The sequence below is a fragment of the Aquarana catesbeiana genome, linkage group LG04 (assembly GCF_042186555.1).
Source record: "Aquarana catesbeiana isolate 2022-GZ linkage group LG04, ASM4218655v1, whole genome shotgun sequence".
Lineage (NCBI taxonomy): Eukaryota > Metazoa > Chordata > Amphibia > Anura > Ranidae > Aquarana > Aquarana catesbeiana.
Window position 1 is genome coordinate 622,522,287 of NC_133327.1, and position 72,089 is coordinate 622,594,375.

General features: G+C 45.4%; 1 protein-coding gene and 1 non-coding gene across 2 annotated transcripts; one reads left to right on the top strand and one right to left on the bottom strand.

Annotated features, from left to right (window-relative positions):
- Positions 1–6,976: 6,976 nt before the first annotated feature.
- Positions 6,977–39,666, bottom strand: SRP9 (signal recognition particle 9). Its single transcript, XM_073628319.1, has 3 exons — positions 39,487–39,666; positions 14,491–14,559; positions 6,977–7,536 (listed from the first exon to the last, which is right to left on the bottom strand). Exons 1-3 carry the CDS (start codon positions 39,556–39,558, stop codon positions 7,417–7,419), a joined length of 261 nt encoding a protein of 86 aa, XP_073484420.1. The 5' UTR covers positions 39,559–39,666; the 3' UTR covers positions 6,977–7,416.
- A 32,144-nt stretch (positions 39,667–71,810) lies between these two features.
- On the top strand, positions 71,811–71,882 carry TRNAR-UCU (transfer RNA arginine (anticodon UCU)). Its single transcript has one exon. It is a non-coding gene; the product is annotated as a tRNA-Arg (tRNA).
- The last annotated feature ends 207 nt before the right edge of the window (positions 71,883–72,089 follow it).

Consider the following 72,089-nt stretch of genomic DNA (forward strand, 5'->3'; position numbering starts at 1 on the left):
AATCATTCCCCAGGTAACACATTTAACCCCTTGATCACCCCCTAGTGTTAACCCCTTCCCTGCCAGTGACATTTATACAGTAATCGGTGCATTTTTATAGCACTGATCGCTTTATAAACGTGAATGGTCCCAAAATAGTGTCAAAAGTGTCCGATATGTGTAGTGTAATTATATATATATATATATATATATATATATATATATACACATACATACACATACACACATACATATATATCTTTTTTTAGTTTTGGTTTTTTAACTAATTAAAAATTCCATAAATCTATCCCCTATTTTGTAGACGCAAACCAATCAATATACACTTATTGTGATTGTTTTTACCGAAAATATGTAGAAGAATACATATCAGCCTAAACTGAGAAAAATTTTTTTTTTTTTTTTTTTTAAATTGGGATATTTATTATAGCAAAAAGTAAAAAATAGTGTTTTTTTTCAAACTTGTCACTCTTGTTTATAGTGCAAGAAATAAAAACTGCAGAGGTGATCAAATCCCACCAAATGAAAGCTATATTTGTGGGGGAAAAAAATGATAAAAATTTCATTTGGGTACAGTGTTGCATGACCGTGCAAATGTCAAAGTGCGACAGTGCTGAAAACTGAATATTGGCCTGGGCAGGAAGGGGGTGAAATGCCCTGTATTGAAGTGGTTAAACAATGAATTTTAACCACATGCCCAAGAGGCCACCAAAGATCTTGTTGAATGGGCTTTAAGGTTAACTGGTACTGGGGAACCTGCCTGTTCATAGGCCAGTCCTATTGTCTGTCTAATCCACCTAGCCACAGTAGCTTTAGATGCCTGTCCTCCCTTTCTAGGGCCGCTAAATAGAACTAAAAGGTGATTCAACTTCCTGAAGTCCTTCACTCTATCCAAGTATGTCAGCAAACACTTCCTGACATCTAATAAATTACATTTTTTCTCCTTCTCATTCTTTGGATTATCACAGGAGGAGGGCAAAATGATCTCCTGAGATCTATGAAACTGAGATGCAACCTTGGGAAGATATAATGGGTCTTGTCTTAGAACCACTGTATCTTCCAGTATCAACAGAAAAGGCTCCCTAATTGACAGGGCCTGCAGGTCGCTTACCCTTCTGGCTGTAGTGATGGTCAGTAAAAAAGCTAAACTTAAGCGTAAAAAATTTAACTGAAATCTACTGAGCTGGTTCAAAAGGCACTTTCGTCAGCGCCTCCAAAACCAGTGTTAGATTCCATGGTGGGAATCTATTAATCCTGACAGGGGTTAACCTCCCCCTCACCAGTAGAAATCTTAATCAGGGGCTCTAGCATGAGCCTCTGGTCCAAAAATACAGATAAAGCTGCTATCTGTACCCTCGGGGTGTTCAGGGCAATTCCCTGATCCACCCCTGCTTGTAAAAATTCAAGCACCACTGGTACCGAAGTATAAGACACCACTCTATCCTGGCACCTATATGAAAAACGATTCCAAACCTTAGAGTAGATCCTCCTGGTGACCGGCTTCCCGCTGCCTAAGAGGGTCTCAATTACCCTATCAGAGCATCCCTTGTCTCTGAGGATCTCCTTCTCAAGAGCCATGCCATCCGTTTAAAGAACCCCGGATCAGGGTGGAGGACTGGCCCTTGCAGAAGGAGATCCTGCCTGGACGGAAGACGGAATGGAGGGGAAACCGACCATTTTTTGAGAGTAGCAAACCATGTCCTCTTCCGCCACCATGGGGCTATCAGGATCAGCTTGCATTCTGAGTGGGCCAACTTTTGTAGGACCCGGGGTATTAAGGCTAGTGGAGGGAAACATACGCTAGGTGGCAGTCCCAGTCCTGAGACAGAGCATCCACTCCTTGTGATCCCCCCTCTCTGTTGAGAGAAAAATCGCTCTACCTTTTTGTTCCCTCTGTGGGCATAAAGATCTATGTCCGGAATCCCAAACCTCTGACCTATCTGGAGAAAAAACCTCCTGGTTTAATTCCCATTCCCCCTGGTGGATGGGCTGTTGGTTTAAAGAAATTGCCACCACATTGGCGGTCCCTTTTATGTGAACCGCCGATATGGACTGAAGGTTTCCTTCGGCCCAATTTAGAATTTCCAAGGATAGATTCAGTAGCTTCCTGGACCTGGTGCCCCCCTGACGGTTCAGGTAAGAGAGTTATGTTGTCCGAGAGGACTTGGACCTCTAGTCCCTGAATTCTGTCTCCGAAAGCTTTTAACGCTGGAGCTCCCTGTGGTTGGAGGAGGCCCTCGCCTAGGTTGGAGTCCAGGCTCCCTGTGCCTGGAGGTCCCTTAAGTGAGCAACCCAACCCCAAGCGCTTGCATCAGTAGTAATCCTTATGGGATGCCACTGGTCCCAAGGATGACCCAACGTGAGCCTGTACTTTAGGGAGGCCCTTACACTTGTTGGAATGGACACCTTTTCGTCCAATGTCTCCTTTTTGTCCCAGGAGGATAGAAGGAAAACTGCAGCTCCCTGGAATGGAGCTGAGCCCAGGGAACCGCTGGAATACATGAGGTCATCAAACCAAATACCCTCGTAATCTGCCTGCGAGAGCAATCCCTGGGTTCCATTAAAGAAGAGACTGCTGTAACCACTTTTAACCGTTTTTCCTCTGGGAGAAAAAGTTTGAGCCTCTGTATCCACCAGATATCCCAGGAAAACTTTTATTTGGGATGGTACCAGAGAAGATTTCTCTCTGTTCACTATCCAGCCCAAGGATTCCAGAGTGAAGATCACTCTGCCTATGTCTAATCCCACCTGTTCTAGAGACTGCCCATATACCAGAAGATCGTCTAGGTAGGGTATAAGGGACACCCGCTGTAGATGTAGGTAAGCTACAACCTCTGCCAGGACCTTTGTGAAAATCCTTGGGCTTGCAGTTGATCCAAAGGGAAGTGCTCAGAATTGCCAGTGTTGGATCCCTTTGCTCGTAAGGACTGCAAATCTCAACAGGGATTGGTGTTCCCGGGCAATCGGGATATGAAGATAAGCATCCCTCTGATCTATTGTGGCTAAAAATGCATCTTTTAATAGATGCCTGTGCACAGTGTAAATACTCTCCATCCGGAAGATCTTTTGTCGCAAAAACCTGTTCAGCTTCCTGAGGTTTAATATCAGGCGAAATTTCCCTGACGGTTTTTGGACGACAAAAACATGGAAGTAAAATCCCTGGTAAAGCTCTTCCGGTGGAATGGGGACTATAACCTCCTGGTACGCCAATCCCTGCAAGTTGTCCAACAGCCCTGCTGCCCTTGAGGTATCCTTGGGGAGATGGGTCAGAATAAAGTTTTGAGGGGGAGGGGAGAGAAGTTCCAGTCAATATCCCTCTGTCAAGATCTGCAAGATATAGGGGCTTTCGGAGATCTTGTTCCACTGAGGGACAAAGCTAGACAGTCTCCCCCCTACCCCGATGCTGGCGTCACTTTGACTGCTTGGTGGTATCTTTAGGTCCAGAAAAGAGCAGGCTACCATTTTGTGCGCTTCCCCTTCCCCCACCTTCTATTCATGTCCTTCTTGGCCTTGAATTGACCCTGGTTGGGGGGGGGGGGGGGGGTGAACGAAAAAAAACTTCCCGCCCTTCTCTTTCTTGGCTTTTACCGGGAACTTTTTCCCTTTTTCTGCTGACTGCGACAGGACCTGATCCCCTTCCCATGACTTGACCCAGACGGCCCTTCTTGCGGAGTTAAGGAGGGCCACTGATTTAGCCATTTTCCTGACAGTTTCTACTGCAGCATCTGCTAAATAGGCCACAGCCTTGCCTATTATCTCTAGAGAGTCTGTGATTTCTTTAGAATCACTCCCTCTAGAAACATGGTCGGAGAGCCTGTCTAACCATGCATCCACATTTCTTGCCACACAGGCTGACGCCAAGGCAAGAGCCATGGCTGCCGCATTGACATCCCACGCTCTTCGCAGTAGCTTCTCAGTCCTGCTGTCCATTTGGTCTTTTAAGTTACCCGAGTCCTCAAATGACAAATCAGATTTCTTAGAGACTTGTGACAGGGCTGCGTCCAACTTGGGGGTCTTGAAAAACTTCTCCTCTTCTTCCCCAAAGGGAAACCTTCTCTTCCAAGTTTTGAGTTTAAGGACCTTTCTTTCTGGGTCCTTCCACAAAAAAAAAAATTACCTCCTTCAGAGTCTGATGGACTGAAAATACCCTGGACTGAGGTTTACCCAACCCCCTGTACATCTTATCCCAGGTTGTTGCCTGAACTGGAGGTTCTGGGATATCCTCAGAGACATAGAGTGCTCTGAGCAACTGCCCCATGTCCTCCACGGGAAAGAGGTGTCTATTAGCTCTAGGACTGTCACTATCCTGGCTCTAGGAATCTGAGTTTCCCCCTCCTCCGGGTCCTCAAACCCCTCTACTCCCGAAGTGGCAGAGGATGAGGGTCTTCAAGGTTATCTGACCTCTGTCTGAAATACCTTGCTGAGAAGAAGTGCCTTATCTAGAGGGCAGAATCTCTCCGCCACTTGTACTAGGCACCTCCTTAGGTGCTATAACTGTCTTGAGAGATTGGAGGGTAGAAAGCATGTCAGACTGTACCACAAGGAAGTCCTTCATAACCTGTGAGGTTCCCTTGCCTGACAGTTTATGTATGCAGCTGTAACAAAAAGGCTTTACATGATCTTGTGGGAGCTTTTCGTTACAATTCCCACACCTTTTTGTTCTGGGGGGAGGGGGGTTTTACCCCTAGCCTTGTGGGCCCCTTGAGCAGAGCCACTAGGTTCTAAGGAGACAAAAAGACAGAACCCAAACTTAAATCGTTTTTAAGCCCTTCTCCTGTGCCCCCCCCCCAATGGTGTGGGTAAGACCCCTCTTACCCCACCACCTTCCAAACAGAAGAGGACTCACCACCTGTGGCCTCTTCCTGTTCTAAAAGGTACCTCTGTGTCCACCTCTCTTTCCATATCTGTTCCCTGCTGGTTCCGTGCCAGGGGGCGATCCAGAAGGTAAGGCGCCATTTTGTTGGAATCCCGCTGTCGGAAGGGAGATTTGGCATCTAGCGTTTCCGGATGCGCCATTTTGGCATAGACCGGAAACAGGACGTGACGGCGCCCGGAAACAACGCCATCTTGCTCCACCCGGCCAGAACGCTTACTCCCAACACAGGAGTGTTACAGCGTTCCATATGGGATGGACGTCCCCTACCCCTTCAGCGGCCTAGTCTCAAGTACGAGCTCCAGTTCCTTCTGCACCCCTGTACCAGACTGGGTGGAAGGTGCAGGCAGAAGGTGTGTGCCCACCGGAGTTCCGGGTATACCCCTCTGTACCCGGGAGGCTCCTTGCTGGGGAAGAACCTCTCCCCCAGCCATTGGGGCCCCCTGAGAAGGGACTAAGCCCTGGCTGGACCCGCAGCCCTCCCCGGCTTTGGTGTCCAGCTCCCAGGGGGGGACCATCCGCTATCAGCTTCAGGTCTGCCAAAAAAAAAAAAAAAAAAAAATCAACAAATGTTTCGCTGCCGGGAAACGCAATCAAGAACGGAGGTGCAGGGGGAAGGGAGGGGCCTTTTACCTTGTATGTTGATTGTGTTTCCTGTCAGGTGGACCAGTCATCTCTCAGGTTGTGCCGTCCTGGAAGATGACTAGAGAAAATAGTGTTTTTTTCAAAATTGTCGTTTTTTTTTTCGTTTATAGCACAAAAAAAAAAATAAAAAATAAAACCACAGGGGTGATCAAATACCACCAAAAGAAAGCTCTATTTGTGGGGGGGGGGGGGAAACGACATCAATTTTGTTTGCGTACGTCGCATGACCGCGCAATTGTCAGTTGAAGTATTGCAGTGTCGCATCGCAAAAAAAAAAAAAATCACCCAGTCGGGAAGGGGGTAAATCCTTCTGGGGCTAAAGTGGATAACTGACAAACAGCACTCAAAGTGGCGCCGCTCCTCTCCCTCTCACCCATATCCACAGAGTCGCTTCTGCTCTCTACAGCTAGCTGTCCACACTGATACAGACCAGAACCCCTAAAGCCTGGTCTGGTCTCAGCAGTGAATGAACTTTGCCTACTGGCACACCTGGACCTTGGAACCATTTCCATATCGCACTAGCTGCGTTTCTAGCGCTCCATCTTTTTTCATTTTAATCTCTGCACCTCTATTTTTAGGCACTGCTGAGTTTGTTGAGGCCAAATCTGCTGACAACCTTAGGGCTCATTTACACTTGCTTCGGCTTCAACACACATTAACGGCTAGTTTGCACTTGTTTCAAAACAAGGCTTCGGACAGGCTTTGTTAAAGCTCTTGTCACTATATAAAAGGTTTAGCTTACAGTCCTGTTTAAACCTTGCTTTTCCTTTGCTTCAAAAATGATAACCCATGTAGCTTTAGTGGTGCTCCAAAGCCTCCATAGACGTCTATGACAAAGCTCGCTTGAAGCTCCACCGAAGCCCCAAGCAAAAAGGTGTAAACAGGACTGTAAGCTAAACATTTTATTTAGTGACAGGAGCTTTGACTGGTGTTCAGAGGGCTTTAATAAAGTATGTCTGAAGCAATGTTTTGAAGCAAATGTAAACTAGCCCTTAAAGTGGAATTAAACCCTCCTATCATTTATAGCCAAGCTTCTGTTTGATCTGCAACTGCTATGATGCTGCACGTGATCAGTTAATGACAGCCATTTGATGATTTGACAGTTTGGTTGAGGACACAAGCAAATGCGACAGTTAGCAATGCCACCATTCCAGGAATACAACTTTTTTAAACCGTTAAAATCGATGGGTTTAGTTCCGCTTTATGATTTACTGCTGTTCGGGGGCTCTGGGCTTCAGCAAAATGGCAGCTTCCAGAAAGAAGAAAGAGGAGCAATGCTGGAGGCAATTTACAGCACGCACTCATTTTGGTAGCATAATTATTCATGTGGAATTCATGCTCCTTGCTAAATAACTATATTTATCAAGTTGTTATGGGTAAAGTTCTGCTTAAAACGAAGGCTTGCATACATGATGCAATACCAAGTTAAAAAAAAAAAATTAGGAGCAAAAGAAAATCAAAAGAGATTAAATATCCTTTAATAGTTTTGTCAAATAAAATGAGGTGAAACACTGTAAGGCAGATGACTTTCACTGTATCTTATAGATCATTTCTCAATAGCCCTAAAAATTGAAAAAAAAAAACCCTTTATAATATTTACATGCTGCCTAGGTATTAATTATTTTGGAGAGTGAGATGTCCACAGGGGAAATCAAATATGTTCTTCCATTTTCATTAATAAATAGAAGCTTTCACGTGAAAGCATAGCACTTCCAAAAAAACCCCCAAAAATAATAATGAAAAAATAAAATAAAAAAAAACCACTGCTGAGCAACGTTTGGCAAGTTTAAAAGCCGGCTCCTTTTTTGATTATCCACCTCTGTATTAAAGTCATTTCTCCGTCTTGGACATAAAAAAAAAAAAAAAATCTGTATGTTCAGGTTGGTCCTATCTGGAGACTCTCAGTCTGTTTCCATGGCGGCACTGCGGGATTCCCTGGCAACCATGAGCCGCATCAGCTGACTGTGGAATTTCTCAATCCTCTTTACGTCTTGAGCCTGGTCTGTGCTGTACAGCAAACACTGGAAGAGAAAGAGAAAAGCAGCACGTCACAGATCCATACAGAAGGAGGAAAGCGGGTACTTCATTTATTAAAGGGAACCTCTCACTGGAAAGTCTTGTGCAAATTAGTGTTACTAGGGGATGGCAAGCAGTAGGACGTGTGGGTAGATACTACCACATTGTGAAAACCACAGGGCACAGAACATAGCACTTAACTTGGACACTTTCACAATACAACAGGGGCAGCTGAAATGACCTACTAAAAAGGTAAGCCAATTGCATTCTGGGAGACACAGTGTGGCTTCTGGTCATGTGTCCTGGAGCAGGAGGGCTGCAGGACCTGATATTCACAGTCGACAGGCAATAAATTGAGCATAAAATTACCCATCAACTGTAACCACCAAGTTCACAGTACTGCGGTGCCATGTCATGCGACCCACAACAGCACTGCACTGACCAGCTAACATGAGTCCAACTTTCATTATTTTAAGATACTGGCACAGAGGTGTAAATAGAACCTTCAGGGACCCGATGCAAGAAACCATAAAAGGACCCACCTGACCCCCAGGCGGGGCCCACTACAGTAGCGGAACACCAGGGCCCAGTCACAAGTGGGACCTTTGCTACCCTGATAGTTCAGCCACTAGTGTCTGTAGTTTTTTTTTTGTCATTTCATTTTTCGATTTTTTTACAATTTCATTTTTACATAACTTTTTTAGGAGCCCCGCTGAGGGGCTTTGGTGAAATATCAGGGGTCTAAACAGACCTCTGATCAGCTGCACAGAATGGACAGATATAGCTTTGTACAGAGATTTCCGTTTATTCACAAACTGAAGCATAGTTAATGCAGTTTACTATGCCTCAGTTATAAATCAGTAGTCAGCGATTGGTACAAATTCCTGACTCTATTCATTAAGACAAGGAAAGGGGTCGGTAAATTACACATTTGTAATTGTGTAATTTACCAGCCCCTTCCCCACATTCCATCCTGAAAGCATCCCCTGCAGCACTTGTGGGAAAAGGGAGGGGGGAACCTGGCAGTGCTGTGGGGGATAAGTGGGGGCAAGGAGAGAGCACACAAGCCCAATCACAGCAGGAGGTGGATAGGAGGGGTGGCGGGGCAGCAAGTGAAGCAGTGATATCGAATTAGCGGACCTCCAGCTGTTGCAAAACTACAAGTCCCATCATGTCTCTGCCTCTGGGTGTCATGCTTGTGGCTGTCAGTCTTGCTATGCCTCATGAGACTTATAGTTTTGCAACAGCTGGAGGTCCACCAATTGCATATCCCTGATGTAGAGGAACCGATCCCCTCCATTTCCCACCTGCAGCTCGGCTGCAGAAGGAAAATGGAGGGGGACCAGTTCCTCTATATGCCGACCTCTCCTATCCAGGTGTACAAGGGGCCACACAGGCCCCCAGGAGCATGGTGCAGGGTTGCAATTGTGACCCCTGTACATACTGCGCTGCACTGTCCCCAACAATGCAGAGTGGCCTAATATTATTATTATTATTATTATAATACAGGATTTATATAGCGCCAACAGTTTGCACAGCGCTTATATGCCAGCTTCCTGTCACGTGACCCAAAACCTATACACCACAGGACCAGCGTTTTATAGCTGGTAGACAAGTTTACGCTCCTGTTATTTTTCCTAACCTCCTTAAGAAGACAATTTTAGAGAATAATTTCATTTTAACCACTCTGAGACTGCAAAAATAATCAAGTCACAAGTAGGATGCAGATCCAAGTTGCTTCATTGTTGTGTATGAACTTCCATGTGTTCACTGAAGACTTGTGGGTGCCATGGCAGCTTTTGTGCTACAGAGATGATTAGTGGTCAATCTGTATTGTTCCTAGTAATTAGATCACAGACAGGCAGCCAGAATGATGTTAAAAACTTGGTTCTGAATATCATCCTGCTCTCCCTATAGTCAGACGACTGCAGAGGAGTGCTATTATTCACAAAAACACAAGCCCACATCATACTACCCTCTCTTCTGAGCTGTCACTCAGAACTGCCATCCCCTTCATCCAGTGTTGTGGACAGCAGTGGAAGGAGGAGGGGCCAGCTATTCGGCCTTGCTGCTCAGCAACCACAGCACAGATTTAAACAGGGACAAGAGCTATGTGCAGTGGGTCCCCTGGGGAATACAGCAAACAATTACTTGCGGCAATATTACTTCTTTAAACCTTCAACTCTTGTTTATCATTTTCCTCCGTATTCCTCCTGTTAATAGACAATGAAAAAAAAAAAAAAATAATTACTCAAAAAGTGGGATTTTAAACAGACCAGAAACAGTAGGTAATATAAAAGTACCAAGTTTATTAATAGAACATCAGATAAAAAGTTGGATCAATAAAAAAACCCAAAAAAACACAAAACAAAAACACATAGCATGTATGACTGCATTGAACCAAAACCATGAATAACCTATTGATCAACTGTCCATTGGTAATGGGACAGAAGAAAATCCGACACGTTTCAACAAGGATAGTGGAGGTCTTCTTCAAGGACAATAGGTTATGCAGTATGAGATTTTTGCAAAGGTTTTTCCCATGTGCTGATGATTCAATAGATGGAAGTCATAACTCAAGAGCAGAAAAGAAAACTGCTATAGGTGTGCAAGCAAGCGAGGGGGGACATCGCTGCCAAATGGGGCTCCAATTCCAAACCCGAAAACCCTAAACGGGGCCAGGGCAAATGAAGGACCAGTGAGTCTCAGCTATGGCTCCAGAAATCTTAATCATATAGAGTGCATAGAGTCACTAGGTGTATGGGTAATGTAATGCACCGATGTGGCCAGGAGATAGTGTCAATTTGATTTACTTTTGCTAGATGCAAAAGGCCCTAGGGCTGGAGAGGGGAAAGGAGATGACACTAACCTCTGACCACATCGGTGCATTACAATACCCATACACCTAGTGACTCTATGCACTCAATACGATTAAGATTTCTGGAGCCCTGGCCTCTTTGGGGTTTTTGGGTGTGGAATTGGAGCCCCATTTGGCAGCGATGTCCCCCCTCACTTGCTGGCACACCTATAGCGGTTTTCTTTTCTGTTCTTGAGTTAGGACCTCTTAGGACTGTGTTTGCTTTTATTGATCCAACCTTTTATCTGATGTTCCATTAATAAACTTTGTACTTTTATATTACCTACCATTTCTGGTCCGTTAATCCCACTTTTTGATGATTGTCCCTTTGTCTGTACTAAGGATGTGGGCAAGAAACCGTACATCCAGTTTGCTGGCAAAATGTATTCTTAACCTCCTGTTAATAATAGCAGCACTTCAATACTGCTTCCTTGTACATCCTTGCCAGGGAGCAAAGCTGGTGGGGGATAGATGCAGCTTCGGACCGATTCTGCATCCACATAGGTAAATGAGATTCTTAAAAAAAAAAAAAAAAAACCACACACACACTCTTCTTTTAAGCAAGTACGTAAATGATATTTCTACATTTTAATTAAAAGTCCATGGATTCAAGCACACTTTTAACATGTCGGCCATGTCTGCCTTTGCTCATCTCCATTACATGTTAGATTTATTGGACTAGTAGTTTGAAAAAAAGAGTTAACAAAGTTTATGCTGTCTTTAGTTCACAGGAAGTGACAAAGGCGTTGCATTTCTGGCAAAATCAGCGTGTTTTCTGTACTTGCCTAAAAACAAATGCAGCCACCATATCTAAGGACTGACTGGTAACTGCAATAGATTTTGGTTTTGAGTTTAGATACACTTTAGTATATACAGGACCAAGATTAGAATTATACAATAGTCCATGTCTTCTTTTTTTAAACCTTACAAAAATTATGCAGTGGTAAGCTTGATAAAAAAATTGTATACCTGTCCTCTTATTTAGGTTTACATACTTTGCCTGAATCTGTAGAATGAGAGGCAGAGAGTTTGACAGTTGCTGATCTGTAGACTTTCTGACCTTTTGCCAATAACACATGCTTACAGCACCTGAGAGCACTCAAGAACAGAGCACCACTGTTTGCATTGCTCCTGATTAGGCCTCTATTTCTGCTGTGTGATACATTCATGCAAAGTCAGGAGTAGGACAGCTTGTGTTAAAAGCGCAAGACTAGAGAGCCAACAAGGCAGCAACTGTCAGACCTCAGGTAACTATTCACCTTTGGCTTTAAATTTCAAGAATAAAGTAAATGGTAAATAGGAGGACAAACAAATATTTTATAAGCACGCTAGCACAGTTATATTAATTTAACACTAAAAACATTCAAATTCTTACGGATTGGTTGGATTTTCAATAACTGTGGCTGTAACGGACATCCCAATTTCCGAATTACAAGTGCATACATATGCATGCTGCTAATGAATGAATAAATAAGGAACAGTTTGCAGAAACTTTAATCTACAGATAGTAGAAGTCAAGAGGTTAAAGTGAACCTAACCTTGCCAAAAATGTTTCCACGGTAACAAAGCTGCATTGCCTGTGACAGTCTTCAAAAAGATTCTGTATCCCCATGAAGCCCCCTGGATCCTAGGCCTAGGTATAGATGGGGCCAAAACCTGTGCACAAACCATTCCCAGTGCTTAGCCCTAACCCTTACTTACTCATAACTGTCAAGTTCCAGAACCTGTACTTGCCACTGAAGTTTGGGCATTTAGCAGATGGAGGCCAGGCAGTGGGGCAGAATTAAAAGGTAGAAGGCCAGCCTGCTGACAAGATCCAACGGCTTAAAAAGTAATCCATCTGGCCCTTGCAAAACCCTACTGCATCACAACCAAGATAGCACCACAGTGTTGAAATGATCTCCCCACTCCGAGCTTGGTAGTGCGGGGTCCCCTACAATGGCATTAACTCATACTAGTGCCTCAGCTACCCCTGAAAATACATACCACTGACCCTCTCCATCCCATTTCCAAATTGGCTCCAAAGTGTTTTTAGCTCAGCAAGGTACATTCCTTCCCTGGAGGTATTACTCTAATGAGGTTTTTGAGTGCTGTGCGACAATAGAAGAGTAAACGTGTGAATAGGTGTGGAGAGAGTGCGATATTTGGGACATCAGGGAGCCCATGCCAGTCCAAACTGTTTTAGGGTTTGTTGGCCTACTTTTATTGAACAAAATTAAAGCTCAAAAGTTGCCCATGTCCATCAAACACAAGTAGCAAAAATACTACCAAGCCATTAGGTTCTATATTTAGCTCAGACCCCAACTCTTGGCCTTTGGTTGGTCCTTGAGTCCATCTTACACAGCACCTTTGTGCTTTTATGTCCCTTTTTCAGCTCACCCAGCTCTCTCGAGGGGTGATCTGACACCCTGGGCTCTCTAACTCCTGAGACATCCACATTCCCTCAGTCCCTTAGACTCACCTAGCCGTCTCGACTCTCCCAGCTCTATGGACAAAATCTCTCATCTCCAGCATGGAGTGCTGTCTCTTGAATGGAGCACATCTGTCTCCTCACAGGTGCCCTGATCTATGCCCATGTACGCCATTATAAAGGCAGTGCATACCCTCACTCAAAGTCCTGCCGGACTCCTGCAAGACCTGGATATTGGGTTGAAGACTTCATCCCACCTGAAACGCTTCTAAATATCCAAACTCTGGAACCCAATCTGGGAATACCAACACCCAAAGAAAACCAAAAGATAAGTTTTCCTGCTTTAAACAGATATTCTGAAGCCCTGATCTATGCATATGTACAAACCCTGTGTCATTTTTACATCCATTTTCACAGTGGCAGGGCATCACATTATCACAAAAGATATATCATTTCAGAATGTGTATATGTGTGTGCAGGAAGTAACTGTATAAATTTGTTCTTGTGTCAGTGCTGTTGTGGATATTAAGACCCCTTTCACACTGGAGGCCTTTTTTCAGGCGCTTTATCACTAAAAATAGCGCCTGAAAAAATGCCTCATCTGCAATCCCAGTGTGAAAGCCCGAGTGCTTTCACACTGGGGCGCTGCGCTGGCAGGACGTCAAAGTCCTGCAAGCAGCTTCTTTGAGGCGCTTTAGGAGCGGTGTATACACCGCTCCTAAAGTGCCCTTGCCCATTGAAATCAATGGGCAGCGCCTCGGCAGCAGAGCTTTTAACCCTTTATTCGGCCGCTAGCGGGGGTTAAAAATGCTCCGCTAGCAGCCGAAAAGAACCTCTAAAAGCGTTTTACCGCCAACGTCCCTGCACTGTCAGCGTGAAAGGGCTCTAACACCATGTTGATACACTGTCGATCCTCTTCTGAATACAGTAAAAAAAAAAAAAAAGCTGAAGCAAGCTCGGTTATTGTGTGACGTCATTTTAATGTGCATGTGTGAACACTAAGTAAGGCGGGTGTACAACTCTACATACATTGGGCCTGATTCCCCAACAAACAAATCAACTCTGCATACAATCATGAATTGATGCCATTTGAATGAGAAAAATCTATGCGCATGAAATTTATCGTTCACCAGTTAAGTGCACAAATGTTCGCACACAGGCTATAGCGAATATGGGCTGAATTTATTGACAAGTGTAGTTTACTATAGCTTTCAAATAGCTAGGTTGTGCCGCAGCTAAAATAAATAGGCGATTTCCAACCGCTCTGGGCCTGTCTAAACAATATTAGCATTTTTACATGTGCATATGATATAGGAATAAATTCTCCTCAAGTCTGCATGGCTATTGCACAAAAAAAAAAAAAGCGTACTATAGGTCTAGCTGAAACCTTTTTTTTCTGGTTTTGGGATAGAATGTGGAAGGTTAAGAACACTTAACAGGTTGTACGGCTCCGAAAGCACTTGTTAATGGGTATCTGCCTGTATTTGATGCAAATTTGGAATGCACCTCAGAACACAAGTCAGCAAAATCCCATTGCCCCATTGTTGGCATCAGAAGATGAAATATTGCCCCAAGGGCTGGATAAAAGCAAGCAAACGGTCACATTCGGCCCTCGTGCCGCAGTTGAGACTACTGTTCTAGAGCAATAAAATTGCTAAAATGAACAGCAGTCTGACACATAAGACAACTTACCACAACGTCATCTGTGACTTTTATACGTAAGCTGCCATCGCAATGTCTGTACTTCAGCACCACACGAACCTGCAGATAACAGCAACAGATATTATATACCACATATCCATGTAAAGGGTTCAAACAAAGGTTCTTGTAGGACGGTTTGAGCAAAACCTTTCCGTCAGGGACAGACCATTCTGACAGGCAAAGTTTTGCCAATTCCCAAAAGTGCTAAAATGAAGAGCCATTAGCTACGTGTGGGGGCAGGGCTTAGTGCAACTTCCAACACTACCCCATAGTTTGAGCTTTGTTTGTCAGAAAGGCCCCGGCATTCAATATATTCTATAACGTTTGGGAGGCTGCTGCAGGTATGCACACCTTGAAGAGCCTGTACGCATACCAAGAACAGTTTGGGGCTGTTTCTTCATGATGGGGTTACTATAGTTTTTAAAACATATTTACACATAAATTGTTTACAGAAATATACACGGAAACGGCAATGTTTTCTCCCCACATATGCAGCCTCTGCTTCCTAGTGCTGCACAGGAGGAATAAGCATGTAAAAAATTCAAAAGTCACATCTAAAATTAAGATTAAAGTGCATGTAAACCTAATTACAAAAACTCATAAGCTTTAAAGTGGTTAAGTCTCTATATTATGATCATGCCATCCCCTCTGTTGGCTAACATTATGTATCCCAGTGTCTTTGCTGTATAAAAAAGATGCTGACTTTTACCTTATATTGCAGCATCTCCCGGCGCTCACACGACTCCTTGGCTCTCTCCTCTCCCCGGCTATAGCAGGAGGGGTTGAGAACTCCCGCTCACGTTAGCCGGGGAAGAGAGAGGGGGGAGGGGGAGAGACCAGCGATCACGTGAGCGCCGGGAGAAGCTCTGATATAAAAGTCAGCAGATAACAGAGGTAATGGCATGATCATAATATAGTTATGATTGCAGTAAGAGGAGAGAGCTGAGGAGTGGATGGAGCTGACAGGCGGGGAGGGGAGAGAGCAGACAGGAGAGCTATGAATGACGGAGGCACGTAAACTGACCACGGTGTCAGGGCTCAGCAGCCATGATAAACCGTGGTCAATTTACAGGGGGAAGGCAGAACCAGGCAGGTATTTCAGGTGATATCGGGGGCTTAAACACAGGTTAACACATTATGGGTATTTCAAATCATCTGTCATCTGCAGCTTTCAATAAAGTTTAGCTATAGCCCAAACTTTTTTCCTAGTTTTGGATAGAATGAAGAGAGTTTAGAACCTCTGTCAGGATATACTTCTATTAGGGGCTCCGTTAGAGAGATTTTCCATCACGTGAAGTTTTGGAAACCAGAAAGGAAGTGAAGAAAAATCTGCTACAGTAAACAAAACTGCAATAAAAACTGGCAAAAGTTCTAATGTTCTGCTACCTAATTGAAAAAAACAAAATGCATTTTAACTTCTGTCTGTGAGGAGAGTTTCTTTCATTTCTTGTCTGGCAAAAAAGTTGCTCTGGGGAGGACAGGAAGTGTCCGTTATAGAAGCACTTTCTGTTATGGGATGACAACAATTTACCAGTTGTGCTCCTGTGTTATCACCCCGTCATATACACCCACTTATGTTGTGCAGGGATTCTCCACTGTTGTCACCATCTGGAAGCCAATACAGGGCCAATGATGTGAATGTAGACAAGAAAGAGGCTAAAAAGATCAGCACCACTGATATGGAAAAAAGGACGAAAACTATTTTATAAAAAAAAAAAAAAAGAAATACAATGGATTATGATACATGGTGCTTTAGTAAACTAAATATTCACTTCCAGGGTGAATTTGATTTTAAATCACTAGTAAAAAGGCTTGATTTAAATCATAAATTTTAAAGAGCAACTGTCATCTCGGTCCCGCAGCGGCTCCTCCTCTGACCCGCTGTTGACTCACCAACAGTCCCATTAACTATAATGGGACAACTGGTGATGCGGCAGTGACACAAGGTGAGTGGATGCTCGCTAACAGGCGCTGCCATGATGGATCTGAAGTGACAGGTGCTCTTTAAATGTAAGGAATTATTATTGCTGGTAGTTAGAATCTTTAATATTTGCAAACAAAATGAAGGTTTCCTATTTAGAATAATAAGCCATCAGGTTAGTAAAACAGCGATATCAGAACCAATTCAATCATACAGTTTGTAGTGTAGATTTGCAAAACAATGGGATAAAGTAATATTCCTGAACTTCTCGTGGTTACTGTGAAATTGTGTGAATGCAACAATGCAGTGCTTGTTATCTCAGCTTGCAGAGCTTGGAATCATTGAATGATTTTACCAAAAATGTAAATATTGTAGAATATACAGCCTCATGCTACATAACTAAGCTCCATTTCATGCTAATGAAACTAAATTATTAATGTATCTTAAATAGATGTCACTCTCGCGCATGTGCGCAGGGAGTCACAGCCGCGGCATGGCGGCCTCAATGGACAGCACGCTGTCCATTAAGAGTAAACTGCGTATGTGCCGGTGAGGTCACGGGGTTGATACTATAGTAAATATCTCCTAAACAAATGGTGCACGTTTACGAGATATTTACTGTACTTACAGGTAAGCCTTATTCTAGGCTTACCTGTAGGTACAAGTAAGCCATAGGGGATGTACTACCACTTTAAAAAAGGTAAACACTGCAATTACTAAAAATACATTTCTCTAAAACAAATCAACCAAGATCCTTGTTAGACATAACTCATGGTGCTGTACAAGGATTATGCACTTGCGTGAACCATCCGCCCGCGGTCACCAGCCTTGCACAACACTTGGGACGTGTAAATGTCAAATCAGCAGAGCATGAAGATAAAACGACTCGGGTCAGACATGGCTGCACGCACAGGGAGCTCAGCTGGTGTGCCAAGAACACTCCCAGCGCACCGACCATCGCCTGTCCTCATGAAAATCGCTTGTTGTAGAGTTTACACTTTATCCAATTAACAGCCCAGGGCCCATCAGGCAACAGAATGAGAAGGTCTTCACAAGGCAGCTTGATTGAAACGACAAGCCATTAACACCTCTAACATTCATGAGAGGGAGGGAGTGCATTGAAGAGCTGGGAGAGAGCCTCAAAGCCAAAATATTCCCCCGCGCACACAGGACCGCCGATGAATATTTTATTACCTGGCTCTTACGAAGAAATTATCATTCGGTATGGGTAGCAGGCGTCTAACACGACATGCTGCTCCCAAACATGGGCACAGCATGCCTCCAGGAAAGGAGATATTTTTAGACTTTATGGAAATCCTGGAACAGCCCCGAATTAGAGGAGACTGAACACATTTACAGTTTATAAGGAAACCATACCTAAAAAGGAACATGGCAGCTGCCATAGCTGCATAGATGCCTGGCAGTCCTGCTGACCATCTTCCTTCGATATACAAAAGTAAGCAGATTGACTACTGACTTTTCCCATTGTTCTTGATGTACCCTTCCAAGGCAAAGTAATAGGTTCTCCCGATATACCACCATCTCCAATCCTCACCAATAATTATTCCCCACGCTCCACAGCCACCGTGTTCACCTACTGAAGTACTGTATTGGGCTTCGGAACCCCCACCCACGAGTGACAGTGATGGGGCCTGGGGATAGGCCCATATACTACATTATGGGGAGAAGGGGAGTAGAGTACATGCTCTACTACAGCAGGAAGAGCAAGGTATTCTTAGGGGCTCTGGCAGGCCAATAGAGTACAGGAACATTGAGTAGTGGATGTGTATGGATTGTTCTGAGTACAAGCATATCTTTAAGGGTCGGTTCACACATGGGCAACACGACTTTAGCGCGACTTTGTACCGCGACTTCAACGCGGCTTCAGCGCGACTTTAGCGCGACTTTAGCGCGACTTTAGCGCGACTTCAGCGCGACTTCGGCAAATTACGAGGCGACTTGAAGTCGCCTCCATGACAGGCGACTTTGCCTGTGGCCAATCACCTCTCTGGGAGGGAGGGGGGGAGGGAGGGGTTTTCTCTGCAAAGTCGCTTGACTTTACAGAGAGATCCGACTTGCAGGCGACTTACATTGAGTTGAATGGGTACAAGTCGCCTACAAGTCGGATAGAAGTAGTACAGGAACCTTTTCTGAAGTCGGAGCGACTTCAGTAGTGTCAATTAAGACGCTCCCATTGCCTACCATGTTAATCTAAATACAAAGCGACTTGGGGCGACTTGGGGCGACTTGAGGGCGTACAAGTCGGATCCCAAGTCGCCCCAGTGTGAACCGACCCTAAGTGTCACTTTAAACTGTAACCCCAGCAGCTGTTCAGCAGGGATGCTGACTGCACGTCTGATTTAGACTACATTCACACTGGCAATTCAGGCTGGTGCATACAGTAGCAGCAGGAAATCAGAGATTGCTGCTGCGGCTTGGTGCAGCCACCAGCCCCCTTCAGCAAAAGATCCATAAGCCACACATCATGAAGCAGACCCATGTGCATGAAGCGAGAAAAATGGCAGCCTCAGCCGGGACTCCAACCAGTCCACACCACCATGTTTATCTCCACCCCTTGGTGATTAAATCATAGGGAACCCCCTTCAATATAATGACAGGTCACCAGCGGCCACAGCTATTTGCGGCTCTTTGCACAGCCAGCGATTACCTGCAGTGTTTGCTGGACGTCTTTGTGACTTTGGACGTATGCAGACAGCCGCAAATAGCTGCAGCAGCTGGCAATCTAATTATAGTGAATGGGGCCAGCGGCTGCACCTAGTCACTGAGCTCCACAGCAGGAACTGCCACTACAAATCACCCCAGGCCTAATCGCCAGGGTGAATGTAGCCGTAGGGAAGAAATGGACAAATCTGGATACAGGAACCCCTAAATAAAAAATAAATAAATAAACTACTACTTCGAAGGATTTTGTTCATCTGATTTGGGGATGCCCAGTAATATCAAGATTTTGAAAAAAGATTATAGACTTACCAATTTCCTTGATATCTATCCCCATGTCACATACTCCAGAAGTCTGTCTCTGCAGTATACTTGATGAGGAACTTTGGCCCAGACAAACCAAAACCTTTTTGAAGGAAACATTTTTTGGTACATGAATGGATGCAAACCTCTGCCCTCTACTATTCCCAAATGGAAAAATGCAGTCAAACAAATCATTCCTTATGTAAAGATCTATTTATGATAACAAAAACTGTCCCTGCAAATATCAAAGTATGGGATGTTTGGTGCAATTCGGTCGTTCAATTAAATAGTTGACTAGATCATAATATGGTAGAACTACTCATGTACAGCACATGTCCGATTTCCAGCTTAATATACTGTATACTTTATATATCACTGCAAAACAAGGAAACAAGGGACAGCGGTTTCTTTTTTTTTTTTTTTTTTTTTTTTTAAATAAATTCTAAACAAGGTGTATTTTATTGAGTTTTGCAACATTGAAGACACAAGGAACCAATACAGTTCACAAGACACAGACATCAACAATAGACAGCCAGACTAACAAACTAACTGTGTTTCCCTCCCTCCTCATACTTTAATGCATTATTAGTATTATGATTTATCGGTCACGGCATGCGAAAACAGAAAAGTTGTGTATCATACACATATGAAAAGGTGTCCAGACCCAGACTGAATGACAGTCCTGTCTGGATCACCACAGGTGCACCATTTAGCTGCCTGTAGGTCATCTTTTCCTCCTGCCGCTGCTGTCATCTTCACAGCAGGGCAGAGAGCAGGACATGCAATAGATCTGGATGGAGGGCGGGAGCTGCTCCACTTTTCAAGTTAACAAGTGGCCGATTGGGTGCTACGGCACAAGGTGGTCCTGGCAACTAAATACCCACTGCCTAAAAGGAGAAATTGGGAAGCTCCTGCTCATCATCCAGACCCATCACACCTCCTGTGCTCGGCTATAAATGATAGGACTAGAAGGGCAGGGAAGAGGAGCACACTGATGTAAAGGAAGGTGGGGGCTTTGCAGTTAAGGCAGACTGCTGTGCAAAGAGTGGACTGCTATGTAGGGGGGGGGGGGGGGGGGGGGACTGAGATATAACAGGGTGCCACGATGAAAAGTGGGGTGCTTTATGGTTAAAAGAGGGGACATTGATGTGAAGGAGGTCTGTACTGAAAAGGGGGGGACTTATGAAACTTATGAATAATAGCAAAAACAGGTTTGCTCTACTGGAAGAAAATGTTACGGACTGGACCTTCATGAATTTTATTTCGATACCCCGGTCATAACACAGTGTGAATATAAAAAGTCTACACACCCCTGTTCAAATGTCAGATTTCTGTGGTGTAAAAATGAAAAACTAAAATAATGTGGTTGGATAAGTGTGCACACCCTCTTATAACTGGGGATGTAGCTGTGTTCAGAATTATGCAATCACATTCAAACTCATGTTAAATAGGAGTCAGTACACACCTGACATCATTTAAAGTGCCTCGGATTAACCCCAAATAAAGTTCAGCTCTTCTAGTAGGTCTTTCCTGACATTTTCTTATTCGCATCCTACAGCAAAAGCCATGGTGCGCAGAGAGCTTCCAAAGCATCAGCGGGATCTCACTGTTAAAAGGTAGCAGTCAGAAGGGTACAAAAGAATTTCCAAGGCATTAGATATACCATGGAACACAGTGAAGACAGTCATCATCAAGTGGAGAAAATATGGCACAACAGTGACATTACCAAGAACTGGACATCCCTCCAAAATTGATGGAGAAGAAAACTGGTCAGGGAGGCTGCCAAGAGGCCTACAGCAATATTATTAAAGGAGCTGCAGGAATATCTGGCAAGTACTGGCTGTGTGGTACATGTGACAACAATCTCCTGTATTCTTCATATGTCTGGGCTATGGGGTAGAGTGACAAGACGGAAGCCTTTTCTTACGAAGAAAAACCATCCAAGCCAGGCTAAATTTTGCAAAAACAGATCTGAAGTCTTTCAAAAGCATATAGGAAAATGTGTTATAGTCTGATGAAACCAAGGTTCCAAAAGATGTTTGGCGCAAAAACACTGCACATCACCAAAAGAACACCATACCCACCGTGAAGCATGGTGGTGGCAGCATCATGCTTTGGGGCTGTTTTTCTTCAGGAACAGGGGCCTTAGTCAAGGTAGAGGGAATTATGAACATAGTTTACCTCTGTCTAATTTTTTTTTAGATCACAGAAACCTGACATTTTAATGGGAGGGGGAGGGTTCTCTCTATCCTGGGGCTGGATGGGTGCATTTGACACCGTTCCTGGCTGCGCTCATGTGTGTGGTGCCCAACGCCATCCAACCCACTGTTCCTGTACTCATGGAATTGAACTGAACTCTCGGGTGTTTGTCCCCTACCCATATGACCCCTTACTCCGAACCCAGATTTGGGACTGTGGATTGCTGCCCAATTAAGGGCCGCCGGCCTGTGAGATGGCGACCTTGGGAAAGGTGACCTACAATACTCAATGCCCTGAGGTTCCTAGTTTTGGGTATTATTGTTGCCCTTTTCTATCATCTAGTCACCTGTTGCCCTAGTCGCTTCAGAAGTTTGACTACTGTGTGGTGGGTGTATTGTATCTAATATATTTTGGCTGCCCCTTATGGGTGGCCCATAATTGTTTTTGTTTTTTTTCCTGTTTATATAAGGGTTGGATGACAGTGACCCCCAGTCTTCAACTGGTGGTGTATGTGATCGAATAGATGTCTTCCATCCCAGTTTAATCTGTTATAGAACTCTCTTGCTCATGTTTGTTTTACACTTTGCAATTATTGATCCAACGTCCTGCATTTGATGTGCCGGTTTCTTAGCTTGCTTGCTCTACCTGGGAGGCACCGTTTGAAGAATGAGGGAACTCCTTGTACCCATATGTATAGGTCTTATTTTACTTGAATACTCTTAGTGCCTTTTATAGTACGTTAGATATTGTGCTTATTTTATTTGTGACCCAAACAGCAGATACCTCCTGTTACAGGGTACTATTCAGGACACGGAAGTTACCATCCTGACATACTATGCCCCAAACATAAATCCAGGGCCCTTTCTGACCCATGTTTGCTCCTTGTTGAAAGCCTACCAGAAGGGTACTCTCCTTTTGACAGGAGACTTCAATGTGACTCTGAACCCTGCGCTTGACAAATATCCCTTGGAACATAAAGCACCTTCTCCGGATGCCAAAAAGTTTTTACACTCACTGCGAAGTCATGACCTGGTGGACTTCTGGAGAGAGCTCCATCCCCTGGGCAGGGACTACACTCATTACTCTCATCCCCATCATTCCCACTCACAAATTGATCATATGTTTGTGTCCAGGAAACACCTTCCTGTAATTATACCCCCCTCTATATTAGCGGCTCCATGGTCAGACCAGAACCCTGTTCTGGTTGTTTGCCACTCTTTGCTCTGCAAACCTCAACATTCCCCCTGGGTCATGAATGACTTCCTTCTGTCTTTCAAGGAGATACTAGCAGATATTCAACAATCTTCTGTTGACTACTTTCGTCTTAATGTTGGTTCTGTTTCTTCCCCTGTGACCCTATGGGAGGCATACAAAGCGGTCCTTAGGGGACATGTTATTCAACTGGCATCAAAGTGCAAGAGGGAACACTTATTGACTCAGCGAACCCTGGAGACGATTGGAATCATTATCGATGACTGAAGCAATCCCCTACTCCTGCAAATCGCAAACTAGACCAAGCCCGTACAGAATTAGATTAATGTTTGACGGATGAGGCGGAACGCACACGTCTCTGGGCTCGTCAGTAGTGGTACGCCAAGGCGAATAAACCTAACAAACAGTTGGCCAATAGGTTGCGTCTTCTCCCCAGGCCATAACCCCATTACCTTTCGCACTTGCCATAATATCCTCACAGGCAACCCCAATGTGGGTCGTGGACGAATTTCAACATCGCCTTACCACTCTATACTCGCTCCCTAGCCAGTCCTCCACCCAGGGCTTGGACACCTTTCTGGATGGCCCGAAACTACCCTCCTTAACTGAAACCCACATGTCATTAATGGCCTGAGACATACAGGTCTCAGAAGTTTTACAATGTATTAAAGAACTAAAAGTGGGCAAGAGACCGGGCTCGGGTGGCTTTACGGCACTTATCTATAGGAAAATGGCCGACGTTGTAGCCCCCCACTTAATGACCATGTTTAATTCTGTAAAAGATGGTCAAACCTTTACTTCTACCCTCCTGACCCCCAATATAGTAATGATTCCTAAACCTGACTAGGACCATTCCTTTTGGGCCAATTTTAGAGCGATCTCACTTATAAATAGACATGAAAATTAACAAAAATTCTGGCCAACCTCCTTGAACTTCTTTTTACCACGTCTTATTAAAAAGGATCAGGTGGGCTTCGTCCCGAGAAGACAGGCAGGAGACGCCATTAGACGGCTGCTTCAAATCCAACATATTGTACACAGCAGATCCTTGGCAACTATGTTCTTATCCCTCGACATGACTAAAGCCTAACACCTTGTCTTGGCCTTACTTGACGGTACTCCGCCACTACGGCTTTGGCACCTAATTTTTGAGCTGGATCTCGGCATTATAGGACTCTTCCCGGGCCAAGGTCAAGTACTAGGTTTTTGAATCACCTCTTTTTCCCATCAGGAGGGGGACCAGGCAAGGCTGTCCACTCTCTTCGCTTCTATTTAGCCTAGCTTTAGAACCCTTAGCGGAGGAGATACGCTCTCACTCAGACATAACAGGAGTAGACATAGCAGGTACTTCTCATAAGATATCATTATTTGCGGACGATAGCCTAATTAACCAACCCCCACATCGCCTTGCCTAGTCTGTTCTCTCTCCTGGATAGCTTTGCGTTATTTTCGGGATTATCTGTTAACCCTACCAAATCGAAAGATATGTCTCTTAATCTTCTACCCTTGGAGCTGGCAACCCTAAAAAACGCTTTCTCATTTCAATGGCTCACTTCTCTGCCTTAGCTGGGGATGAGGCTCACTCCAACGTACGAGGGACTCTACCAAGCCATTTTCCCCCCTATGTTTAGGAAGCCATCGGACATGCTGTCCTCCTGGTTCCATCTCATGTTATACTGGTTCAGCAGGATTGTGGCGGTCCGCATGACTTATATTCCAAAACTGCTGTACCTTTTTCGCGTCTTGCCGGTCCCAGTTCCTACACATATTCTGCGCATTCATCAACGTAAAATGCTGAAATTTGTCTGGGGTTCCACCAGACCCAGAATCAACAAACAGGTTCTATACACCCATAAGATCAATGGTGGCCTCTCGGGCCTCAATCTTCAAGCCTACTATACAGCACCGGCCTCAATCTTCAGGCTTAATTTCTTTAGTTTACGCAGCAATCATCTCCTCCAAAAAAAAAAAAAAAAACACAGACCAAACCTGGCAGGTCACAACTATCGCTCTGTCCAAATGCTCCAAAAATGTTCTCATTTTGGAGAATGCATGTAAAATATCATACAGATGGTATTATACCCCGGCTAGATTGGCTCGTTTCATTTCAACTTATTCTCCTCTGCTTCCAGGGATGCTCTCGAGAAGGTACCATGTCACACATCTGGTGGACATGTCCAAGAGCATGTAGATTATGGGTTAGAGTCTATGCCCCTCTCCGCACCTTATTTCATACCAATCTGAAGAGGGACCCTTAATGAGGCTCTCCTATGTAAACCAATAGGACTACTTCGTCTGGAACACCAGCTGGCGCTGCATCTGTTTACTGCAACTAAACTGACTATAGCAAGAGCCTGGAAGAGGCCCATACTTAGCCTTGAGGCTGTTAAATATCGTATGAACGACATTATGGTAAACGAAAAGCTGACGGCCATACTTTCAGACACTTATGATAAATTCCTTAGGACCTGGCAGCCTTGGGTCACCTACATATGACCTACCAGATTTGATTCTACGCTCCTAATCGATCTAATATCTGCTTGCCCCCCACCGCGTGGATCCTCCTTTCCTTTTTACTCCTACCCTCATTTGTTCTTCTGGTCTGTCACCCCTCTACTCCTTCCTTTTCTTCTTCCCACACCCCCCCCCCCTTACTCTTTTTACATATCCTATCTCACCAGGCCACCAGGCTTGAGCCTGGCTGACATGGTCACATGGTTAATTTTCAGCATTGTTATATTGTATACCCTCGATATTATATCTTTAGAATAGGTGGTTTGATAATACACTGCATGCAAAAACTCATGAGGGCGTTTTCTATCTACACTCTAAGCAGCGTGTTCCAGGATACTGTAGCTCTAGAAGGGGATACTTATCCCCCCCAATCGTTCTACCTTATGGACCTGAACATATCAATGCACTCCTTTTTTTATTTGTCTTCCTTTTGCTCATGGTATTTTATGTTTATCTCCTATGTGACCATAGATGTGATGACCTGTTCTGTTGAACTGATTACTAATGAAACCCTTTGTACAAGAAAAATATTAATCTACATAAAAAACACAATTGACAGTTTTAATGGAAAATAAATGACTTTCTACAGTGATCCCATGTCTCTATCAAACCCATGTGTAAGAATTCAGAGTCCGGGGACCTGTGCAGACGCTCCCCATCAGCATGTCATGAGCAGATCTGACCAGGGTGGACAGAGCCACAAATATTTCTCAGGGTGTAAAGGTGACAGATTCCACGCCAGAAGCTCTTCTACTGGAAGATTTTGGGTTATTTTTAACAACTGTTTTAAAATATGTTGATTTTTTTTCCCAGGCATTAAAAACGTGATATTTACCCAGCTTGAGGCAAAGTTTACAGAAGGTTGGGACCTAGAAGCCACTGAGCACTATGAATTTACTGTAAGCCTTGCAGGGTTCATAGTCATATATGCTTGGGTCTCCATAGCAACCGGATCATTTTAATCAGTCTAAAAATAATGTACAGTAAGATTAGCCTTGTGTTCTGCTGCCTCCTTTTCTGTGGCCTTTCCAATCCCATTACAGCTCAGCAATAAGGATGAGCCGAACACTCCCCGGTTCGGCTCGCACCAGAACTTGTGAACAGGCAAAAAATTTGAACAAACACACGGACACTGTTAAAAGTCTATGGGATACAAACATGAAAAATCAAAAGTGCTCATTTTAAAGGCTTATATGCAAGTTATTGTCATAAAAAGTGTTTGGGGACCCGTGTCCTGCCCCAGGGGACATGTATCAATGCAAAAAAAAAAAAAAAAAAGTTTTAAAAAATGGCCATTTTTTTGGGAGCAATGATTTTAATAATGCTTAAAGTGAAACAATAAAAAATGAAATATTCCTTCAAAGATCGTGACTGGGGGGGTGTCTATAGTATGCCTGTAAAGTGGCGCAGTTTTCCCATGTTTAGAACAGTACCACAGCAAAATTACATTTCTAAAGGAAAAGAAAAGACATTTAAAACTCCGCTGTAATGAATTGTCGGGTCTCGGCAATATAGATAAAACTCATTGAAAAAATTGGCATGGGTTCCCCCCAGTCCATTACCAGGCGCTCTGGGTCTGGTATGAATATTAAGGGGAACCCCGAACCAAAAATTAAAAAAAAAAATTGCGTGGGGGTCCCCCCAAAATCCATACCAGGCCCTTGAGGTCTGGTATGGATATTAAGGGGAACCCTGTGCCAAAATTAAAAAAAAATGGCGTAGGGGTCCCCCCCAAAATCCATAACAGACCCTTATCCAAGCACACAACCTGGAAGGCTGCAGGTAAAGGGGGGACAAGAGAGCGCCCCCCCCCCCGAAACAGGCCACATGCCCTCAACATGGGGAGGATGCTTTGGGGTCCCCAAAGCACCTTGTTGATGGGGACAAGGGCCTCATCCCCACAACTTTGCCCAATGGTTGTGAGGGTCTGTGGGCGGGGGGGCTCATTGGAATCTGGAAGCCCCCTCTAACAAGGGGACCCCCAGATCCCACCCCCCCTCCCCATTTGAATTGGTAACGGGTACAATGAACCCCTACCATTTCACCAAAAAAAAAAAAAAAAAAAAAGAAAAAGAAAAAAAGTGTCAAAAATAGTAAAAAAAGGACAGGAGACACATTGGGACAAGTCCTTTATTAACCACTTGCATACCGCCTCACGCAGATTGCCTGCCCGTGCCATTCTGCCGCAGTATAAGTAACGTATGGGTTCGGACCCCCCCCCCCCCCGGGTGCCCGAGGCGGTCGGCTTCTGTCCCCGAGCAATCAGAGGTGAGTGGGAGGCCATCCATTCGTGGCCACCCCCTCGCGATCGCTCCCAGCCAATGACAATCTTCCTCTGCTGCTGTATAGTAAACAGCAGCAGAGGAAGTGATGTCTTTTCTCCTCAGGTCGTTTTTTTCCGTTCCGGCGCCGAGGAGAGAAGACATCTGAGTGAGTGCACCAACAAAACATACAGTAAAACACACCAGGCACACTTTACACCCCCCATCACCCACCGATCACACCGCCCCCCCCTCCGTCACAGTGACACCAAGCAGTTTTATTATTTTTCTGATTACTGCATTGGTGTCAGTTTGTGACAGAAGTGGTAGGGCAGTTAGTGTTAGCCCCCTTTTGGTCTAGGGTACCCCCCTAACAAAGTTTTAACCCCTTGATCACCCCCCGTCACCAGTGTCACTAAGCGATCGTTTTTCTGATTGCTGTATTAGTGTCACTGGTGACTCTAGTTAGGGAGGTAAATATATAGGTTCGCCGTCAGCGTTTTATAGCGTCAGGGACCCCCATATACTACCTAATAATGGTTTTAACCCCTTGATTGCCCCCTAGTTAACCCTTTCACCAGTGATCACCATATAACTGTTACGGGTGACGCTGGTTAGTTTCTTTTTTATAGTGTCAGGGCACCCGCCGTTTATTACCTAAAAAAAGGTTTAGCCCTCTGATCGCCCGGCAGTGATATAACTTAGGTTTTAGGGTCAGATAGGGTCTGCGTCAGATTAGCGCCAGTACCACTAACACCCACACACACAGCATACGCCTCCCTTAGTGGTATAGTATCTGAACGGATCAATATCTGATCCGATCAGATCTATACTAGCGTCCCCAGCAGTTTAGGGTTCCCAAAAACGCAGTGTTAGCGGGATCAGCCCAGATACCTGCTAGCACCTGCATTTTGCCCCTCCGCCCGGCCCAGCCCAGCCCACCCAAGTGCAGTATCGATCGATCACTGTCACTTACAAAACACTAAACACACATAACTGCAGCATTCGCAGAGTCAGGCCTGATCCCTGCGATCGCTAACAGTTTTTTTGGTAGCGTTTTGGTGAACTGGCAAGCACCAGCCCCAGGCAGCGTCAGGTTGGTGCCAGTAGCGCTAACACCCACGCAAGCACCGTACACCTCCCTTAGTTGTATAGTATCTGAACGGATCAATATCTGATCCGATCAGATCTATACTAGCATCCCCAGCAGTTTAGGGTTCCCAAAAATGCAGTGTTAGCAGGATCAGCCCAGATACCTGCTAGCACCTGTGTTTTGCCCCTCCGCCCAGCCCAACCAAGTGCAGTATCGATCGATCACTGTCACTTACAAAACACTAAACACATAACTGCAGCGTTTGCAGAGTCAGGCCTGATCCCTGCGATCGCTAACAGTTTTTTTTGGTAGCGTTTTGGTGAACTGGCAAGCACCAGCAGCCTAGTACACCCCGGTCGTAGTCAAACCAGCACTGCAGTAACACTTGGTGACGTGGCGAGTCACATAAGTGCAGTTCAAGCTGGTGAGGTTGCAAGCACAAGTAGTGTCCCGCTGCCACCAAGAAGAAGACAAACACAGGCCCGTCGTGCCCGTAATGCCCTTCCTGCTGCATTTGCCAATCCTAATTTTGAACCCACCACTTCTGCAGCACCCGTACTTCCCCCATTCACATCCCCAACCAAATGCAGTCGGCTGCATGAGAGGCATTTTCTTTATGTCCTCCCGAGTACCCCTACCCAACGAACCCCCCCCAAAAAAGATGTTGTGTCTGCAGCAAGCACGGATATAGGCGTGACACCCGCTATTATTGTCCCTCCTGTCCTGGCAATCCTGGTCTTTGCATTGGTGAATGCAACGCTACCATTCACTAGTTGAGTATTAGCGTAGGGTACAGCATTGCACAGACTAGACACACTTTCACAGGGTCTCCCAAGATGCCATCGCATTTTGAGAGACCCGAACCTGGAACCGGTTACAGTTATAAAAGTTAGTTACAAAAAAAGTGTAAAAAAAATAAAAATAAAAAAATAAAAATAAAATAGTTGTCGTTTTATTGTTCTCTCTCTCTATTGTTCTGCTCTTTTTTACTGTATTCTATTCTGCAATGTTTTATTGTTATGTTTTATCATGTTTGCTTTTCAGGTATGCAATTTTTTTATACTTTACTGTTTACTGTGTTTTATTGTTAACCATTTTTTTTGTCTTCAGGTACGCCATTCAGCTGCAGCGCTGATTTATTTATCTTGACAGCAACAGCGTTTGCTCCCACGATCTATAAAGCCGTGACTCCAGCGGAGGTGATATATGCCGAAGCATGGGGGCAGCAGGGGCGGAGGAGCGATTTGCTCCTAATTTTGGGGGCAGATGCCCCCATGCTTCTGCATATATAAATGGTGCATGTATGCCCATCATTAGAAGTGGGTGGGCATACCCACCAATCAATCTCTTTTTTTCGTTCAGCCCACAGGCTGCATGAAAAAAAAAAAAATAGATTACAATATATGCCCAACAAGGACCAGCAACGTACTGGTATGTTGCTGGACTTTGAGTGGTTATACCAGAATGATGCCTGCAGGTTTAGGTATCATCTTGGTATCATTCTTTTCAGCCAGCGGTCGGCTTTCACGTAAAAGCAATCCTAGCAGCTAATTAGCCTCTAGATTGCTTTTACAAGCAGTGGGAGGGAATGCCCCCCCCCCCCACCGTCTTCCATGTTTTTCTCTGGCTCTCCTGTCCCAGCAGGGAACCAGAGAATGCAGCCGGTGATTCAGCCAGCTGACCATAGAGCTGTTCAGAGACCAGAGTGGCTCCAAACATCTCTATGGCCTAGGAAACCGGAAGCTACGAGCATTTCATGACTTAGATTTCGCCGGATGTAAACAGTGCCATTGGGAAATTGGGAAAGCATTTTATCACACCGATCTTGGTGTGGTGAGATGCTTTGAGGGCAAAGCAGAGATCTAGGGTCTAACAGACCCCATTTTTATTTTTTTATTTTTTTTTTTAAAAAAAAGAGTACCTGTCACTACCTATTGCTATCATAGGGGATATTTACATTCCCTGAGATAACAATACAAATGATTAAGAAGAAAAATGAAAGTTAAACAGTTTAAAAATAAGATAAAAAAAAAAAAAAAAAAAAAAAAAAAAAAGCACCCCTGTCCCCCCCCTGCTCTGATGCACAGGCGAATGGAAGCGTTGGTCTGGCGTCAAATGTAAACAGCAATTGCACCATGCATGTGAGGTATCATCGCGAAGGTCAGATCGAGGGCAGTAATTTTAGCAGTAGACCTCCTCTGTAAATCTAAAGTGGTAATCTGTAAAGGCTTTTAGAATGTATTTAGTTTGTCGCCACTGCACGTTTGTGCGCAATTTTAAAGCATGTCATGTTTGGTATCCATGTACTCGGCCTAAGATCATCTTTTTTATTTCAAACATTTGGGCAATATAGTGTGTTTTAGTGCATTAAAATTTAAAAAAGTGTATTTTTTCCCAAAAAAATGCGTTTGAAAAATCGCTGCGCAAATACTGTGTGAAAAAAAAAAACGAAACACCCATTTTAATCTGTAGGGCATTTGCTTTAAAAAAATATATAATGTTTGGGGGTTCAAAGTAATTTTCTTGCAAAAAAAAATTTTTTTCTCATGTAAACAAAAAGTGTCAGAAAGGGCTTTGTCTTCAAGTGGTTAGAAGAGTGGGTGATGTGTGACATAAGCTTCTAAATGTTGTGCATAAAATGCCAGGACAGTTCAAACCCCCCCCCCCCCCCCAAATGTCCCCATTTTGGAAAGTAGACACCCCAAGCTATTTGCTGAGAGGCATGTCGAGTCCATGGAATATTTTATTAAGTTGCGTGAAAAAGACAATTTTTTTTTTTTTTTTGCACAAACTTGTCACTAAAAGATATATTGCTCAAACATGCCATGGGAATATGTGGAATTACACCCCAAAATACACTCTGTTGCTTCTCCTGAGTACGGGCGTACCACGCGTGAGACATTTTGGGAGCCTAGCGGCGTACAGGACCCCAAAAACCAAGCACCGCCTTCAGGCTTTCTAAGGGCGTAAATTTTTGATTTCACGCTTCACTGCCTATCACAGTTTCGGAGGCCATGGAATGCCCAGGTGGCACAAAACCCCCCCAAATGACCCCATTTTGGAAAGTAGACACCCCAAGCTATTTGCTGAGAGGTATAGTGAGTATTTTGCAGACCTCACTTTTTGTCACAAAGTTTTGAAAATTGAAAAAAGAAAAAACAAAAAAAAAAAAATATTTTTTTCTTGTCTTTCTTCATTTTTAAAAACAAATGAGAGCTGCAAAATACTCACCATGCCTCTCAGCAAATAGCTTGGGGTGTCTACTTTTCAAAATGGGGTCATTTGGGGGGTGGGGGTGCTATCTTGGCATTTTATGGCCTTCGAAACTGTGATAGGTAGTGAGGAGTGAATCAAAAATTTACGCCCTTAGAAATCCTGAAGGCGGTGATTGGTTTTCGGGCCCCGTACGCGGCTAGGCTCCCAAAAGGTCCCACACATTTGGAATCCCCATATTCAGGAGAGGCAGCTAAATGTATTTTGGGGTGCAATTCCACATATGCCCATGGCCTGTGTGAGCAATATATCATTTATTTTGTTCATTTTTTTGTCATTAATCACTTGGGACAAAAAAAAAATTAATATTCAATGGGCTCAACATGCCTCTCAGCAATTTCCTTGGGGTGTCTACTTTCCAAAATGGGGTCATTTGGGGGGGTTTTGTACTGCCCTGCCATTTTAGCATCTCAAGAAATGTCATAGGCAGTCAAACTAAAAGCAGTGTAAAATTCTAGAAAATGTACCCTAGTTTGTAGACGCTATAACTTTTGTGCAAACCAAAAAACGCTTATTGACATTTTTTTTACCAAAGACATGTGGCCGAATACATTTTGGCCTAAATGTATGACTAAAATTGAGTTTGTTGGATTTTTTTTTATAACAAAAAGTGGAAAATATCATTTATTTTCAAAATTTTCGGCCTTTTTCCGTTTATACCAAAAATAAAAACCGCAGAGGTGATCAAATACCATCAAAAGAAAGCTCTATTTGTGGGAAGAAAAGGACGCAAATTTCATTTGGGTACAGCATTGCATGACTGGGCAATTAGCAGTTAAAGCGACGCAGTGCCAAATTGTAAAAAGTGCTCTGGTCAGGAAGGGGGTAAATCCTTCCGGGGCTGAAGTGGTTAAAAAATTTAAAAAATGTCCTGCAATATAGATCCATCTCACAATGCCCGACGAACCGAAAAAAGAAAAAAAAAAGCTGCAACAGCTCCGCCTCCATGGGAGGCTCCTGCCGAGTGACGCTTCTGCTCTGTGACAGATGTTATATAGCTGAGGGCTGGGCCACCCGGTGACATAAACGGGTGACCCTATCCCCCTGATGACATGTGACATCAGAGGAAGGCGGGGGTCGCTCATTTATGTCACCGAGTGGCCCTGCCCTCAGCTAGAACACAGCCGTCACTGAGCAGAAGAGTCACTCGGCGGTAGCCTCCCATGGAGGCAGAGCTGTTGAGGCTTTTTTTTTTCGTTGGGCGGTGTGACACGGATCTACATCGCAGGACATTTTTATTTTTTAATAAAAGGACTTGTCCCAAAGTGTCTCCTGTCTTTTTTACTATTTTTGACACTTTTTTGTGAAATAGTAGGGGAACAATGCACCCGTTACCTATTCACATAGGGGGGAGACCAGGATCTGGAAGTCCCCTTGTTAAAAGGGGGCTTCCAGATTCCGATAAGCCCCCCCCCCCGCAGACCCCCACATTCACCGGGCAAGGGTTGTGGGGATGAGGCCCTTGTCCCCATCAACACTTTCGACATCCGATTCAGATTTGCAAGCAGAAATTTCAGAAGGGAGAAACTCTAAAAATTTCTCGTATGTCAACAGAACATACAAGAAAAATCACATACAAAAGACTGCGCATGATCAGAAATAAATAAAACAAAAACAAAAGAAAGCCTTTGTCGTACGAGAATTTTTGTACAATTAGTAGCATCCTCGGTTTTGATGTGATGTGAAACAATGTGGAAAACCAGGATTGTTTACCCAATTTTCTCATAGTGTGTACTAGGGATGCACCAATCCTGATTCAGAGTATTTTCATGAAAATGCACCCGATACCTGAAACTGATACTTTGCAGTGCTTTTTGCGTCCATACAAAATAAATGGGCGCAAATCGCACTGCAAAGAATCACATGCAATTTGAACAGGAATGAAGTGCGATTCCTGTCCGAAGTGCATACCATTTCCCCCACTGTGTGAACCCAGTATAGCAAGTGAAGCACCATCTGGTGCAGCAATGGGAAGTTTATTAAAAATCTTATAACAACTCACATTACACTACATATCTAGTCAAATCCAAATCTGCATGAATTTGTATTACTTGTACATATACTTACCTTGTATGCTTATTTGATAGAGCGCTTTGATCAATAGCAAAAAATATCCCCCGGAGGAAGCCCAACGTGCGAAAAATGTTGGGAGTTTACCGCCAGTATACTGCATTTATGCATCGATTAATGCATGTACCCTGATTGTAATGAATTTTTTTTAATTTTTTTTTCTTAAAATAGGAGCTCTAATATGTTTAAATGAGCTCATGAATTTTTAGTGATGTTTAAAGCAGAGTTCCACCCATTTAAAAGTCAGCAGCTACAAAAAGTGTACCTGCTGACTTTTAATAATCAGACAATCGTCTGTCCCACGGTCCAGTGATGCGGGTGCAGGAAGCCTTGCTCCTCTGCCCCTCCTCTCCGCCAGAAGGAAGATCACCTCTCCCCCTCCCTCCCTGCAATCTTCTGGGACACGTCACAGGTCCCAGAAGGTTTCCCGACGAGTCCATGGAATATTTTATATTGTGACACAAGTTGCGGGAAAAGGACAAATTATTTATTTTTATTTTTTTGCACAAAGTTGTCACTAAATGATATATTGCTCAAACATGCCATGGGAATATGTGAAATTACACCCCAAAATACATTCTGTTGCTTCTCCTGATTATTTTTTTTTTCCGTTCAACCCAGTCCAGGATCCCAGCGATTAGATGCCCCATTAAAAACAATGTGAGGCTCACAGCTCTTGCAGCTATTTATGGCCACTCATCCACTGGCACCAACATGGGGGGCCATTATTGCATCCACCCACACCAACACTGGGGGGCTATTAATGCATCCACCGGCACCAACACTGGGGGGATATTAATGCATCCACCGGCACCAACACTGGGGGGATATTAATGCATCCACCGGCACCAACACTGGGGGGATATTAATGAATCCACTGGTACCAACACTGGGGCTATTAATGAATCCACTGGCACCAATGCTGGGGGCTATTATTGTGTCCACTGACATCAATGCTGGGTTTTAATCATTTATTATTACTGCCACCGACACCAAGAATAAGGGCTTCTTTTACTCCCACTTTCTCTTCAGTATGTGTTCTGGTATGGTGCCAAAAATTCAGCAGGACTGAAATTTTTGGTTGCCTTGGTACATTCATTTTGAAACAATGCAGCTCGATGCACAAAAACACACAGCTATTGTGCAGCCTTCTAGAGGTGTCAGGAGCTGCATTTGAAGCCCTCTATAATTTTTAGGCTGGGTTGTGCGATCACAGACATTGCATGTGATTCACACCGCATTGCTGTACAGATCACATGCTTTGTCCGTGCGATGAGAATTCAGCCAAAAAAACTTTATGGCTGAAATTGCATCGCATTCGCACCAAAATGGTGCAGGACCCTTTTTTTGGACCGCGCCGGAATCGGACTGCATGTGTGTTCACACCTATGCGATCCGATTCCTGCACCATTTCACAGTTCGCACTGCGATCTGATCTGGGGGTGTCATTAACTTTACACTGACACCCCCAGCGGTTCACAGGTGTCATTGTTAACCAGTATGCAATTCAGGTGCGATGCAGGAAATGCTACTGAATCACAGGGTTTCCCGCATCGCACCTGTGTGAACTGGGACTTAAAGACAGGAGAGAATGAACTGGGTATAATAAAAGCTAATTTTTCAAATCAAGTTCTCCGCGTATAAATAAGACAAAACGCAGGACGCCGGCGTGAATGTAACCTAAAAGTGCTTTTACGGCTTTTCTACTTCTGTGCACAATTTGCACTTTAAAGTAAACCAATAACAAAGTCATGGACACAGCGCTGCTCACATGTAGTGCAACAGCATTAGGATAGGTAAATGTTCATTCAAAAGGTAAGTTTACCTTTCAAAAAATAAATGCACATATTTTTGCAGGTAAACAAAACGTGCATTTATTTATTTACTGGAGCCTGCAGAGCATTGCACCCATAATCATCAGATAGTGGGTGCAATGTCAGGCTTCTGCAGTCTTCCTCTAGCTTTGTGCCCGTATACAGGGTTTTAGTTACAAAACTAGAGGAAGACTGAATAAACTATGAGCAGTGCACTCGCAGTCCACTCAAACTACAAGTACATCTGCCACAGTGGTAGTTTTTTCATTCACACATTCGCACAGCTGCTCCATTTTCAAAAAGTGACAGCGGGTCTGGCTAGAAGATCTTCCACCTGCTTTCACAAAGCTGGGATCGCTGGTGGTGGGAGTTGGGTGCATATGAGAATGTTACACCTTAAATATAGGCACAACATGCTCCTAAAGGTGAACTTATCCTTTAATTCTTATCAATACCCACCCACAAAAGTTTGTTGTGTTCCAATGTAAAAACCACAAACGATGAGCTGCTTCTCCTCCCCCCACCCTGGTGACATGACACCATCAGCACCCCCTGATTGCATACACTGTACAATCTTCTTCAGATCTACCATCAACCAAGAAGTATGAGGGCCTGCTTGACTGGATAAAAATTTAAAGTATTGTTTAGACTTATCCTCATATTATAAAGTTTTGGTAAATCTAAAGAGATTGCACAGAAATTGTAAGATCGGACTGTACAGTGTATGGCCAGATGCTAAAGTACTGTGTTTTTCATAAACTGTTTTTTTAATTTTTTTTAAACAAAATTTTTCCCTTTTCTCCTCTCCTCCAGCCTCTTTCAGCTACTTCCCGTCTATATGGACTAGTTCCAGCATCAGCTGCACATAACTGCTCTGGACTGGCTCCCTGAATGACATCAGACCATGCCTGACCAATGTGTGTTGGCACAGCAGGGTGTAGTCTCCATCAGGGGTGCACATGACAAAGAAACAGCACAACTGGATGACCATTGTCAAACAGGAAGTGCCTGATGCAGGGCTTTCATGGTAGGATCACCAGACATTCTTTTACCAATAGTTGCTAACAAACATGTTATACTTACCATGCTATTTCACAGAGCAGTCCCTTACCTCCTCTTCTGGAGTTCCCCGCTGGCGCCTCTAAGTGCCCCCATAGCAAGCTGGGCACTCGTGTGGGCTTACTTCTGAGCTGGGCTGTGTGCGCCCATAGACATACACAGCGTGGCTCGACCCCCGCTACCCTCTCACAAGATTTGACTGACAGCAACAATGGCTCTTGCTGTTATCAGTGCAGCCTGTGAAACCAGCAAGAGGGGAGAGAAGACCTTCAGCTGGGAACAGCATTGGATCGGCAACAAAATAAAAAGCAGGTAGCTGGATGTTTTTTGTTTAGAACCACTTTAACAAATCTTGTATTAGAAGCGGAACTTGCAGTACAGAAGACTATTAGTCCCAGGCTCTTAGGATATGGAGAGATAGAGATAGATATATAGAGATAGATGATAGAGAGATAGATGATAGAGAGATAGATGATAGAGAGATAGATGATAGAGAGATAGATGATAGAGAGATAGATGATAGAGAGATAGATATATATATATATATATATATATATATATATATATATATATATATATCTATGAGAGAAATGTTTTTTTAAAGCCAATTTGATGTGAATACAAGGGCTTATTTTTCAAAATTTTATGAGAAGTTCTGTGTGCGGACCACCACACCCTGAAGAGAACCAGGTTATTATATATTCAGGGTTGCTGGGATTTCTAGCCCCTTTGGGCATACTGGGGTTTGTATTGGAAGCACAGCCTGCAGTACAGAGAACTACAAGTTCCAGTCTAACCAGGCTATAACACACACACATACATACAGCTGCTGGGAGTTATAGTGCCTCTGGACGCACAGGTCATACTGGAGCCTGCTATGGAAGCCATGTCTGCCAATGTACAGAACTACAAGTTCCAGCTTCCAAAAGACAGGGCTGATTGGAGTTGCTGTCCCTCTTAATACACAGAGTGTACTGGGGCTTGTAAGGGAAACACCAACTCTAGTAGACAGAACTACAAGTCCCAATATGCCTCGTGTATCTGGAAAGAAAACAACTCCAAGTTCCAGGACCTGATATACACAGGTATGCTGGGAGTTGTAGTCTCACTGGATACATAAAGCATACTGGGCTTTGTAAGGGAGCACAGCCTATAGATATACAAAGGAGTGCTGGGAGTTGTAGTCTCTTTTTGGATAACCAGGGTATACGGGGACTTGTAGTTCTCTATACTACAGGCTGCGCTCCCTTACAAAGCCCAGTATGCTTTGTGTATCCAGTGAGACTACAACGCCCAGCACACCTGTGTATATCAGGTCCTGGAACTTGGGAGTTGTAGTCTCTCTGGATACACAAGACATCTCCCAGCAGTCCCAGGACCTGATATACACAGGAATGCTGGGAGTTGTAGTCTCTCTGGACAATCCGGTTATACTGGGACTTTTAGTTCTCTATACTACAGGCTGTGCTTCCCTTACAAGTCCAAGGACTTGATATACCCAAGAATGCTGGGAGTTGTAGTCTGTCTTTTGGAAGCTGGTGAGGCTGTGTATATCAGATCCTGGGACTTGTAAGGGAAGCGCAGCCTGTAGTATAGAGAACTACAAGTCCCAGTATACCCTGATTATACAGAGAAACTACAACTCCCAGCATTCCTCTGTATATCAGGTCCTGGGACTGCTGGGAGATGTCTTGTGTATCCAGAGAGATTACAACTCCAAGTTCCAGGAGCTGATATACACAGGTATGCTGGGCGTTGTAGTCTCACTGGATACACAAAGCATACTGGGCTTTGTAAGGGAGCACAGCCTGTAGTATAGAGAACTACAAGTCCCAGTATACCCTGGTTATCCAAAAAGAGACTACAACTCCCAGCACTCCTTTGTATATCATGTCCTGGGACTTGTGCTCCCTTACAAAGCCCAGCCTGTAGTGTAGAGAACTACAAGTCCCAGTCTCACCAGTAGAGCCCTTTCACACCGGGCCACCCATAGCGGCGTTTTACCATTGGATTAGCGGCGCATTTCAGCCGCTAGTAGGGCGCTTTTACATCTCCGCTAGAGGCCGAGAAAGGGTTAAAACCGCCCGCAATAGCGGCATTTTGCCGGCGATATCCCAGCGCTGCCCCATTGATTTCAATGGGGAGCAGCGGTGGAGGAGCAGTAAACACACCGCTCCAAAGAAGCTGCTGGCAGGACTTTTTTTCCCATCCTGCCAGCGCAGCGCTCCGATGTGAAAGCCCTCAGGGCTTCCACACTGGAGACAATGCTGCAGCTGTTTGAGGGCGAATTACAGGCGCTATTTTTAACACTATAGCGCCTGTAAAACGCCCTCGGTGTGAAAGGGGTCTAACACACAGCTGCTGGGATTTTTAGTTCCTCTGGATACACAGGCCATACTGAAGCCTGCTATGGAAGCCCAGCCTGTCTGTGTAGTTATAGAAGCCCCAGCTTATCAAGAGCTAGATAGAAAATGGTTGTAGTCGTCCCGGATACAGAAAGCACACTGTGCCTGTCAGTGCACAACCTCACCGAGATATAACTCAGCCAGCTGGCTACCATGGAAACGCAGCGCTCGCCCCCCTCCTCACCTTCATAGGATCAGCCTGGTAGAGCTTCTCAGCGGCCCGGGTGAACTCCTCCCAGGCTCGGTAGTACGGCATGGTGTCTCACTTCTTTCCCCTTTGGATGGATGACTGGGAGGCCGGAGGCCGGAAGCCGGGATCACACATCAGCATTCCACATCCACGCCGTCCGCGAAGCTCATTGGCTGACGCTTTGACCTCTGTCCAATCGGTATAGACCACCGAGTTCGAGCCTCGAACACTTCCGGGCCGCGCAAGACTCTGTGGTGGGAAGGAGCGTCGTTGTGAGGTAAGAGATGTGAGGTGCGCCTTCTAGCGACCAGTAATTGAATAGCACAGTGCGCTGTATTTGAACAAGGGAGCTGGAGGTGCTGAGACTGTATATAGACTATAGCTGAAGAAGATCCCTGATTACCTGGACACTTCCTCCATATAGCTATCCTTTATACTGAGCACAGATCAATTTCATAATATAAATAAAAATGTGATTTTTACATCACATATACATATATATCTCATATATATTTATGTGTGTGTGTTTATTTATATCTGTCACCCCATTGGGGAAATTTTACCTCACTTCCTGTTCCTTATGAGTAATAAGGGAGTGCAGCCATTTCTGGGACAGGAAGATGCAGACATCAATAAAAACATTATGAAGGTTTAGCTCCGGCTCACACCGGGCATGGCTTTGAAGTTGCGCTACTTTCGTGTGATTTCAATGCCGCTAATCAGTGTGACTTCATGTCACACAGAAGTTGGACAGATGTCAATGCACGTCGCACATCAAATCGCACAAAAATAATGCACAAAACTTTTTCAAAGTTGCTGCGACTCGCATCGGACTGATTTGAACGGTTCCATAGGGTGTGACTCGTTATGCGACTTTACCTGTCAAGTCACACCTGGTGTGAGCGGGGGCTTAACCCCCTCCACTTTACTAAAAATGTGCATTTGTTTTTGCCTGCATCTCCATCACTTCATGTCCTGATAGGATGTCTGAATGGGACATAGCCTAACTAAAGGGCCAAATCAATTTTCGGGGGCCCGACAGGCTGAGCTATTGCTGCAGTCATTGGTGGGTCCGCTGACAGAGATCTGATTGGCCGGATCATTCTATTAGGATACATAAATAATTCTTCTAGGGGATTTTCAGGGAGAAGCAGCCAGATCACTGTTCACTGCACACAGAGGTCTGTGTATTTGTAAACACAGAACTCTGTGCTGTGATTGGACACAGCCGATCAGCAGGTTTCAGTCCAAATCATTGGCTGGAAACTTCTGCCAAGCTCATGCTGCGTCCAATCACAGCACCGGTCGGGAGAGGGCGTGTGCATGCACACCTCGAACTCAGAAGACAGGTTTTGATGGTATTGATGGTACAGTATATTACCAGGATAGGTCAGGCAGGTGAAAAGAACCGTATTGTCAGCTCTCAGGGGCCCTCTTGCTCTGGCATTCAATTATTCCAGAGTCATCCTCAGACAAAATACATACACACATTTTTTTGTCATTAAACCTAAATTATAATATTTAAAAACGGAATGCTCGGTATTAAACCCAAAAACTAAAATGTAATATATTGCAGCTTACTAATTCTTAGATGTGGTGGCTGCGTTCGTTTTCTTTTTTTTTAGGCTTGTTTACCTTTATTTTCACCTGGTGATCCAGCTAGTTACACACTTCCTGTCTTAGGGTGTCTTTACTCTGGATGGAGGAGCAACGGAGACACAGCTGGATGGCAGCATTGTCAGTCTGGGGAAAGGGTAGTGATGTAGATTGACTAGCAGATTTAGATGGACTTGACTAACAAATCAAATCTCAAGCTTACACTTTACAGGCAGTTATAGCAACGGGTTTTTTTGGGTTTTTTTGTGGGATAAAGGTTTAATACAAATTACTAAAGCTGACAATTGTAAGCACCCCTGTCAATGGTAAATGGTTTGTCTCAAACCACTAACTACCTTCTTTGCTGGACAGCTTGGTCTGTTAAAAGAGGATGAAAAATTACAGATTTAAGCCTGGTACACACGATCAGACGAATAATTGCTATTTTTGTTGTTGCATGCTAGTCTCATATCTAAAATGAAGAGGTTACTCAACTTACGAAAATGTTCCTACGACAGAATACAACTTCGGAAGTGATGTAATGTGTTGAATTTTTTTGTAATGTATTCTTTCCTTTCCGAGCATGCGTGGTCTCGCTCTTACAATTTTTTTCGGGCGAAAACTGTACCGATCAAATGAAAATCGGACATTGTGTTCACTTACAACAACAATTTTATAGCCCACACCTGCAGGTTTTGTTGTCCGAAAAGTTGGAATCAGCTGCCGACAGCACTATAATAACGATCAGATAATCGGACAATCGTTCATCGTATGATATTTTACTTCCGATCTCCTTATCATGTGTACGGGGCTTTAGGCTTCTTTCAGACAGGCAGCAATGCTTACTTCCTTTTAAAAAGTAATCCTGCAGTGGATTGCATTATACAGGTCAGTATAGCGGCAGTTGACAGGCGTTCAGGAGACGATCCTGCCACCTCCTGAATGTCTGCTTTTTTTTTTTTTTCAATCTGAAGGGGGATTTTGTAGTTAAAAAATTGCACCCCAGCTGCAAGCTAAGTGTTTGTCTCTTGGTGGCGATGCGTTCTCATTGAACTCAATGTTAGGAAGTGACACTTTTCAAACTCTGTAGTTTAGAGAATAAGTGCTGTAGCCGCGGCATGTGTACAGCCTTGTCAGGTTGTAATGTTAGCATTTGGTTGGGCAGCCTGGAAGAAGTAAAACTGCAGTTCAGCCACCTTTTTTTACTGCTCTCTGGCTGCCCCAGTGAAAGCTCTTACTGATAGAATCACCAGGTGGGAAAAAAAAGGAAAACTAAGGCAGCCACACATCCAACAATTGGTAAGCTGCTATATATTACATGCTTTAATCTATTTTTAAATGCAAGCAGTGTGAATAATTATTATTTTTAGACAGGATTTCTAATGAGGCTTTTCCTATGAGGCAGGACCCCTGACCCTCTGTCTGGACAGTGCTGATTGGCCCTGTGCCGATCACATGCACCCTCCCAAGAAAAAAAAAACCTCTAGAAATACACACCAAACTGAGCATGTGCAGTTTGTCTGTCTTATCAGCAGAGGCGGCCTGTAATGCAGGGCGCAGGGGCGCCACTCCCCCTAATCCATGCGCCCGGCCCCCTAAGCTACATGCGGGGCGCCGGATGCATTGATTCCAATGGGGTTTTTTTTTTTGTTTTTTTTTTTTTTTTTTAGATGCATGTGGCCAGAGGCTCTAATAGGCTTCAATAAAGGGTGGGCTCGGAGGGTGGGGGGCAGAGCACTGCACCCCAATCTCACCCAGTTGTGTGACAATAGCAAATTAATATTCACTATTGTCTTCCTGATTCTCCTTCCAGCAAATCAGGAAGTGGGTCCTGAGACCCATCACCCGATTGGCCGAGAGGAGAAGCGATCCCATTGGCAGCTGAGGAGGAGGAGAGAGGAGACGCAGGGGAAGCCGCCGTGAAGGAGGAGATGCCACCCGGTGGAAGTGCTGCCCGCAACCTAGATGGGGTAAGTGCAGGGCTGCCGACCGACCAGGGGGAGGGGGGGGGTGCCTGTGACCCGACCCCTGCCAAAGAATATACCACCAGCCGCCACTACTTATCAGGAGATGGATTGGGGACAGTGGAAGAAGGGGAGGATCAGAGTAGACAGGATCAATTCTACAATGCGCAGGATTAACCCCTTAGATTCCACGGTGAGTATAACAAGCATGCTTTACTGCAGATACAGACAGATTTTACTGTTGTGGGTTTAGTAACACTTTAAGCTTTAAAACAAATATAAATCTTTTTATCCGCAGCCCAATTGTGACGGTTATCTTTAAATTGAATGTGGGATCAGGGGAGTCTATATTTTTAAACTATAACTCTAAGCAGCCAGCGCTGTTCCAAAATCCCCATAGGGGACCAGCAGAAAGTTATTTTGTTCCCTCGTCCTCCGCAATCTTTTTTTTTTTTTTTACAAACTCTCATACGCGGCGTGCTACTTTTCCAGCATTCCGTCACTGCGCCTTTGTAAAGGGATTGCACACAAACAAAGGGCATCGAAACATTCGTTTGGAAATAGCTACCTAAGGGAACTATCTAACCCGCTCAGGAGTCCTCCAGCCGGCTCACAAAGGGAACCGTTGTTCTGGATTAATTTCTCAAACCGAACATTCCAAAGTCACATCACGTTGGAGAGTAAAGAATTCTGGGATCACAGCCAACTCGAGGAGTCCAACGTGGGGGGGGGCACAGGATTTTGGATTTTTCTTTTCTTTAAATACTAAGGATGCTCAGAAAGAAAAGATTGTTGGAGATAGATAAGAGATTCCGAGTAAGGGGTCAGTGATAAATGCACTAAAAATACAATATAAATCTCAGATATGTTTTCCTTCATATTGAGCTTTTTAAAGTAGACTCCGAATGACATTTATTTTTGCTAAATCGCTGCATATCCTTACCAAATTCTTTGGGGTTTTTTTTAAGACTTGTTTTCACCCTTTTTATCCTTTCCTACATCTCAGTACTGCTGATTTTTTGCAGCAGGTGTAGCAGGGAATAGGAGGTGATGCAGCAATTGCTAAATCACTTCCTACTCCTGTAGTAAACAAATGGGTCACATGACTGCTCTTATTCAATAATTGATGCTAGAGGGGAGTCTGGCACAGGATCAATGTGCCCTCTGCCAAGAACTCCAAGCGCCATCTTGGGAGAGCCTGTGTCTCTTTGGACGCAGAGCTCTCTTGTGACTTGGGTGGACAACTGAGACTTTTAAGGCATTATGCATAACCCCTGCTAGGCCAGGGATGGGACAAGGGGTGGGCAGTGGGCAGGAGGGGCGGCTGCCCTGGGCACTGTGGTATCATGGGAGGTGGAGGGCACCACGAGGAGATGGGGGAGGGGATTTGTGTTGGGTGAGGGTATGGGGAGGATATGTGTTAGGAAGGGGCATTTGGGGTGTTTGTGCCAGAAGAGGCGATATGGTAGAGGGGAATATTGTGGTGGGAGTGGGGATTTGGAATGGGGGGGGGGGGCGGGTGTACTCAGAGTGGAAATTTAAGGGATTTGAAGGGTAGAGCATATGTGTTAGGAGGGGTGATTTATTTTGGTTGATTTATTTTGGTTGGGGGGCATTTGTGCTGGGGGGATTCCAGCAAGGGAAGTGGATTTGTACTGGGAAGAGGGGGAATTTATGCTTAGAGGGAACGAATGCAGATTAGTCCTATTTTTTTATTTTTTTTGGGGGGGGAGGGGGGTTCCTGCCTCATAATGCTCATTCATATTGGGGCTGGGGGCAGTTTGGCATGTTCGCCCCAGACTCTAGATAACCTTGTCCTGGCTAGGTCATATGGATGGTGCCTGCAATTTGGGAAGTTTCAGAAAGAGACCTGCTTGCGAGGGAGAGGTAGGCTTAGCTAGACCTGGGGGCAAGCCCCTAATGCGTGAGACAGCATAGGGATGCTCACTGGTGTCTCTGGAGTTGGCTTGGCATCCAAAGACACCTTGCAGCCTTTTTTTGCACAGTGTTCTGGCTTGGACAGCACCCTTTCAGGGAAGCTACCATTGGGAAGCCCTATGGATGCATGCCTAAGAAAACATGCCTTGGACAACAACTTGTAGGCAGTTGCAATCTACTTTCTGCACTGCAAGTGTCGCTCTTCTGCAGCAGCACTGCAGTTGGAGAGGAAGTCAGGTGGAAAAGCATTCCTCTAGGGTTTCCTAGGTTACTGGAGAAGCAATCCTATTGGATGCTGCCACCCCATGTGACTCTGGAAGCCATCATGGGTCAGGTAGAGCCACTTTAAGGCTCTGGCTCCCAGGTTTGGCACACATTTTGAGAGTTGGTAATGTAGGGACAGGTACCCCGTTTGGTAAGGACAGAACTAGCGGCAGGGAGAAGTTCCTGATGAGAAGGGAAAGCGTAGGGCTCGCAAATTCTCTGGACATCTGCCTGCTTGGGCATTAGACGGCCAGGCTGCATTCCTTCCCTCTCTACAGGCGCTGTCAGTTTGGCTATCCTGCTCTCTACATGCTGTTAGAACTGTCTGCCTTCCCACCGGTTTATTTGTGAATGGTCTCTGCATTATTTTAATACAATTTATTTTATTGCACTGGGACTTGAGTGTATTATTGCTGCCACACAGCACTGCACCCCACCTACAGTCAGGTCCATAAATATTGGGACATCAACACAATTCTAATCTTTTAGGCTCTATACACCACCACAATGGATTTGAAATTAAATGAACAAGATGTGCTTTAACTGCAGACTTTCAGCTTTAATTTTAGGGCATTTACATCCAAATCAGGTGAACGGTGTAGGAATTACAACAGTTTGTATATGTGCCTTCCACTTTTAAAGGGACCAAAAGTAATGGGACAATTGACTGCTCAGCTGTTCCATGGCCAGGTTTGTGTTATTCCCTAATAATCCCATTTACAAGGAGCAGATAAAAGGTCCAGAGTTCATTTCACGTGTGCTATTTGCATTTGGAATCTGTTGCTGTCAATATGAGATCCAAAAAGCTGTCACTATCAGTGAAGCAAACCATCATTAGGCTGATAAAAGAAAACAAACCCATCAGAGAGATAGCAAAAACATTAGGTGTGGCCAAATCAACTGTTTGGAACATCCTTAAAAAGAAAGAATGCACCGGTGAGCTCAGCAACACCAAAAGACCCGGAAGACCACAGAAAACAACTGTGGTGGATGACCGAAGAATTCTTTCCCTGGTGAAGAAAACACCCTTCACAACAGTTGGCCAGATCAAGAACACTCTCCAGGAGGTAGGTGTATGTGTGTCAAAGTCAACAATCAAGAGAAGACTTCACCAGAGTGAATATTGAGGGTTCGCCACAAGATGTAAACCATTGGTGAGCCTCAAAAACAGAAAGGCCAGATTAGAGTTTGCCAAACAACATCTAATTAAGCCTTCACAATTCTGGAACAACATCCTATGGACAGATGAGACCAAGATCAACTTGTACCAGAGTGATGGGAAGAGAAGAGTATGGAGAATGAAAAGGAACTGCTCATGATCCAAAGCATGGTGGTGGTAGTGTCATGGCGTGGGCATGTATGGCTGCCAATGGAACTGGTTCTCTTGTATTTATTGATGATGTGACTGCTGACAAAAGCAGCAGGATGAATTCTGAAATGTTTCGGGCAATATTATCTGCTCATATTCAGCAAAATGCTTCAGAACTCATTGGACGGCGCTTCACGGTGCAGATGGACAATGACCCAAAGCATACTGCGAAAGCAACCAAAGACTTTTTTAAGATAAGAGGTGGAATGTTATGCAATGGCCAAGTCAACCACCTGACCTGAATTCGATTGAGCATGCATTTCACTTGCTGAAGACAAAACTGAAGGGAAAATGCCCCAAGAACAAGCAGGAACTGAAGACAGTTGTAGTAGAGGCCTGGCAGAGTATCACCAGGGATGAAACCCAGCATCTGGTGTTTGTCTATGCATTCCAGTCTTCAGGCTGTAATTGACTGCAAAGGATTTGCAACCAAGTATTAAAAAGTGAAAGTTTGATGGATGATTGTTAATCTGTCCCATTACTTTTGGTCCCTTAAAAAGTGGGAGGTACACATACATACTGTTGTAATTCCTACACCATTCACCTGATTTGGATGTAAAAACCCTCAAATTAAAGCTGAAAGTCTGCAGTTAAAGCACATCTTGTTCGTTTCATTTCAAATCCATTGTGGTGGTGTATAGAGCCTAAAAGATTAGAATTGTGTCGATGTCCCAATATTTATGGACCAGACTATACCTGTATGTAAGCTCTGCATTATTGCTTTACACTGAGATATAGATATATCTATATATATACACCCTAATTTGCCAAAATTTTGGGACACCTGCCTTTACACGCATGTAAACTTTAATGGCATCCGTAGGGTTCAATATTGAGTTGGCCCACCCTTTGCAGCTATAACAGCTTCAACTCTTCTGGGAAGGCTGTCCACAAGGTTTAGGCGTGTGGCTCTGGGAATGTTTGACCATTCTTCCAGAAGTGCATTTGTGAGGTCAGGCACTGGTGTCGGACGAGAAGGCCTGGCTCGTATTCTCCCCTCTAATTCATCCCAAAGGTGTTCTATCGGGTTGAGGTTAGGACAGGCCAGTCAAGTTCCTCCACCCCAAACTCCCTCATCCATGTCTTTATGAACCTTGCTTTGTGCACTGGTCCGAATCATTTGGTGGAGGGGGGATTATGGTGTGGGGTCGTTTTTCAGGGGTTGGGCTTGGCCCCTTAGTTTCAGTGAAGGGAACACTTAAGCCGTCAGCATGCCAAGACATTTTGGACAATCATATGCTCCCAACTTTGCGGGAACAATTTGGAGATGGCCCCTTCCTGTTCCAACATGACTGTGCACCAATGCACAAAGCAAGGTCCATAAAGACATGGATGATCAAGTTTGGGGTGGAGGAACTTGACTCGCCTGCACAGATTTCTGACCAATGCCTGCCAATTTTTTATTTTTCATTTTTAGTCCTGCTTCAACCTCTGCAATCTGGCTGGCCCCACGCACACAATTCCTGTCTACATATGCTCTAACAGTGGCTGCATGGCATTTCTTGCATTTCCTGATAGTGACAACAATGGGCCATGCCTGTGTAATGAGCATCAGCATGGTTGCTTGTAATCTCCATTGAGAGAGCATGCCACAGGGTGACAAAGCAGGAGAACAATTGAAAGACAAAGACAGAGTGTTGTCACCCTAAAACAAGAAGTGGCTACACAACATAGACAGAAATCAAAAGGCTTTTTTTTAGTAGAGTGGCGGAAGGCTAGAACATGTATCAGATTTTTATTTCTGTCTTTTATTTGTTTATTCAATCTGTTGCAGATTTTCCCCTTATTGCCTGTCTGGTAAAAACAGTTGTCACTGGGGCAGGAAGTGAGGGGAAATCTCTCTAATGGAGCCCCAGGTAGTAGTAAAACCTGACAGAGGTTGTTCTAATCCTTCCCCACTCTATCCAACACAGAATAAAAAATACACAGAAAGGATACCACTCTAGGCAGTCTCTAGCTCACTCCCTGGTTGTGGATGCAGAATTAGTGGGGTCTGTTCTTCTCCAGCTTACTGGATTGATACTAGACTAAGCCACTTTTGGAGTGAAATGTGTCGAGGGGGGAGAAGAAGGAGCAGGGTTTGGCCAAGAGCTTTGTGCTTTGGCTGGTTCTTGTTGATTTCTGTCTATGATTAATTGTTGACTCGTTGATGAAGTTTTGGCTGAACTTGGGTTTATAATTTAACGTTACGTACCTATTTCCGTTTTATCCTTGTTTCTACAATAGATTTCCCGACCTGTCTCCTTTCTGTCTGTAAAAATCTGCCACATCAGGTCTTTAACAAACCGCTTGAACCACAATTTTCCACTTTTGGATTCTATAAGTGTTATGGGGCTCTAAGGAGAACCGCAGGCTAAAAATAAATACGTTGTTTCTTATACATTGACCAATATCACATTGCATAATATAAAGGGGGAAATGCTGCCAATAATTTCTTGATAGTTTGATAGTGAAGCCAAGCTCCAGCCAAAACGTTTAGCTTTGTTGAGTTTTAAAGGGTAAAAAGCGTTGTCAGATTTTTATTGCTGTCTGTGTCCTCAGAGAGAATATTTCTGGTGATCATTTCCAGTCTGTCTGATGCCTTTTACCTGGACAAGAAGTGAGTGGAAATCCTCCCACAGGGAAGCAGACAGGAAAACCTGATAAAGGTTCTAACAGTTCTCCACTATACTTATAGCTTAGCTGAAGTTTGGTTTAAAATGGTACTCATCCCCCCCCCCCCGTGTTTTTTCCCCCACATACCTGTAGTGCTCTTCACAGCGCAGTGAATTCAGCATTGTCCCTCTGCAATCTGCTTTTTTGGTGCCACACAGTGGGTCACATGCCGCCATCTTGTTATTCTTCAATTCTTTAATTCTTTAATTATCTATGTTTTGGGAGTTGAGTTCCACTTTAAATAGAACCTAAACCCACATGATTCAGGTTTCGTTCAAACAAATGCCAATTGGATGCGGGATTCCTTGCATCCAATTCGCATTACAGGAGATTGTGACTGGCAATCAATGGAGCCGGTCCATACATCTCTGTAGTGGTAGCGGAGCGGATTGCACAGGGGCCCTGTGCGTCTTTGGCTCCATTTCAAGTCAGAATTCAAAAATTTGGGCCTAATTCATCCCTGAAACGGAGAACAGGGAAGCACCAGACCCCTTCTGTGAGCCGCATGCAAATAACGTGTAAACCCAGCCTAAAGGAGAAGTATAGCCAAAGCTATTTTAGCTGTACTTCTCTTGTAGTTCACAGGATTGCAGCTCTTTCTGCACTCCTGTGACCCATTTTCAGTTGACAGCGGACTGCACCACAGAGCTGGTCCAGGCTCTGAGAAGATCCCGACTGTATGGTCAGGATCCACCCAGCAGCTGGCTCAGACATTCAGCAAGCCGCTGAGAGCCTGAGTCAGTCCCGCCCACTCCACAGCACAGTGCTCCAATGAGCACTTGAGGGATCAGCAGTGTTTGATCGCTCAGTTCTAAGTCTTAGAAGCGGGGGTGGGGGGGACATTTAGGTGAGTATAATTTTTTTTTTTTTCCTGAAACCCATACTTCTCTTTTAATTTTCATATAGACTTCATCATCAAGGGAGCTTCCAGTGTTTGTTAAGTCCCAACCCTTGCAACCCCAACATTCCTTTTGGGGGACAGGATGTGGGTTCCTTGTCTCTCAACATGGGGACAAGGTGAATTTCAAGCCTTGCCATCCCCCTTCCTTGCAAGGTACCCTCCCAATGTGGAAAGGTATGTGGCCTGTGTGGTTCAGGAAGTGTGTATGCTCTGTGCCCTTCCATTTCCAAGCCACCGAAGCTGCATGCCAGGATATGGGTTAGGTATGCATTGTAAGGGGAACCCCACTCCATTATATTAATTTGTTTAACTTATGCAGCCTTAAGACATGCCCAAGCATGTTATTTTAAAATATTTCTGTATTTTCAATATTGCCTTTGAGCCACATTAAAGGGGAGCTTCACCCCAAAGAGAAGCTCCGCTTGTTTGAAACCACCCCCCCCCCCCCCCTTCACTGCCACATTTGGCACTTTTGGGGAGGAAGGGTGAGCGTGTACTTGGTTTTGACAATTATCTGCTTCCACTTCCTGGTAAGACTGCCACACGGCGATCTCCGTAATTTCCAGCCCCTCCTCCTTCCCCCCGCTGCCTTCTGAGATACACAGAGGTCCCAGAAGATGGCAGAACTATTCAGAAAGTGCAGGACGACTCTGGCATACACAGTAGGAAGCAGGCTGTGAACTTCCTATTTCCCTTGCTACAGATGCCAGCGCCTGCACCCGAAACCGATTGACGAATTGGCTAGGGGTGCCGACATTGCGGGATCCCTGGACAGGTAAGTGTCAGTACTTGTAGCTGCTGACTTTCAATTTATTAATTTTTTTACAGACTGGAACTCTGCTTTAAAGACCAATTCTCCACTAAACTGTTTGTTCTTTTTAAAGCTGGTGTATGCCCCCTATGGTAGTGCGCAACTATCCTTTATCACTGAAAATAAACATCTTATGAATGATCATCACTCAATAAATAGTCATTACCGCCCTTCCTATGGGTATCTTTAGGCTCCAGCTTGTCCAGAGTACAACAGACAAAACGAACATACAATGATAATACAATTACCTATCTAGAGAAGACCGGGGGCTCCAGCTCACCGCAGATGACTGTCCATACATATTATTGTCGTACATTTTCCAGAAGGCACTTCCATTGCTAAATGTTTCCACTAAGCAGTCAATCACAGGGGGATCTGGAAAACCTCATTGTGTAGGAAGCAGGAAAACACAAAAGATACTTTTGCAGATTAGCACAACTGGAGATGTAAAGATTTATAGAAGTGCCTTTGTTCACAAACTCCAAACTGACTGTTTTCCTTTGTTTCATCTTAAATTACTTAAAACAGCGGTTTGTAATCAGTTAACCCCTGTGATACCAGTAGTGTTAAGCTGCACTTGCACCTGAGACGATCGCTTGCCCAGGAACGCTCCTGTCACCCATAGGGCAAGCAATCCATGGATTTGGAAGGATAGCTATACCGTAGGTTAATGGAGAGGGTAGGGGGCAGTGATGGAAGCAAAGAGGCCATGGCTTGCTTAACCACTTGAGCTCTGAAAGGTTTACCCCCCATCATAACCAGGCCATTTTATTGAGATATGGCACAGCGTTACTTTAACTGACAATTGTGCTGTCATGCAATGCTGTACCTAAAAAGTCCTTTTTTCCCCCACAAATAGAGCTTTCTTTTGGTGGCATTTGATCACCTCTGTGCTTTTTATTGTTTGCGCTATAAACAAAAAACGGCTGACAATTATGAAAAAAAAAATTATTTTTTTTACTTTCTGCTATAAAACATATCCAATAAAAAATGTTAAAAAATGTAATTCTTCATAAATTTAGGCCAATATGTATTCTGCTACATATTTTTGGTAAAAAAAATCTCAATAAGCGTATATTGATTGGTTTGCGCAAAAGTTATAGTGTCCACAAACTATGGGATATTTTTATTTAATTTTTTACTATTAATCGCAGACAGTTGGGACACTAACACTTTTGACACTTTTTGGGGACCAGTGACACTAATACGGTGACTAGTGGCAGGGTCTCCATCTTCAACCGGTTTTCCTTCTGGCTTTGCAGGTTGCAGCCGTTTAAATGGGCGAGCCACGATGACGTCACGTGAGCACAACTGCGGCACAGCTCTCACAATAGACGGCATGCTGTCCATTGACAGCGCAGTGCGTATACACTGGTGACATCAACGACGCTGCTAAAATAAATATCTCCTTAACAGAGCACATTTACAAGATATTTACTGTACCTACAGGTAAGCCTTATGGCAACAAAAGTCCTTTACTACCGCTTTAAAGTGTCGTTTGGTCAAGTGCTTACACTCCACGGAGCTCCACACAATAGTCAGTGAAGTACAGGCCCCGTTAAAGTCAACCTTTATGAAAATATTCCTGGCGTTTCAGTATTATAACAAAACAAGAACTACCTCTTATTATTACAAAGCAGTCCTTAAAGCTGAATTCCATGATAAGTACACACTGTCTAAATACAAGAGGCATGTCTTGGTGTGCTTTGTGTATTTCCTCCAGATCTGTGCAGTAATCCAGTGTAAAACTTTCCCTCTGTGCAAGAGCTTCCTGTAATAAAGACCGCTCACTGCTGCTCTCTCTCCTTGTGCAGGGTGACTGGTCTTGTCTCCACCCCCTCCTGTAGATTTTTACACACAGTCTGTAGTAGGCACTACAGACTTAATTCACTAAGGTTCTTTAACAAACCTCTGAGGTTTAAATTACACACAGGTGGACTCGATTTACTAATAACAGTGCCTTGAAAAAGTATTCATACTCCTTGAAATGTTCCACACTTTGTCATATTACAACCAAAAACGTAAATGTATTTTATTGGTATTTTATGTGATAAACCAACACAAATTGGCGTATAATTGTGAAGTGGAAGGAAAATGATAAATGGCTTTCAACATTTTTATACAAATAAATATCTGAAAAATGTGGTGTGCATTTGTATTCAGCCCCCTTTTCTCTGATACCCCTAACTAAAATCTAGTGGAACCAATTGCCTTCAGAAGTCACCTAATTAGTAAATAGAGTCCACCTGTGTGTAATTTAATCTCAGTATAAATACAGTTGTTCTGTGAAGCCCTCAGAGGTTTGTTAGAGAACCTTAGTGATCAAACAGCATCATAAGGGCCAAGGAACACACCAGACAGGTCAGGGATAAAGTTGTGGAGAAGTTTAAAGCAGGGTTAGGTTATTAAAAATATCCCAAGCTTTGAACATCTCACAAAGCACTGTTCAATCCATCATCTGAAAATGGGAAGAGTATGGCACAACTGCAAACCTACCAAGACATGGCCGTCCACCTAAACTGACAGGCCGGGCAAGGAGAGCATTGATCAGAGAAGCAGCCAAGAGGCCCATGGTGACTCTGGAGGAGCTGCAGAGATCCACAGCTCAGGTGGGAGAATCTGTCCACAGGACAACTATTAGTCATGCACTCCACAAATCTGGCCTTTATGGAAGAGTGGCAAGAAGAAAGCCATTGTTGAAAGAAAGCCATAAGAAGTCCTTTCTGCAGTTTGCGAGAAGCCATGTGGGGGACACAACAAACATGTGGAAGAAGGTGCTCTGGTCAGATGAGACCAAAATGTAACTTTTTGGCATAAAAGCAAAACGCTGTGTGTCAGAAAACTAACACTGCACATCACCCTGAACTTACCATGCCCACCGTGAAACATGGTGGTGGCAGCATCATATTGTGGGGATGCTTTTCTTCAGCAGGGACAGGGAAGCTGGCCAGAGTTGGTGGGAAGATGGATGGAGCCAAGACAGGGCAATCTCAGAAGAAAACCTATTAGAGTCTGCAAAAGACTTGAGACTTGAGGTTCACCTTTCAGCAGGACAACAACCCTAAACATACAGCCAGAGCTACAATAGAATGGTTTAGATCAAAGCATATTCATGTATTAGAATGGCCCAGTCAAAGTCCAGACATAAATCCAAATGGGAATCTGTGGCAAGACTTGAAAATTGCTGTTCACAGACGCTCTCCATCCAATTTGACAGAGCTTGAGCTATTTTGCAAAAAAGAATATTTTTTTTTGCTATTTTGCAAAAAAGAAAATATTTCAATCTCTAGATGTGCAAAGCTGGTAGAGACATCCCCAAAAAGAATTGCAGCTGTAATTGCAGTGAAAGGTGGTTCTACAAAGTATTGACTCAGGGGGGCTGAATACAAATGCACCCCACACATATTTATTTGTAAAAAAAAATTGAAAAGAATTTATCAGTTTACTTCCACTTCACAATTATGTGCCACTTTGTGTTGGTCTATCACATAAAACCTCAATATAATATAATAACGTTTTTATAACATGACAAAATGTGGAAAGTTTCAAGTGGTATGAATACATTTTCAAGGCACTGTAGCAGTTCACAAGGTGAGAAACTGTAGCAGGGGCTGATCTGTGTCAGATATTCATGATCGCAGCCAAGAACAGCACTTAAAAAACAGGACTGTATAATCTCTGAGCATATTCTGATGTTTCTGTATAGTATACACAGGGAAGTTAATGGAAAAAGGATATTGGAAACTTTTTGATACGTTTTTAAAAGCAGTCACATTGAATGCTTTGGTTGTTTGATAAGATTCTTTCAAGAAAGACAAAATAATTATCTGTTACACAGACACGGTATCTACATAATTTTTCTTTGATGACATAACAGCTCTGTCCATTGGCCAGCAGCCATGAAAAAAAAAAAAGAAAGAAAGAAAAACAAGCAAAAAAAAAAAAAAAAAACACCCTTTCCCTCGCTGTAGTACAATCCACGCTCACACAACATTCGCTGTGTTGAATTGTGAAAAGCGTGCCATATGCAAATGTTTATGCAAATGAGAAGTTCCCATCAAATTAGGTATTCGCAGATGATGTCAAGATTGCATTTCACATAAACAGTCGATAAGGAATCCTGGGGCCCCCTCTGGGCCTGGAGAAAGAAGATTTTGTGAAAAGATTGAGCCTGGTTCACACCGACTGCAGGAATTTATGTCAGTCCCAACTTAGGGGGCAATTTCAGAGACATCGTTTCTGCACAGATGTCAATGGAAACCCCACCCTGAAATCGACAGAAGTAGTACAGAAACTACTTTTGGGAAGATGCGGACGCTGCCATTGCCGTCAATTGCCACCGATTTAGCATACGATTTGACATGTCAAATCGCATGCCAAATCACATCAATGTGAACCAGGGCTAAAGCCTAGTACACACAGGCTTATGTCGGAAGGCATTGGCCGGTTCAATAGAAACTGGCCAACATTCAGCCCTTTTGTACTGGAGTTGGTCCGACAGAAGCCAGCTTCTGTCGAAGGGACAGGACCAAAAAAGGTCTGCCGATCAGCTCCTGATTAGCCAATGCCTGAGAGCACTGACCGGAGTGTTCTGGCGAGGGGACTGTCCCCCTGACAGAACACAATAGCACAGCAGGGGAGATCGCTGTACTAACGTCAGATAATTAGTACAGCGGCTCCTCCTGAGCTGTCAGGTTTTTTCGTTCAGCCCTACTGGGCTGAACAAAAAAAAAAAACTACTTGTGTGTACTAGGCTTTAGCCTGGGTTCACACTATAGCGATTCGGGAACCAGCGAGATTCCAGTGCAGGTACGCGCATCGCCTCTCCCTCGCAGGCAGTTTACACCACCCTCAGCAAACCGCTGGGGGTGTCAATACAAAGTTAATATATATATATATATATATATATATATATATATATACATACATACACATACATACATACATACATACATACATACACACATACACACACATATATATATATGTATTCAGTTTAGCTAGATCCTGTTCTTCTCTTCCTAATATATTGACAAGCAGGTGTTTTTACAGTATTTCCAGTTACTGTACTGTGTACCCTGCACAGTTGCACCTACAGTATAACTACCTGCAGCCAGGTGCTTGTGTAGGCTCTTGACGTATTTCCAGTTACTGTACTGTGCACCCTGCACAGTTGCACCTACAGTATAGCTACCTGAAGACAAGTGCAGGTGTTCTCATACTAAGAATACTACAGGCAGGCAGTTGATTCTGCTAGCTGCAGTATAATCGGTATATATATACATCCCAGTTTTGTGCAGCTACATCTCACTGCAGGCCAACAGTATGTCTGGAAGGCCAACAAGGAGAGGCAGACAGTCACAAGCCAATAAAAGAGGGCAAGCAGGCTCTGTGTCTAGAGGCAACAGTGCTGGTCGTGGACACGGTGCATCTCATCAGCAGGTGGCCGTGGGAGACGCTTGGCCTTTTTTTCGGCAGCCGGCCGTGTTGAGCCGCAGCATGCGGAAAACTTGGTCGAGTGGATGACCAAGCCGTCTTCATCCTGCTCATCCTCTCTCACCAAGGCTTGGGGTACTTTGTCTGGCAAAGCAGCTGCCAACGTGGCCTCTTCCCTCGGCTCAATGGCATCAGTGACTCCTTCCCTAGCCCCACCATGTCCTCCTAAAGGATTCCCCCGAACTGTTTGACCACAGTGTTGGGTGCTTGCTCCAGGAGGATGCCCAGCGTTTTGAAGGCTCCGATGATGGTACTCAGCTAGAGGAAGGCAGTAACGTGAGCCCAGACAGAGTGGGTGCCCAAGAAGGACAGCAATCTGGTAGTCATGTTCCCTCTGCTGCAGCATACTGCCAGGTTTGCTCCAGTGATGAGGAGGGAGGGGATGATGAGGTCACTGACTCCATGTGGGTGCCTGATAGGAGAGAGGAGGAGGAGGCACATCACCAACGAGGCAGGATGCCCTCCATGGGCCAGCCTAAGGGCAGCACACTGAATGCATCACACCGCAGAGCTCCGCATGTGCAGGGCGCTGCTGTCTCTATGTGTTATTCCAAAAGTTCTTTGGTGTGGGCCTTTTTTGAGACGAGTGCATCAGATCCCACCGCTGCTTTTTGCAACATATGTCTCAAGCGTATCTCGCGTGGCCAAAACATCTCCCGCTTGGGCACCACATGCTTGACCAGACATATGGTGACCTGCCATGCAGTTCGTTGGCAAGCGTACCTAAAAGACCCACATCAAAGAACAAAGAGGACCTCTCCTTGCTCCTCATCAGCTGAGATCTCCAACCCCACTATACCTTCAGTCCTCTCTGAGACCTGCACTGGGAGGAATGAAGGTGTAGAATTAGGTGTGTCACAGGCAAGTACTTGTGGGCAATCTGCTATCAGTACACCAACATCAGATTGTACCAGGCAAATTTCCCTGCCCCAGCTGCTGCACCGCAGAAAGAAGTTTGCTCCCAGCCATCCACATGCCCAGCAGTTGAATGCTAGCTTGGCAAAATTGCTAGCACTTCAACTGCTACCTTTTCAGTTGGTAGACTCTGCCCCCTTCCGTGAGTTTATGGAATGTGCGGTTCCTCAGTGGCAGGTTCCCAAACGCCACTTTTTCTCACGGAAGGCGATTCCGGCTCTCTACCAGCATGTGGAAGGCAATGTCTTGGCCTCGCTGGACAGGGCGATCAGCGGTAAGGTGCATATTACCGCTGACTCATGGTCCAGCAGGCATGGACGGGGATGTTAGCTAAGTTTCACGGCGCATTGGGTGACTCTGCTGGCAGATGGGAAGGATGCAGGGCAAGGTGCAGTAGTGTTGGAGGTTGTTCCGCCACCACGCCTCCAAAATGCCACTACTGGTGATTCTGACACACCTCTCTCTTCCACCCCCTACTCTTCTTCTTCCTCCATGGCCTCTTTCTGTTCTTTGTCCTCGGAACCAGCGGTGCTCCGTAGGCGTTCAAGGGGCTACGCAAGTACGCAGGCCAAAAGATGCCATGCGGTGCTTGAGCTGGTGTGCTTGGGGGACAAGAACCACACTGGAGCAGAGATTCTGTCAGCTCTGCAGGAGCAGGTTCAGAGCTGGTTGATGATACGCCAACTTAAGGCAGGAATGGTGGTTTGCAACAATGGCACCAACCTCCTCTCCGCCCTCCGACAGGGACAACTGACCCATGTGCGCTGTTTGGCTCACGTCCTTAACTTGGTGGTTCAGAGGTTCTTGGACAGGTACCCGGGCTTACAGGATGTCCTGAGGCAGGCCAGGAAAGTCTGCGTGCATTTCTGCCGGTCATATAATGCCAATGCTCGGCTGGCAGACCTCCAAAAGGAATTTAACCTGCCCAAGAACCACCTAATCTGTGACATGCCCACCAGATGGAACTCAACGTTGGCCATGCTGCAGCGGCTGCACATGCAGCAGAGGGTCATTAATGAGTACCTGTGCAACTATGGCACCAGGACAGGGTCAGGGGAGCTTGGTTTTTTTTCCCCACACCAGTGAGCCATGATCAGGGATGCATGCACTGTCCTGTCACCATTTGAGGAGGCCACGAGGATGGTGAGCAGTGACAGTGCATGCATCAGTGACACTGTCCCCCTTGTCCACCTGTTGGAGTACACGCTGCTTGGAATAATGGACAGGGCACTTGAGGCAGAACAGAGGCAGGAAGAGGAGGTCTTCCTTAGCTCTCAAGGCCCCCTTTATCCAGATAGTGTTCCTGCGTGCCCGCCGATCACACAGGAAGAGGACGAGGAGGTGGATTGTGTCAGCATGGAGGTGGAGCCTGGCACTCAGCATCAGCAGCAGTCTTTAAGGGATCATTTACAGTCCCAAGAAACTCATGGACTTGTACGTGGCTGGGAAGAGGTGGCTGCGGATCATGTCGTCCTTAGTGACCCAGAGGACTACGGACCGAATGCCTCAGCAAACCTACGCTGCATGGCCTCCCTGATCCTGCAAAGACTGCGGAAGGATCTTCGTATTTGTGGTATCAAGGAGAGGGATCAATACTGGCTGGCAACCCTCCCAGATCCACGTTGCAAGGGTAAGGTTGCGGACCTTATCTTGCCGTCGCAGAGGGAGCAGAGGATGAAACATCTTCGGGAGGCCTTGTAGAAAGGTCTGTGCAACGCGTTCCCAGAGATTGGGAGGTTACAAACTCCTGTTCCTGGACAACGTGTTGCTGAGGCTTCAGGTCAGTCAAAGAAGGAGCGGTGGAGAAGGTGGCCATCTGACCGATGCGTTCAGACAGTTTTTTAGTACGCAGCCCCAAGGTATGATCGGTTCCAGCAACCATCGCCAGTGTCTGTTTTACATGGTGCAGGAATACCTAGGGGCAAGATCTGACTTGGACACCTTTCCCACCGAAAATCATCTGGGTTACTGGGTCTTGAGAATGGATCACTGGCCAGAGCTTGCACAGTATGCAATTGAGCTACTGGCCTGTCCTGCATCCAGCGTTCTTTCGGAACGCACATTCAGTGCTGCTGGAGGCTTTGTAACCGATCACAGGGTGTGCCTGTCCACCGACTCGGTCGATCGACTGACCTTCATAAAAATGAATCAGTCTTGGATCACCACCAGCTACCAAGCACCTGATGCTGATGTAACCTAATAATTTTTTTTTAAATGTCAGATCCCTTCAAGACTGCTGATGCTGAGTGACTATCCTATTATGCTGAGCGATTATCCTCTTTCTCCTTAATGATCATGCTGATAGCTTGTAAGAACATTTTTGGTTCTGGGTGCTGCCACCAGTGGCTAAGGCCCAATTTTTCAGCCCCTGTTTAACAACTTACAAACGACTCCTACTTGCAAACGGAAGGAGACAACAGGAAGTGAGATGAAATCTACCCCTAGGAAGGGAAATTCTCTCCTGTAAGAGTTATTATGGGAAAAACGTTTCTCCTTTCCACTGATGCTTTAATCACCAATCCTTGTTTCACTAAAAACTCAAAATTTTCTAAAAAGATGTGTCATTGGGCAGAAAGTGAGGAGAAATCTTCTGAAGAGGAGCACAGACAGCAAAACAAATGTTACAGGGGTGATAACCCTTCCCTATGTTTTCCAAAAAGCTTAAAATAGATTTTTTGGCTGGAGCTAAACACGTTAAAAATGTACCAGTTCAAAATTACAAACAGATTCTACTTAACAACAAACCTATAGTCCCTGTCTTGTTTGCACCGCCTGTATACTGCTGTTCAGAGTATATATAGGGCCTGGTGGCCCTCTAAATACTATGGAGTTGTTCACACATGCATGTTGTGTCTTTAGAGCCCTGTTTGAAAAGCACATCAAAATCATGCATCCCCTTGAAATCAATGGAAACCCATTCGTAAATGCCTAAAAAATGCACTGCTTTTTGCTTCAGCCCCGGAAGATTTTACCCCTTCCTGACTAGAGCACTTTTTACAATTTGGCACTGCGTCGCTTTAACTGACAATTGCGCTGTCATGCAATGCTGTACCCAAACGAAATTTGTGTCCTTTTTTTCTCACAAATAGAGCTTTCTTTTGGTGGTATTTGATCACCTCTGCGGTTTTTATTTTTTGCGCTATAAACAAAAAAAGAGCGACAATTTTGAAAAAAAAACAATATTTTTTACTTTTTGCTATTATAAATATCCCCCAAAATGTTTTTAAAAAACACATTTCTTCATCAGTTTAGGCCAATATATATTCTTCTACATATTTTTGGTAAAAAAAAAATCGCAATAAGAGTATATTGATTGGTTTGCGCAAAAGTTATAGCATATACAACTATGGGAAAGATTTATGGCATTTTTATTATTATTTTTTTTTTACTAGTAATGGCGGTGATCTGCGATTTTTAGCAGTATTGCGACGTTGCGACAGACACTTTTGACACTTTTTTGGAACCATTGACAATTATACAGCGATCAGTGCTATAAAAATGCACTGATTACTGCGTAAATGTCTCTTGCAGGGAAGGGGTTAACACTAGGGGACGATCAAGGGGTTAACTGTGTGTTCCCTCAGTGTGTTCTAACTGTGTGGGGATGGGAGTGACTAGGAGAGGAGACATATCGTTTGTTCCTACTTAGTAGGAACAAACGATATGTTTCCTCTTCCCTTACAGCACAGGGATTTGTGTGTTTACACACACAAATCCCTGTGCTGGTGCTCGTGCAAGCGATCGCGCGTGGCTGGCGGCGATCATGCCCGCACCGGGTCCCTCGCCGTGCAGCGCGCATGTGTGCGCCCTCTGGTGGCCAAAACATGGAAGGATGTACCAGTAAGGGATTTCGCCCAGGGGAGCCATTCTGCCGCAGTATATCTGCGTGAGCCAGTCGGGAACTGGTTAAAGCAGAACTTCACACAAAAATGGAAGCTCTGCTTGTCTGCCTCTTCCCCCCCCCCTCTCCTCTTTAAAGCAGTGATCAGCTTGGGCACAACCAGCCTGTGGAATTATCGCTAGTGATTATCCCTAGCGGCTAGTATAGTCACTAGCAGCAATCACTGTGTTCTCCAGGCGGGGAGTCTGGGGGGTGGCTCTCCCCACCCCCCAGACCCCCGCCAAGAGAAGACAATGGCTCCGCAGTCTGTTGATGGGGGAATCAAGTGATTTTCTTATCGGTTGCAAACAGTGCTGCATTTCGGCCTAGGCCGACAAGGCCCAGGCCTAGGGCGGCACTTTGCGGGAGGCGGCGAAAAAGCCCCCCCGACCTGCCTCGCCAAGTCCTGACTCCCGCTGCCGTCTCCCTCCTACACACAGCTCCCGGCGGCCGGCTTGCTGCAGTGGTACGATAGTATGGTGTATCGGCAGCGACAGCGTGCTTGGCCGGGGGCGGGGGGAGGCGGAGCGGCTGGTGACTGTCTGCATGTAATTGGACTGGCGGGGGTGAAGCCTAAAGCTCCGCCTACCCTCCTCCGTGCGGCTTTTGCTCACTGCATCGTCTACTGGGGCGGGGTCTGTCTGATGACAGGAGGAGGAGGGGAGAGAGAAGCACGAGGGGAACCCCCTGGCCAGGGCAGCAGATACAATTGAATAAATGACTCTTGCTTTTCTAATGTTCCTGTGCCAAGCAGCCAATCTGTGCTTAATATGGAAATGAATATACAGATCATGCTATTGCAATGAAGTGATCCATGCTACAAACTCATTAAACAGTCCAACTTCAGTGAAAGTTCATGTACTGCAAAGTTTGCAGTACATGAACTTTCACTGAAGATGGACTGTTTAATGAGTTTGCAGCATGGATCACTTCATTGCAAAAGCATGATCTGTATATTAATGAACTTTCACTGAATGTGGTCTGTTTAATGTGTTTGCATTGATTTCAGCATGTGCAAAGTGTTCCATGCATGCTGAAATCAATGCAAACTCGTTAAAGAGGTTGAGGCTGCACTGATTGCCACTGATTAGGCTGCACTCTAAGAGCCCATTCACACAGGGACGACTTGTCAGGCGACCTAGTCGCCTGACAAGTCGCCTCCCGTTCTGTGCTATGGAACCGTTCTAAGGGGAGCGACGCAAGTCGCTCCGACTTAGAAAAAGGTTCCTGTACGACTTTGGGGGCGACTTGGGGCGACTTGCATAGACTTCTATACAGAAGTCGTTTTGCAAGTCGCCCGGGCAGTTGTTTGCAGGTCGCCTCGCTGAGGTGACCTGCAAGTCGTGTTGCCCCTGTGTGAATGGGGTCTTAAGCTACTTTCACACTGGGGCGGGCGGGCGTCGGCGGTAAACGGGCGCTATTTTTAGCGCCACTTTACCGTCTTTTTAGTGGTGCTATTTGGCCGCTAGTGGGGCGGTTTTAACCCCCGCTAGTGGCCCAAAAAAGGGTTGAAACTGCCTGCATAGCCCCGCTGCAGCGGCGGTTTGGCAGCGCTGCCCCACTGTTTTTAATGGGTATACACCGCTCCTACATTGCTGCAAAGATGTGGCTTGCAGGACTTTTTTTGAAGTCCTGCAAGCGCACCACTCCAATGTGAAAGCCCTCGGGCTTTCACACAGGAGAGGCTCTTTACAGGCGCTATGCAGGTACTAATTTTAGCGCTGTAGCGCCTGTAAAGCGCCTCAGTGTGAAAGCCTTAAGCTCCACTGATAAGGCAGCACTGATATGCTGCAATGATGGCCACTGATAAGCTGCACTAATGAGCCTGCATTGATGGGCACTGATGAGATTGCATTGATAGGCAATGGTGAGACTGCATTGTCGGGCATTGGTGAGACTGCACTGATGGGCACTGCTGAGGCTGCATTGATGGGCACTGCTGAGGCTGCATTGATGGGCACTGCTGAGGCTGCATTGATGGGCACTGCTGAGGCTGCATTGATGGGCACTGGTGAGACGAAAAGGTGGAGCCTAAAAAAGAAGGGGTGTAGTTTACAGATGACAGGGCGGGTCATAAACGGAAAGGGACGTGACCTTGACAAGAAGGGGTGGGTCATATTTAAATTAGGGGTGTGTGAGTTTAGTCAGGCCTAGGGCAGCAGGAAACCTAAATACACCGCTGCCATACTCCCCCCAGCAGGAATATTACACCCATACTCCCCCCCCCCCCAGCGGGAATATTACACCCATACTCCCCCCAGCAGGAATATTACACCCATACCCCCCCAGCAGGAATATTGCACCCATACCCCCCCCCAACCAGCAGGAATATTACACTCATACACACCCCCCCCAGCAGGAATATTACACCCATACCCCCCCCAGCAGGAAATATTACACCCATACTCCCCCCCCCAGCAGGAATATTACACCCATACTCCCCCCCCCAGCAGGAATATTACACCCATACTCCCCCCAAGCAGGAATATTACACCCATACTCCCCCCCCAGCAGGAATATTACACCCATACTCCCCCCAGCAGGAATATTACACCCATACTCCCCCCAGCAGGAATATTACACCCATATTCCCCCCAGCAGGAATATTACACCCATACTCCCCCCCAGCAGGAATATTACACCCATACCCTCCCCCAGCAGGAATATTACACCCATACCCCCCCCCCAGCAGGAATATTACACCCATACTCCCCCCCCAGCAGCAATATTACACCCATGCTCCCCCCAGCAGGAATATTACACCCATACTCCCCCCAGCAGGAATATTACACCCATAATCCCCCCCAGCAGGGATATTAAGCCCATACTCCCCCCCAGCAGGAATATTACACCCATACTCCCCCCCAGCAGGAATATTACACCCATACTCCCCCCCAGCAGGAATATTACACCCATACTCCCCCCAGCAGGAATATTACACCCATACTCCCCCCAGCAGGAATATTACACCCATACCCACCCAGCAGGAATATTACACCCATACTCTCCCCAGCAGGAATATTACATCCATACCGCCCCCCAGCAGGAATATTACACCTATACCCCCCAGCAGGAATATTACACCCATACCCCCCCCCCCCAGCAGGAATATCACACCCATACTCCCCCCAGCAGGAATATTACACCCATACTCCCCCCAGTAGGAATATTACACCCATACTCCCCCCCAGCAGGAATATTACACCCATACTCCCCCCTGGCAGGAATATTACACCCATACCCCCCAGCAGGATTATTACACCCATACTCCCCCCAGCAGGAATATTACACCAATACTCCCTCCACCAGGAATATTACACCCATACTCCCCCCAGCAAGAATATTGCACCCATACTCCCCCCCCAGCAGGAATATTACACCAATACTCCTCCCCAGGGCTTTTTTTCTCAAACAATAGGTACTGGAACTCAACCACGACCCCCCAAAACCCCTCCCTTACACACACCCTCCAAATCACATTAAATAGTGGGTGTGGTCATATTTCACAAACAGTAGGAGGGTCTTAATGGGGCATTAAATATCAGGATTGCATTACATACAGAGTGCAGGGTTCATGGGGGTTACACACAGAGTGCAGAGCTGTCACTTGTAAACACAGAAACCAGACTTCTGTGTTTACAAGTGATTGTGATGAGCAGGCACCAAAGGGTCTGAGCCAGAGGTGGTGGAACTGAGTTCCACCAAGTTCCCCCTGAAAAAAAGCCCTGCTCCCCCCAGCAGGAATATTACACCCATACTCCCCCTAGCAGGAATATTACACCCATATTCCTGCTGGGGGGGGGGGGAGTATAACAGCCATACTCCCCCCCCCCCAGCAAGAATATTACAGCCATACTCCCCCCCCCCCAGCAGGAATATGACACCCATACACCCCCCAGCAGGAATATTACACCCATACTCCCCCCAGCAGGGATATTACACCCATACTCCCCCCAGTAGGAATATTACACCCCCCCCCCCCAGCAGGAATATTGCACCCATACTCCCCCCCAACAGGAATATTACACCTATACTCCCCCCAGCAGGAATAATACACCCATACTCCCCCCAGCAGGAATATTACACCCATACTCCCCCCCCAGCAGGAATATTACAGCAGCCATACTCCCCCCCAGCAGGAATATTACACCCATACTCCCCCCCCAGCAGGAATATTACACCCATACTCCCCCCAGCAGGAATATTACACCCATACTCCCCCCAGCAGGAATATTACACCCATACTCCCCCCCCCCAGCAGGAATATTACACCCATACTCCCCCCAGCAGGAATATTACACCCATACTCCCCCCAGCAGGAATATTACACCCATACCCCCCTCCCAGCAGGAATATTACACCCATACCCCCCCACCTCCTGCAGGAATATTATATCCATAACCTCCCCAGCAGGAATATTACACCCCCCCCCCCCCACAAGCAGGAATATTACACCCATACTCCCCCCCAGGAGGAATATTACACCCATACTCCCTCCAGCAGGAATATTACATCCATACTCCCCCCAACAGGAATATTACACCCATACCCCCCCCCCCCCCGGCAGGAATATTACACCCATACTCCCCCCAGCAGGAATATTACACCCATACTTCCCCCAGCAGGAATATTACACCCATATTCCCCCCAGCGGGATCATTACACCCATACTCCCCCCAGCAGGATCATTACACCCATACTCCCCCCAGCAGGAATATTACACCCATACTCCCCCCTGGCAGGAATATTACACCCATACCCCCCCTGGCAGGAATATTACACCCATACTCCCCCCAGCAGGAATATTACACCCATACTTCCCCCAACAGGAATATTACACCCATACTCCACCCCCAGCAGTAATATTACACCCATACCCCCCCAGCAGGAATATTACACCCATACTCCACCCCCAGCAGGAATATTACACCCATACCCCCCACCCCCAGCAGGAATATTACACCCATACCCCCCCAGCAGGAATATTACACCCATACTCCCCCCAGCAGGAATATTACACTCATACCCCCCCTCCCAGCAGGAATATTACACCCATACCCCCCCACCTCCTGCAGGAATATTATATCCATAACCTCCCCAGCAGGAATATTACACCCATTCTCCCCCCAGCAGGAATATTACACCCATACCCCCCCAGCAGGAATATTACACCCCTACCCCCCCCCCCCACAAGCAGGAATATTACACCCATACTTCCCCAGCAGGAATATTACACCCATACTCCCCCCAGCAGGAATATTACACCCATACTCCCCCCAGCAGGAATATCACACCCATACCCCCCCCGGCAGTAATATTACACCCATACTCCCCCCAGCAGGAATATTACACCCATACTTCCCCCAGCAGGAATATTACACCCATACTCCCCCCAGCAGGATCATTACACCCATACTCCCCAGCAGGAATATTACACCCATACTCCCCCCAGCAGGAATATTACACCCATACTCCCCCCTGGCAGGAATATTACACCCATACCCCCCCTGGCAGGAATATTACACCCATACTCCCCCCTGGCAGGAATATTACACCCATACTTCCCCCAACAGGAATATTACACCCATACTCCACCCCCAGCAGGAATATTACACCCATACCCCCCAGCAGGAATATTACACCCATACTCCACCCCCAGCAGGAATATTACACCCATACCCCCCACCCCCAGCAGGAATATTACACCCATACCCCCCCAGCAGGAATATTACACCCCCCCCCCCCCCCACAAGCAGGAATATTACACCCATACTCCCCCCAGCAGGAATATTACACCCATACTCCCCCCAGCAGGAATATTACACCCATACCCCCCCGGCAGGAATATTACACCCATACTCCCCCCAGCAGGAATATTACACCCATACTTCCCCCAGCAGGAATATTACACCAATACTCCCCCCAGCAGGATCATTACACCCATACTCCCCAGCAGGAATATTACACCCATACTCCCCCCAGCAGGAATATTACACCCATACTCCCCCCTGGCAGGAATATTACACCCACACCCCCCCTGGCAGGAATATTACACCCATACTCCCCCCAGCAGGAATATTACACCCATACTTCCCCCAACAGGAATATTACACCCATACTCCACCCCCAGCAGGAATATTACACCCATACCCCCCCCCAGCAGGAATATTACACCCATACCCCCCACCCCCAGCAGGAATATTATACCATAACCCCCCCCCAGCAGGTATATTATACCCATAACCCCCCCCCCAGCAGGTATATTACACCCATACTCCCCCCAGCAGGAATATTACACCCATACTCCCCCAGCAGAAATATTACACCCATACCCACCCAGCAGTAATATTACACCCATACTCCCCCCAGCAGGAATATTAGCATTAATATCAGCCCTCTATTTCCCTTTCTGCAGCTTCTGAATCACCAACTGACAATGTATTTGGATAAGCCAGACAATTGACTGTTCCTAGAAAAAGACTCAACAAAAAGTCTGAGATACCCTCCCAGGGACGAGGTATGACTGTACCAACACAGGTCCCTACACTGTTGGCAGCTGCCACTGCGTACCGGAGGGTCTTCCCATCAGCCCTCCCAGGGACCAGGTACAACTGTATCAAGACAGGTCTCTGCACCAACGCTTCATCTACTGAGCTCACCTAAAAAGGTATTTCCAATTTTTCAGCCACATTTTTTACACCTACTTTATATTTGTTACGTGTTCCCATTCACATAGCATAGCTGTAAGAAAATTGTAAAAATTGCTGCTCACCATTAAAGGCGGAACCCCACGGAAAAAATGAAAAATATAAAAAATAAAAACATGGCCACCCAAAATCCAGACCCCCTCCTGAGCATGCATCCTGGCAGGCCAGGAAAGGGGGGGGGGGGGTGAGCATGCACCGCCCTCTTCTCCTCGTCCATACCAGGCCACATGCCCTTGACATGGGGAGGTGGCTTATCATGGGGGAGGCGGGTCCCCCTTACCACTCCCCATGTTGAGGGCATGTGGTCCAGTATGGCTCAGAAGTGGAGAAGGGTGCATGCTTATCCCCCCTTTCCTGGCCTGACAGGCTGAATGCTCGGTTGGGGTTCTGGTATCAGATTTGTGATTTGTGGGGCCATGTTTTTTTTTTTCATTGTTCGCATGCGCTTCCCTCTTTGAAGGTGAGCAGCAAACTTTAATTTTTTTTTTCAGTTTTACTCTGTCAATGAAAACATGTAACAGATATAAAGTAGGTGTCATCCCAATATGGCTGCAAACGAGGAAATACCTTTTAGATGAGAGTCAAAGAAGTAGCGCTGGTGCCCTATTCAAGTGGTCCCCATTCAAATACCCGTAAAATAGTGGAGACTGGCCAGCAGACCTGGGCACGGTAGGTGGAGCTGGTAGCAGCTCCACAGACAATCATAGACAATGATGATGGACTATCAGGGCTAGGGATGAGCACCCCCCAGTTCGGTTCGCACCAGAACTTGTGAACAGACCAAAACTTCACACGAACGTTAGAACCCCATTGAAGTCTATGGGACTAATTTGCATGGTATTGTCCTAAAAAGGGTTTGGGGACCTGGGTCCTGCCCCAGGGGACATGTATCAATGCAAAAAAAAGTTTTAAAAACGGCCGTTTTTTTGGGAGCAGTGATTTTATTAATGCTTAAAGTCAAACAATAAAAGTGTAATATTCCTTTAAATTTCGTACCTGGGGGTGTCTTTAGTATGCCTGTAAAGGGGCGCATGTTTCCCATGTTTAGAACAGTCTGACAGCAAAATGACATTTCAAAGGAAAAAAAAGTCATTTAAAACTACTCGCGGCTATTAATGAATTGCCGGTCCAACAATACACATAAAAGTTCATTGATAAAAACTGTATGGGATTTCCCCACAGGGGAACCCCGAACCAAAATAAAAAAAAAAAACTGGCGTGGGGATCCCCCTAAATTCCATACCAGGCCCTTCAGGTCTGGTATGGATATTAAGGGGAACCCGCGCCAAAATTAAAAAAAAAAAAAATGACGTAGGGGTCCCCCTCAAAATTCATACCAGACCCTTCAGGTCTGGTATGGATTTTAAGGGGAACCCCGCGCCAAATGGCCCTGCCTTCCGTTATTTAAGAACAGTCAGAAGACGAGAAGCGTCACACAGTGGGAGCCTCCCATCCAATCATGGATGCGGAGTGGCCCAAAAAGAAGATGAAGTGAAGAAGATGAAGAGAAGAAGATGAAGAGAAGAAGATGCCGCGGAGGGAGATACCGGACGAGAACACCGGAGAAAGAAGCAGAGGATCGGAGGAAGAAGAAGATGGAGGAAGAAACTGAAGGAAGATAGAAGATAGAAGAAAGAAGAAGCATTTAAATAAAGGAATTGTCAAAAACTGTCTCTTGTCATTTTTAACATTTTTGACAGTTTTTTTGTGAAATGGTAGGGTACCCCCTTACCATTTCACACAGGGGGGGGGAGATCTGGGGGTCCCCTTGTTAAAGGGGGCTTCCAGATTCCGATAAGCCCCCTGCCCACAGACCACCGGCCAAGGGTTGTGGGGATGAGGCCCTTGTCCACATCAACATGGGGACAAGGTGCTTTGGTGGGCTATCCCAAAGCACCCTCCCAATGTTGAGGGCATGTGGCCTGGTACGGTTCAGGAGGGAGGGCGCTCTCTCGTCCCCCCTCTTTTCCTGCGGCCTGCCAGGTTGCGTGTTCGGATAAGGGTCTGGTATGGATTTTTGGAGGGGCCCCATGCCAATTTTTTTTTTAATTTTGGTGCGGGGTTCCCCTTAAAATCCATACCAGACCTGAAGGGTCTGGTATGAATTTTGAGGGGGACCCCTACGTCATTTTTTTTTTTTAATTTTAGCGTGGGGTTCCCCTTAATATCCACACCAGACCTGAAGGGCCTGGTATGGAATTTAGGGGGACCCCCACGCCTGTTTTATTTTTAATTTTGGTTCGGGGTTCCCCTGTGGGGAAATCCCATGCAGTTTTTATCAATGAACTTTTGTGTGTATTGTTGGACCGGCAATTCATTAATAGCCGCGAGTAGTTTTAAATGACTTTTTTTCCTTTGAAATGTCATTTTGCTGTAAGACTGTTCTAAACATGTGAAACATGCGCCCCTTTACAGGCATATTATAGACACCCCCCAGGTACGAAATTTAAAGGAATATTACACTTTTATTGTTTGACTTTAAGCATTATTAAAATCACTGCTCCCGAAAAAACGGCCATTTTTAAAACTTTTTTTTGCATTGATACATGTCCCCTGTGGCAGAACCCGGGTCCCCAAACACTTCTTATGACAATACCATGCATATAAGCCTTTAAAATTAGCACTTTTGATTTCTCCCATAGACTTTTAAAGGGTGTTCCACGGCTTTCGAATTTGTCGCGAACACCCCAAATTGTTCACTGTTCGGCGAACTGGCAAACAGCCGATGTTCGAGTCGAACATGAGTTCGACTCGAACTCAAAGCTCATCCCTAATCAGGGCATCATTGTTGCCCAATCCACCATACTGGGAATGGACTCTCTACCATCTATGAAGAGCCAGGCTTCCACATTCAACTGAGTTGTCCTGTCTACATTTCATGTCAAACCCATGGCTAGCTCATGTCCTCTTACATAAGACAGAGCTTATCCATGGAATAGAGACACTATACAGACCAGAGGAAACGTATTTGTCCCATTCCACATGAAGGACATCACCAATATTGGCGTAGTGACCACTGAGGCCTACAATGGCTGAAGGACTCTGTAGCTCCAGGTCACTCTACAAAAAGGATCTGCATTTCTAGGTCACTTAAGAATATCGTAACCCAAGGAAAATGAAGGGGAAATATGGACGCTCGTGGGTAGAGTGGGTGGAATGAGAATCGTTCATAGAGTCTCCCCCTACAGGACAGAATATTGAAGAGGATGAATTTCATGAACATGGGGGAGGCATGGACAGTTCACATGTAGGGTTGGTGGAACAGTTCATACAAACTCCCCCTACAAGACAGAATATGAAAGATTCATAACTCTACAATATGGACCTGTATCTCCAGGTCCTTTAGGAAAATTAAAGCCAAAGGAGGAAGAGGAGGAAAAGTGGAACTTCTCTTTATAGGTAAAGTTCTGCTTTAAGATCGGGCAGCAAAGAGGCTTAGTAGTTAGCACTTCTGCTTTGTAGCATTGGGGTGTTTGGTTCATATTTTGACCAGGACACTATCTGCATGGAGTCTGCATGTTCTCCCTGTGCTTGTGTGGGTTTCCTCCTACAGCCCAAAGACATGGTAGGTTAAATGGCTCCATTCAGTGCTCCTTGAGTGGACATCACTGATTTACTCTGCTCAGCGGGGGGCGGGCCTTAGAGAACAGAGGCCGCATATGGGAAACAGAGGCTTAGTGGTTAGCCTTGCAGCACTGGGGTGCATGGTTCAAATCCTGACCAGGACACTATCTGCATGGAGTTTGCATGTTCTCCCTGTGTTTGCGTGGGTTTCCTCTGAGTACACCGTTTTCCTCCCACACTACAAAGACATGCTACCTCGCGTTGGTGGTGCAGTGGTGAGCATAGCTGCTTTCTAAGCAGCTGACCCGGGTTCGATTCCCGGCCAACGCAATCTCACAAGATGGCTGCCCCACCTGGTAAGTGTCAACCCACCCGTCCCATCATATCTGTATATACAATGTCATCTCTACAGTACTGTGAGAAAAGATTTAGCCAGGTATGAACAAATGCTGTAACCATAGAGGCCATGTGATCCCTTCCTGTCTATGTTCTGGTCGGAGATCACTATGAACCTACCATAGGGGCCATGTGATCCCT

What these genes read in the sequence shown, in the direction of transcription:
- SRP9 (XM_073628319.1), bottom strand. Translation starts at nt 39,558, where the DNA reads ATGCCGTACTACCGAGCCTGGGAGGAGTTCACCCGGGCCGCTGAGAAG. An exon ending in ACCAGGCTGATCCTATGAAG is followed by an intron (nt 14,560 to 39,486) that starts GTGAGGAGGGGG and finishes TGTTATCTGCAG; the next exon opens with GTTCGTGTGGTGCTGAAGTA. An exon ending in AAGTCACAGATGACGTTGTG is followed by an intron (nt 7,537 to 14,490) that starts GTAAGTTGTCTT and finishes TTTCTCTTCCAG; the next exon opens with TGTTTGCTGTACAGCACAGA.